At 40.1% G+C, this 72,089-nt stretch overlaps 1 pseudogene; it reads left to right on the forward strand.

Moving 5' to 3' along the window:
- Nucleotides 1–6,063: 6,063 nt before the first annotated feature.
- Nucleotides 6,064–46,739, forward strand: LOC149849040 (uncharacterized; annotated as a pseudogene).
- Nucleotides 46,740–72,089: the final 25,350 nt, after the last annotated feature.

The raw sequence follows: 72,089 nt of genomic DNA on the forward strand, positions 1-72,089 counted from the left end.
AAAAAAATAAAATAAAAAAATAAATAAAAATCAATAAAAACAAAAATAAACAAATAAAAAGAAGCATCTTTTTTTTTTTTTTAATAAAATAGAAATGCAAATGAATGGGCCATCTCAGAGCGGGTCCAAATTTCAATTTTGAAATTCATTTTGAAGATTAGAGGGGTAAAATAGTCTTTTCAGAAAAATTTCCACGCGAAACGAGCTATTTTTGGCAGTTTTTTAAAACGAGCTCGGATTTTGAAGTTCAATACACCGTTGCGAAGCAAATCCAGTGTAGAATTTAAAAATGTAATTTTGAAAGAAATCCAGATTGTTTTTCTCGAGAAAATGCTTTTAAATCTGTTTTTAGACAAAATGAGCTATTTTTGGCAGTTTTTGAAACGAGCTCGGATTTTGAAGTTTAATAGCTCATTGCGAAGCAAATCCAATGTAGAATTTAAAAATGTAATTTTGAAAGATATCCAGATTGTTTTTCTCGAGAAAATATTTTCAAACGATACGAGCTATTTTTGGCAGTTTTTGAAACGAGCTCGGATTTTGAAGTTTAATAGCTCATTGCGAAGCAAATCCAATGTAGAATTTAAAAATGTAATTTTGAAAGATATCCAGATTGTTTTTCTCGAGAAAATATTTTCAAACGAAACGAGCTATTTTTGGCAGTTTTTGAAATGAGCTCGGATTTTGAAGTTTAATAGCTCATTGCGAAGCAAATCCAGTATAGAATTTAAAATTTTGATTTTGGAAGAAATCCAGATTGTTTTTCTCAAGAAAATATTTCCAAATTTAGAATCTAGGGGTGAAAATGCCAATTTTGGAAACCCGAGGTTTGAAATTGATTTCTGAAAACTTTTAAAACTCAATCTGGATTGAATTTTATAAAACTGGAGTTCTGGACTTCGAAAATGAAATGAAATGTGATGAAATGTTATGAAATGCTGAGAAATGATATGAAATACTATGCGAAATGCTAACCCTGAATAAAGAATTTTGGATGTGAGACCCCGATTGACACTTTTACTAGTTTAAAAAGCATTAAAATTGATAAAATTTGCAAAATAGCTCAAGAAATGGTTTTTGGGACTCTACTGAGTCACAATGACACTGAAAATTGGGGTTCGAGCTGGATTGAACTGAGATGAGCTAGATTGAGCTGGGTTTTAGAGTTTCAGAACTCAAATGAACTGACCAGGCATTGACTCAACTGACCTTTCCGACTGAATTTTCAAGAAAAGCTGTCATTTTTAGAGAAATGGTACAGAATGGTCACTGGAGTGAAGTGAATTATGAACTTGAGCTGGATTTGAGCTGAAACAAAGGTCAGTAATACTAAGGTGAATTAAAATCAAGGCTCAAACACTAGCTCAACTGACTAAACTTGGCTCAATTTCAGCTAGAAGAGCTAAAATGGGCGCCTGGACACTTAGAAATGATTTCGAACTGAAACTGGAGCGCTTGAACTCCTAGTGAGCTCAAGTTAGACTCTGAGGAATATGACTGACTATGAATAACTGACTCGGAGACAATTGGCTTGGATTTGAGTGAGAAATGAGCTCATTTCTGAAGAAATGATCCCATTTTGGCAGGAATGGTCAGAAATGGAAATGATTTTCTCACTGTGAGCTCAAATGAGCTTGAAATGATTGATATTCTAAATGTTTTGAACTAACCAATGAGCTTAGTTGACTCCGACTGACTGGGGTTCGGGATGACCTAGGGGTAAAATGGTAATTTTCCTAGTGAAAATGGGTAAAATGGTGATTTTCTGAAACTGACTCAGGGTTTGACTCCTACACTGACCTAATAGGGTTGGCACTGCACGAGGAGGGTTGTTTGAGAATGGATGAGGAAAATTTGGGGTGTTTACAGTAACGCCTCTCTGCATCCTTCAGTTTGGGACTCTCATATGCGATCGGATGACCATCTTGCATAATAACTCCGCCAATGGCAAAGTCTGAGGCATCAGTGTGGACTTCAAAGGGTCTCGAATGATCAGGCAGTTGCAGCACTGGCTCCCTCACTAAGGCTTTCTTCAAGCCATCGAAGGCATCTTGGCATGCTCCTGTCCAGAGCCATACCCGATTCTTTTTTAACAAATCTATGAGGGGCGCAGCAATGAGGGAATAACCTTCGATGAAACACCGATAATAGTTTGTCAAACCGAGGAATGACCGCAATTCTGGCACTTTGCTTGGCGGAACCCATTCCTGGATGGCCCTTATCTTCTGCCCATCCATACGCAACACACCACGCCCCACAATGTGGCCAAGGAAGTTGATCTCCTCCTGCCCGAAGAGACACTTCTCTCATTTGACACAAAGGTCATTCTCCTTCAGCACCTGAAACACTGTTCGCAAGTGCCCGACATGTTTCTCCATGTTGCTGCTGTAAATCACGATATCATCCAGGTAGACTACCACAAACTTGTCTAAGTAAGGGTAGAAGATCTAGTTCATTAAATTCGTGAACGTGGCTGGAGCATTTGTCAACCCGAATGACATTACTAGAAATTCGTAAGAACCATAGCGGGTGACGCAAGTTGTTTTTGGCTCATCACCTTCGGCAATCCTCACCTGCCAGTAACCCGATCGTAGATCTAGCTTGGAAAAGATACGGGCACTGCATAGCTGATCGAACAAGTCCGGTATCAATGGCAATGGGTACTTGTTCTTCACCGTGACCTTGTTCAAAGCACGGTAATCCACACATAACCGTTTAGAGCCATCATGTTTCATCTGGAAAAGGATCGGGGCACCAAATGGGGCTTTTGATGGACGAACAATGCCTGCATCCAACATCTCGTCTAGCTACCTGCGCAGCTCCTTCAGCTCAGCTGGCCCCATACGGTATGGAACCATTGCAGGAGGCTTCGCTCCCGGGGTCAACTCAATCTTGTGGTCGACCTCACGTCTTGGCGGAAGATGCTTTGGCAATTCTGAGGGCATCACCCCCCGAAACTCCTCTAATATCGGGGCTAGGGTCGGCGGCACTGCTGCTTCTACCTTCCCTTCATCTGCACGCACTGCAACTAAGAATGTCTGCTCCCCATGCTTGACACCCTTCTTCAGTTGCATTGCCGATAACACGGAAGACTTGCCTTTCTGCGTAAGGCACTGCACTATGTGTGACAGGTCTGACCCCATGATCGTCAACGTGTTAAACTTTGGCAGCATCATAACATTCTGGCTTCGCAGAAACTCCATACCCAGAATCACCTTGAAATCGTCCAAGGGCACCACAGAGAAGTTGGCTTTGCCGACCCAACTCCCCACTTGAGTAGCCACATCTCTTGCTTCACCAAGGATGGGCTTGGCCTCAGAGTTTACTGTTTTGATAGTCCTCTGCTTTGGCCCAGTTTTCAAGCCCAACCGCTCTGCCTCTTCCCGCGAGACAAAGTTGTGTGTGGCCCCCGAGTCTACCATTGCTGAAGTAGACTTTCCATTCATAATGACTTCTACGTACATAAGTTCCTTACTGACCTACATGTTCTTAGCTGCGCAACTTCTAGCTGCGTTAATCGATCGCATGGCCCCCATCCTTGGTTGCATGGTCTCAGTGTCACTGCATTCAGTATCGCTGCATTCTTCCTGTGCAGCATTGGCTTGCCCGTCGTCCTTTATAAGACGCTTTGGGCACTGCCTGGCGATATGTCTATCGCCGCAGAACCAACATGTCACAACCGCACCCTTGTTGCTGTTGTTATGCTTTGTTAAGTTCTGTTTCTTTTCAGATTGATGGCGTGTCGACGCCTCACCTTTATCATTGCGCTGCTCATCCTTCTTGCCTCCGTGGTCAGGCTTCTTCCCAACTTTTGTTGATGGGGTGAAAGGCTTGCGCTGAGTGTCAACTAAGCGCTCTGCCGCCACATATGCATCTTCCAAAATACGGGGGTTGCTCCTTTCCACTTCAAACTGTGCCCATGGTTGAAGTCTCACAATGAACCAGTTGAGCATGTCATCTTCTGGCATGTTAGGTATCTCCAGCATAAGCTTTTAGAACGTTCTGACATAGTCTTGCAATGAACCAGTGTGTTTGAGCTCACGAACCATCCGGTAAGCCTGTCTCTGCGCATTTCTTGGCATGAAGTAGTTGCGCAACTCTACTTTGAAGTCATCAAAGGTGTCTATCACACATTGACCCCTCTCCATGTCATTGCGCTTCCGCCTCCACCAAGCGATAGCATCACCATCAAGTAAGGCCGCTGTAGCCTTAATCCTTAGATCTTCAAGGGTCACATTCTGGATATCCAAGTAGTCTTCTACTTGAAACAAGAAGTTCTCAATGGCCTTGCTGTCACGAGAACCATAGAATTTTGTGGGTCTTGGCACATCAATCCTTGATGGCCTCTCACCATTTCTGTCATTTAGGGCCACCGTCCGCTGCAACGTACGGTTCTTCAACTGAAGCTCCCCTACTTCAGTCTACAAGTCGGCCACTGTAGTCGTCAACGAAGTGACCTGCCCCATTAATAAGGTAACCTGCTCTTGCAGGCTCGCCACCACATCATTCAGTCCATTGAATGATTCACATGCTCATGAAATTGCTTCCTCATGCAAAGTCACCTCTTCCACCAGCTTGTTAACAATTGCAGCCAACTCTTCTTGGCCCCGAGGTGAACCCATCTCCTCAGCTTCAGCAACTGCCTTGCCTTTGGTGTTGCGCAAGTTTTGATAAGCCGCCACGATGTCTTGCTCACAAATCGCAGTCTGTTGGCGTGTCTGACGACACTGACTCCGGAGTCCCTTCCTTAGCACGAGAACGGGCTCTGGTACCACTTGTCACGGGCCTATTTCCTTCAATGGGCCAGCGCGGCACAACGGTCCTTCCCACCGCTGCAAGCCTACTTGTCAGCTCGCTTGCCGATCGCGGAAGCTTGTAATCAGAGTGCAAGAGAGCAAGAGAGAATAGAGGGAGAGAAATTGCAATCACAACGCGGGTGAACAAAAGAAAGCTCAACGCATTTACTTCATTCAGAATTTTGCCCACAGGCAATTACAGTTCAAGTATACGGGCTGCCCATTCGGGGTATTGATTCACCTGAACCGGGCAGCTTACATCAGATTCAATAATAGCAAAACAGACTTTAAGCGCAACTGTACACTGTAAGTCGCAAGGGAACACATGCAATGCTATGCAAAGACATGTTTCAAGAAATACTACTCTCAATCAGGAATTGGAAATTCTAGCTTTTTCTTAAGAGTAGGATTTTGAAATTTTGCAGTTGAAGATATTTCTAAGCCTAAATATAGAGATTTTGAGACTCGAGAATGAACTTTTTGGCTTTCTGCAAGGTTCAATCTCAGAAAATGACCATTTTGCCCTTTATTGCTTCCGGAGAGCTAAAATGTGATAATTGGTGGAGATGTCAGGAAGGTGAGTGAAAATTTGGGGTGTTTACAGCATCGGATTCATTGTGACGAAGAAGCTAAGCCGGTGCGTGACATGCAGAGAAGATTAAACCCTAATATGAAAGAGGTGGTGAAAAATGAGGTGGTCAAGTGGTTGGATGTTGGGATCATATACCCCATTTCTGATAGCCAGTGGGTCAGTCTGATTCAGGTTGTGCCGAAGAAATCTGGACTCACTATTGTGGAGAACGAAAAGGGGGAAAGGATTCCGATGAGGACCACCATAGGGTGGCGAGTCTGTATTAATTATAGGAAGCTGAACGTAGCAACACAGAAGGATCACTTCCCGTTGCCATTCATTGATCAGATTTTGGAAAGACTTGTATGACAAAGCTACTATTGTTTCTTGGATGGATATTCTGGATATAATCAAGTAGTTGTCCATCCTGATGAATAGGAGAAAACCACATTTACATGTCCGTATGGCACTTTTGCGTTCAGACATATGCCGTTTGGGCTCTGCAATGCCCCAACAACTTTTCAGAGGTGCATGTTAGCTATCTTCTCTGACATGGTGGATGATGTCATGGAAGTTTTTATGGATGATTTTTCTGTGTATGGCTCTTTATTTGAGGATTGCCTCCAGAAACTTACTCGAGTACTGAGTAGATGTATGGAGTCAAACCTGATTTTGAGTTAGGAGAAGAGTCATTTTATGGTCCAAGAGGGGATTGTGCTTGAACACATTATGTCCAAAAGAAGGATAGAAGTTGATAGAGCGAAGGTTGAGTCTATTTCACGATTGACTCCACCTACCACTGTTAGGCAGGTTCGGTCATTCTTAGGGCATGCAGGATTTTACAGGCGGTTTATCAAGGATTTTAGCAAAATCTCTTGACCGCTTTGCTTATTATTGGAAAAGGATCAGCCCTTTGATTTTGGTGATGATTGCATGAAGGCCTTTGAGATACTCAAAGAGGCCTTGATCACTGCACCCATTTTGAGACCTCTGAATTGGATGCTTCCATTCGAGATTATGTGTGATGCTTCCGACTATGTGATGGGGGCCATTTTAGGACAAAGGATTGACAAGAAGCCCTATGTGATATACTATGCGAGCAAAACTTTGTCCGATGCTCAGATGAACTATACCACGATAGAGAATGAACTACTCGCAGTAGTATTCACTTTGGATAAGTTTAGGTCCTATCTTCTCGGTTCGAAAGTGGTTGTTTATTCTGATCACGCTGCATTGAAGTATTTTCTTAGCAAGAAAGACACCAAACTGAGGCTCATCCGATGGGTACTGCTACTACAGGAGTTTGATCTCGAGATTCGAGATAAGAAGGGAAGTGAGAACGTAGTAGCAGACCATCTCTCTAGACTGATCGTGGAGACCACTCAAGATCAGAGACCAATCAGTGATTCTTTCCTCGATGAGCAGATTATGGGAGTTGGAACATTGCAGTTACCCTGGTTTGCAGATATTGTGAACTATCTGGTTTCGAGGCAGATCCCTGAGCATTGGAATAAGAATGAGCGAGAGCGATTCTTATCACAAGTGAGACAGTATTATTAGGATGAGCCAGAATTTTTCAGGTATTGTGCAGACCAGATCATCAGAAGATGCATCCCGAAGGAGGAGTATGAGTCCATCCTCAGTTTTTGTCATTCATTAGCCTGTGGAGGGCATTTTAGTAGTAGAAAGACAGCTGCAAAGGTTTTGCAGTCTGGATTTTTTTGGCCCACACTCCACAAGGATGCGCATGAGTTCTGCAGGAAATGTATTCGTTGTCAGCAGACTGGGAACATGTCAAAGAGGGACATGATGCCCTTTGTAACGCCCCGGATTTCCAAAATAAAGCTAAGTTAAAATTTTCATGGATTTCTTTTTTTTTTTTTTTCTTTGCAGCGGAACTTAGAAAAGCTTTTAGCAGCGGAATAAGACGATAATGAGTCGTCGGTTTTAGAAAACTCCGAGCACGTTGCAGGTATGTGGCCAAGCAACTCATTGACCACCAAAGTGTTCCATTTTATCGAAAGCACATGTTTATTTCAACACTACTGCTTAGAAAAGCAGTGAAGGTTCAATAAAAAGGAAGCAGTATAACTCTGTCTAGAGAAACCCTGGAACTTGATGCCGCCTTGCTCCGCATATCGCCACGCAGGTTCAACACCTGAAATCCCCATTAAACGGGGTCAGAACCACTGATGGTCTGGTAAGTAGGCAAACACCTATCTATTCAACTCAAGTAAATGCATAGACCACTCAGGGTCGCAGTTCATAATACGACGCTCAAGCCTCCATGACTTAGCGTATATCGCACAAGCCTCATCAGGGTTATGAGTTGAACATCTACGCAAGTCGTCATGACTTCGCATAAGCCTCTTCAGGGCTGTGAGTTAGAATAACCTCTTAAGTCTCTACGACTTAGCCTTGACTTCCTCAGAGTCACGAATGGATGTCTAGCTCAAGCCTTTATGCTTGGCACATCTGTATCCTACGAATCTAAGGACAGCTCTCCGAGCTTCACTTAGTCGTACGGATATCAATGAAGTTCTTTCCCAATCGGTCCAGTAGTATACCGACCATGACACCTTCACAAAGGTTATCAAGGACTGACTCAACAACGTCATCCACTCATACATTCAAAGTAGCGTTGTACCTAAGCTAATGCTTTGTTTCGATAATTGCACCTCCCCCTGGGCTTAGGGGACTCATATCTGGGCGACAACGCGACGATCTGGGGGTTGATTATTCTATGTATTTTAGATACCCCAGAGGCCTGTTGACCCCATCCCCCTAGTAGCACGGTACAACATACCGGAAGAGATCCTTACTAGGTATCCGAATGCATTCTGCTACTGCAGTAGTTGGGTTCAATCCTTAGATATTTAAGGATAACCACGACCTCCATACCTCTGAGTGACGAAGGCCATCAATGAACTCTATCAGGTTCGGGTGAAATATATGTCACTCAAGGCTGCGCCATCACCGTCTTCCTCGGTGAGAAATTCTGAAAGGGGCCTGCCGGTCTTACAATTACTTGACGAACATTGCATGCCTATAGGGCAGCCTTTGAGAAGTATGTACCCGACCCCAATCAACCACACGGCTTTCACCGTGGAACAAAGGTTTTTATTCATATGCATGCTTAACTCTGCTCTCGGCACTTCGGCCTTGACGAGCACTTCACCTCTTTCGGTGAAAACAACACACTCTGGCTCAGCGGCCCTTACGAGTCTGGCTATCTGATAATTCTTAATGAGCATGCACATGACTCGATCTCTACGGATCGGCTACTCGGCGTATTTTTACGCAACGAGCTCAGGACCTTGTCAAGGCGCTACCACTACTTTGGCGCAACGGCTCTTACAAGTATGATGCCCTTGCAGGTGTCAGGGAGACGAGTCATTCTGACATCGTTCCCACAAAGGACATCATTGTGCCACTTAACTGGTTTTGGCAGCTCTTCTGCCAACCATTCTGTCAACACCTTCTCTGCTCTACCGGCAGTGGTGCGACGAACCCTTCTACATCGTAGAAGGCGTTCCATAACTGGGTAGCACTTCTGCTACGTTCTTTCTGAGCCATTCTTAGCTCCTTCAGGAATTTCAGCAGCACTTCCTCTCTTTTACGGACAAAGCGTGCGTTTCTTTTATCCGTTTCAGCGGCATCTCCCCTCTTTGGTGGGAAATCGCTACGCTTAACTCGGGAAATGGATGTGCACCGTTGTGCGTACTTTGCATCCATCAAGGTTGCAGGAACCTTGGGCCATAGCCAGGCCATACGTAATTGATTTAGTCTTTACGTAAAGAGCATTTTGCCAAAAGGCAAAGCCTTTCCAATAGGGGCTTCATTCGTCAAGCAGAATCTTGTACGAGGAGCGGTAAGGGAATCGCATGGGCGATTTTGGAGTTGATCTCCGTTTGAACGCTCACTTACGCGCCATATATGTAATATAAGCAGAAACCTGAACGAAATATTCTACATATATAACAAAACAGGAGCCTTGGCATCGTTCGACGCGACGGCGTAAGTAAATACATTGCAGAAAGCAGGAGCCTTGGCATCGTTCGACGCGACGGCGTAAGTAAATGCATAATCGGAAGTGCAGTAATCGGAAGTACAGAAAGCAGGGAGCCTTGGCATCATACGACGCGACGGCAAAGGTAAATTACATGGCCTGTGCGATATAAGACGCGTCGGCAGTATCAGCAGATATACACCTAGATCTGTATCCAACGATAGTTACGAGGCGAGCGAGTGAACACCGAAGTGTCCTAGAGGGCTCAACCAAGAACTAGGGTGAGATACTATTTTGAAGAACGCATATACTGCGTATTCGAACATATATATCCGACGATAGTTACGAGGCAAGCGCGTGAACACCGAAATGTCCTAGAGGGCTCAACCAAGAACTAAAGCAAGATACTACTTCAGAAAGTATATGCTATATACAAACAATCAAATACTTGAGAGAGATGGTTTAATGAAGCGAACTTACTTCAATTTGCGGAAGAAACGTCTCCCGAATGATCCAACGCTTTAAACAAGCTTCGATCCTTCCGTCAAGAGGTCACACTAGGTCAGATGAAGTCGGCCTAGTTGAGAAAGAGGTAAAGCAGGTCAAGCTGCTTAACCTAAGTGGTTTGAACCAAACTGGGTTCGGTCCAAGTCAACTGGGTTCAGCAGGTTCGAACTCAAACCAAGTAGGCTAAGTCTGGGTTTAGAAATCCAAACCAAAAGTTGGACCAAAAGGGACTTTGACTTTGACTTCCAACCCAACTAGGTTCAAGTCAAGTCAACTGGGTTTGAGCTAGGTCAGGTGGGTTCAGACCTAGGTTAGGTGGGTTAGGACCAGGTCAGGCAGGCTCAGGCTAAGTCAAGCAGGCTCAGACCAGGTCAGGTGGGCTCAGGTGGGCTAGGCTAGGTAGGGGAGGTTTGGAAAAGGAGGAGAGAGAGAGGGCTAGACGATTTTTCAAAGGAGGGGGGCTCGTCTATTTATAGATTCTGAAACTTGAGCCCCAAGTTTCAGAATTTCCATTTTAGTCCATAGCTTTTTCAGAAATTCCCTTTGATCTTATCCATCTGACTGTTTGATCTTATCCATCTGACTGTTTGATCTTATCCATCTGAGATATTTCCATGAGATATTTTCGTGGGTCCCACCGGATATTTTCTGAAGAATATTTCTGTGGGTCCCACCAACATTTTCGTGGGTCCCGCAAAAAGTTGAGTTTTCGGCATTTTTTTCCGAAAAATTCTGAGTAGGCCATTATCTTCGTATTTATGCAACTAAGAAAGTTGGCTCGCAGGAATCTCTTGATTTCGAGCAGGGAGGAAGTTATGATCTCCAGAGCGTTTGAGCATATATTCGTGAAGATACGAATATCTTAAGTATATCTGGGTCGCAGGAATCGGTTCGATTCGCTTTACGGTAAAAATGCTATTTTTCACTGAAGAATGCCTCAGGAATTTATTCAGAGTTATCTGAAAAATTGCGGGTCTTACATCATTACCCCCTTAAAGGAATTTCGTCCGCGAAATTCAGTTAAGAGTACTAAGTGCGTAACTCGGGATATTTCTCCCATATGTTGGATTCATAATGTTGTTTACTTAGTTCAACATCGTATTTATTCCAATCATTACCTCATATCATGATTCCTGATCAATGAGGTATGTTTCTCATATCTGAGTTCAAATTATGCTACAACCACGATAGTTTGTTGAATCAATGTTCTTCCAACCGGCTATTTAACATAGCCATCTTGTGTAACTATTTCATACACACAGATCATTCTTCTAGAGATTAACCATATTGGAATAAGTCCCCTGTCAGACTACCTGGTATTGGAAATGTACCTCCTCACAGGTTCGCCTTCGTCAGACTTACCTGATATTGGATCAGTACACCCTCACAGAATCATACTAGCCAAGCTACTGGTTTTGGAACATATACACTCGCACGGAGCTGTATACCCTCACAGGCTCACTCTGGCTAGACGATCTGATCTTGAATATGTAAAATCTCACAGGACTCTCTTCTTGGGAACAATTCCTCGATGGTTTATTTTATTAAGTGACTTTTATCGTTCTAATTACGCAAACTTAATTTCTCAATCGTGGGGTCTATAGCCATCAACCTTTGGGCATAAGCACTTAAGATTTTATTTTGACAAATCCAAAATTACTTTAGAGAGCAAGGATATATATTGATCCAGATGACCGTACACAAGGTCATAAGCCACTTGTCTTAAGCATTCATTGGATCTTGTCTTTCGATAGCTTTTTACCCATTACAACTCTATCTATCAAGGTATTCAGATTCCTTGATACGATCATTATCCGTGAGTTGTTTGGCTGTCACCGCATAAACACGACCTGCCACAGGTTTCTGCTCTATTCTGGATAGTGGCAGTTGTTGTTGTTGTATTTGTTGAGAGGGTCCTCCAGATCCCATATTTCTCTGTTGAAGATCTGAGGCCTTCTTGCGACATTCTCTCACACGATGCCCTGGTTTGCCGCAATACAGGCAACCTCCCGTATTGCGAGGACAAACCCCTCCGGGATGATCTGAGCTACACCTCGGGCATCGAAAATGAGGCTGTTGGTAGGGCTTATTGGCTTCTACCATCTGCAATGGCCGCTCGGCCGGTGGAGTGAAATTCTTTTCCTGAAAATCTCTTTTATACAAAGGTGGTTGCGATTCTTGGCTACCTGGGAACGTCCTCTTGTTGTTCCCATTACTTGCTATCGGTCGCTTTACTACGACTCCTTTGCATCGCTCCCAGTCTGCGCTAATCTTCGAAGTTGCTGCCACAGCGGCTTGAAATGTTTGGGGCATGCTAGTTATAACTCGAGATCGTAGCCCTTCCCGAAATCCGTTGATATATTTATCGGCCCTCTCCTGGTCAGTATCGAATAACTGAGAGCAGTACCGCTCAAGGTTCTGAAACTTGGTAGTATAGTCGATAAGACTCATACCACCCTGCTCTAGTTCCAAAAATTCCATCTTTTTCTTATTTCTAGAGTGCAACGGGAAGTAGTTATCCAAAAATGCTCTCCGAAAATCATTCCAAGGGATGACTTCGTGATGTAAGAACTGGATAATCCTAGTGGTATCCCACCACTTTCGTGCATTATCCTTCAGCCTATATGTGCCGAAGTTAGTCTTTCTATCCTCTGGTACTCCCAATACCAGGAATGCACGCTCTGTCTCCTCGATCCAGCTTTCTGCAAGCTCTGGATCGGCACTGCCAACGAAAACAGGTGGGTCGAGTTTGAGGAACTTCTCATAAGTTATTCCTCCAAGGTTCTCGTTGCGAGGCGGGGCTGGTGCTTGCCTTGATTCGCGAATGGCAGACACAAGCCTGTTGAGTGTCTCTAGCAGGAAGCCCTGTGTATGGGACTCCTCGCTCGGCATGGTTCTCCTCGTCCTAGGAGCCATTTATCTATTCACACAAATATACAAAAATCAGAGAAAGTATAAAATTTATACTTACAGTGCGATACCGCAAACACGACGGATCTTGAACCAGGTTTCTCAGACTCATGCTCTGATACCAATTCTGTAACGCCCCGGATTTCCAAAATAAAGCTAAGTTAAAATTTTCATGGATTTCTTTTTTTTTTTTTTTCTTTGCAGCGGAACTTAGAAAAGCTTTTAGCAGCGGAATAAGACGATAATGAGTCGTCGGTTTTAGAAAACTCCGAGCACGTTGCAGGTATGTGGCCAAGCAACTCATTGACCACCAAAGTGTTCCATTTTATCGAAAGCACATGTTTATTACAACACTACTGCTTAGAAAAGCAGTGAAGGTTCAATAAAAAGGAAGCAGTACAACTCTGTCTAGAGAAACCCTGGAACTTGATGCCGCCTTGCTCCGCATATCGCCACACAGGTTCAACACCTGAAATCCCCATTAAACGGGGTCAGAACCACTGATGGTCTGGTAAGTAGGCAAACACCTATCTATTCAACTCAAGTAAACGCATAGACCACTCAGGGTCGCAGTTCGTAATACGACGCTCAAGCCTCCATGACTTAGCGTATATCGCACAAGCCTCATCAGGGTTATGAGTTGAACATCTACGCAAGTCGTCATGACTTCGCATAAGCCTCTTCAGGGCTGTGAGTTAGAATAACCTCTTAAGTCTCTACGACTTAGCCTTGACTTCCTCAGAGTCACGAATGGATGTCTAGCTCAAGCCTTTATGCTTGGCACATCTGTATCCTACGAATCTAAGGACAGCTCTCCGAGCTTCACTTAGTCGTACGGATATCAATGGGGTTCTTTCCCAATCGGTCCAGTAGTATACCGACCATGACACCTTCACAAAGGTTATGCAGGACTGACTCAACAACGTCATCCACTCATACATTCAAAGTAGCGCTGTACCTAAGCTAATGCTTTGTTTCGATAATTGCACCTCCCCCTGGGCTTAGGGGACTCATATCTGGGCGACAACGCGACGATCTGGGGGTTGATTATTCTATGTATTTTAGATACCCCAGAGGCCTATTGACCCCATCCCCCTAGTAGGACGGTACAGCATACCGGAAGAGATCCTTACTAGGTATCCGAATGCATTCTGCTACTGCAGTAGTTGGGTTCAATCCTTAGATATTTAAGGATAACCACGACCTCCATACCTCTGAGTGACGAAGGCCATCAATGAACTCTATCAGGTTCGGGTGAAATATATGTCACTCAAGGCTGCGCCATCACCGTCTTCCTCGGTGAGAAATTCTGAAAGGGGCCTGCCGGTCTTACAATTACTTGACGAACATTGCATGCCTATAGAGCAGCCTTTGAGAAGTATGTACCCGACCCCAATCAACCACACGGCTTTCACCGTGGAACAAAGGTTTTTATTCATATGCATGCTCAACTCTGCTCTCGGCACTTCGGCCTTGACGAGCACTTCACCTCTTTCGGTGGAAACAACACACTCCGGCTCAGCGGCCCTTACGAGTCTGGCTATCTGATAATTCTTAATGAGCATGCACATGACTCGATCTCTACGGATCGGCTACTCGGCGTATTTTTACGCAACGAGCTCAGGACCTTGTCAAGGCGCTACCACTACTTTGGCGCAATGGCTCTTACAAGTATGATGCCCTTGCAGGTGTTAGGGAGACGAGTCATTCTGACATCGTTCCCACAAAGGACATCATTGTGCCACTTAACTGGTTTTGGCAGCTCTTCTGCCAACCATTCTGTCAACACCTTCTCTGCTCTACCGGCAGTGGTGCGACGAACCCTTCTACATCGTAGAAGGCGTTCCATAACTGGGTAGCACTTCTGCTACGTTCTTTCTGAGCCATTCTTAGCTCCTTCAGGAATTTCAGCAGCACTTCCTCTCTTTTACGGACAAAGCGTGCGTTTCTTTTATCCGTTTCACCGGCATCTCCCCTCTTTGGTGGGAAATCGCTACGCTTAACTCGGGAAATGGATGTGCACCGTTGTGCGTACTTTGCATCCATCAAGGTTGCAGGAACCTTGGGCCATAGCCAGGCCATACGTAATTGATTTAGTCTTTACGTAAAGAGTATTTTGCCAAAAGGCGAAGCCTTTCCAATAGGGGCTTCATTCGTCAAGCAGAATCTTGTACGAGGAGCGGTAAGGGAATCGCATGGGCGATTTTGGAGTTGATCTCCGTTTGAACGCTCACTTACGCGCCATATATGTAATATAAGCAGAAACCTGTGCTTTATACAGCGGCGGCGTAAAGGAAATGCATATACTATTGTTCAGGGTGTGTAACTGAACGAAATATTCTACATATATAACAAAACAGGAGCCTTGGCATCGTTCGACGCGACGGCGTAAGTAAATACATTGCAGAAAGCAGGAGCCTTGGCATCGTTCGACGCGACGGCGTAAGTAAATGCATAATCGGAAGTGCAGTAATCGGAAGTACAGAAAGCAGGGAGCCTTGGCATCATACGAAGTGACGGCAAAGGTAAATTACATGGCCTGTGCGATATAAGACGCGTCGGCAGTATCAGCAGATATACACCTAGATCTGTATCCAACGATAGTTACGAGGCGAGCGAGTGAACACCGAAGTGTCCTAGAGGGCTCAACCAAGAACTAGGGTGAGATACTATTTTGAAGAACGCATATACTGCGTATTCGAACATATATATCCGACGATAGTTACGAGGCGAGCGCGTGAACACCGAAGTGTCCTAGAGGGCTCAACCAAGAACTAAAGCAAGATACTACTTCAGAAAGTATATGCTATATACAAACAATCAAATACTTGAGAGAGATGGTTTAATGAAGCGAACTTACTTCAATTTGCGGAAGAAACGTCTCCCGAATGATCCAACGCTTTAAACAAGCTTCGATCCTTCCGTCAAGAGGTCACACTAGGTCAGATGAAGTCGGCCTAGTTGAGAAAGAGGTAAAGCAGGTCAAGCTGCTTAACCTAAGTGGTTTGAACCAAACTGGGTTCGGTCCAAGTCAACTGGGTTCAGCAGGTTCGAACTCAAACCAAGTAGGCTAAGTCTGGGTTCAGAAATCCAAACCAAAAGTTGGACCAAAAGGGACTTTGACTTTGACTTCCAACCCAACTAGGTTCAAGTCAAGTCAACTGGGTTTGAGCTAGGTCAGGTGGGTTCAGACCTAGGTCAGGTGGGTTAGGACCAGGTCAGGCAGGCTCAGGCTAAGTCAGGCAGGCTCAGACCAAGTCAGGTGGGCTCAGGTGGGCTAGGCTAGGTAGGGGAGGTTTGGAAAAGGAGGAGAGAGAGAGGGCTAGACGATTTTTCAAAGGAGGGGGGCTCCTCTATTTATAGATTCTGAAACTTGAGCCCCAAGTTTCAGAATTTCCATTTTAGTCCATAGCTTTTTCAGAAATTCCCTTTGATCTTATCCATCTGACTGTTTGATCTTATCCATCTGAGATATTTCCATGAGATATTTTCGTGGGTCCCACCGGATATTTTCTGAAGAATATTTCTGTGGGTCCCACCAACATTTTCGTGGGTTCCGCAAAAAGTTGAGTTTTCGGCATTTTTTTCTGAAAAATTCTGAGTAGGCCATTATCTTCGTATTTATGCAACTAAGAAAGTTGGCTCGCAGGAATCTCTTGATTTCGAGCAGGGAGGAAGTTATGATCTCCAGAGCGTTTGAGCATATATTCGTGAAGATACGAATATCTTAAGTATATCTGGGTCGCAGGAATCGGTTCGATTCGCTTTACGGTAAAAATGCTATTTTTCACTGAAGAATGCCTCAGGAATTTATTCAGAGTTATCTGAAAAATTGCGGGTCTTACATCATTACCCCCTTAAAGGAATTTCGTCCGCGAAATTCAGTTAAGAGTACTAAGTGCGTAACTCGGGATATTTCTCCCATATGTTAGATTCATAATGTTGTTTACTTAGTTCAACATCGTATTTATTCCAATCATTACCTCGTATCATGATTCCTGATCAATGAGGTATGTTTCTCATATCTGAGTTCAAATTATGCAAGAAACACGATAGTTTGTTGAATTAATGTTCTTCCAACCAGCTATTTAACATAGCCATCTTGTGTAACTATTTCATACACACAGATCATTCTTCTAGAGATTAACCATATTGGAATAAGTCCCCAGTCAGACTACCTGGTATTGGAAACGTACCTCCTCACAGGTTCGCCTTCGTCACACTTACCTGATATTGGATCAGTACACCCTCACAGAATCATACTAGCCAAGCTACTGGTTTTGGAACATATACACTCGCACGGAGCTGTATACCCTCACAGGCTCACTCTGGCTAGACGATCTGATCTTGAATATGTAAAACCTCACAGGACTCTCTTCTTGGGAACAATTCCTCGATGGTTTATTTTATTAAGTGACTTTTATCGTTCTAATTACGCAAACTTAATTTCTCAATCGTGGGGTCTATAGCCATCAACCTTTGAGCATAAGCACTTAAGATTTTATTTTGACAAATCCAAAATTACTTTAGAGAGCAAGGATACATATTGATCCAGATGACCGTACACAAGGTCATAAGCCACTTGTCTCAAGCATTCATTGGATCTTGTCTTTCGATTGCTTTTTACCCATTACAACTCTATCTATCAAGGTATTCAGATTCCTTGATACGATCAATATCCGTGAGTTGTTCGCCTGTCACCGCATAAACACGACCTGCCACAGGTTTCTGCTCTATTCTGGATAGTGGCAGTTGTTGTTGTTGTATTTGTTGAGAGGGTCCTCCAGATCCCATATTTCTCTGTTGAAGATCTGAGGCCTTCTTGCGACATTCTCTCACACGATGCCCTGGTTTGCCGCAATACAGGCAACCTCCCGTATTGCGAGGACAAACCCCTCCGGGATGATCTGAGCTACACCTCGGGCATCGAAAATTAGGCTGTTGGTAGGGCTTATTGGCTTCTACCATCTGCAATGGCCGCTCGGCCGGTGGAGTGAAATTCTTTTCCTGAAAATCTCTTTTATACAAAGGTGGTTGCGATTCTTGGCTACCTGGGAACGTCCTCTTGTTGTTCCCATTACTTGCTATCGGTCGCTTTACTACGACTCCTTTGCATCGCTCCCAGTCTGCGCTAATCTTCGAAGCTGCTGCCACAACGGCTTGAAATGTTTGGGGCATGCTAGTTATAACTCGAGATCGTAGCCCTTCCTCAAATCCGTTGATATATTTATCGGCCCTCTCCTGGTCAGTATCGAATAACTGAGAGCAGTACCGCTCAAGGTTCTGAAACTTGGTAGTATAGTCGATAAGACTCATACCACCCTGCTCTAGTTCCAAAAATTCCATCTTTTTCTTATTTCTAGAGTGCAACGGGAAGTAGTTATCAAAAAATGCTCTCCGAAAATCATTCCAAGGGATGACTTCGTGATGTGAGAACTGGATAATCCTAGTGGTATCCCACCACTTTCGTGCATTATCCTTCAGCCTATATGTGCCGAAGTTAGTCTTTCTATCCTCTGGTACTCCCAATACCAGGAATGCACGCTCCGTCTCCTCGATCCAGCTTTCTGCAAGCTCTGGATCGGCACTGCCAACGAAAACAGGTGGGTCGAGTTTGAGGAACTTCTCATAAGTTATTCCTCCAAGGTTCTCGTTGCGAGGCGGGGCTGGTGCTTGCCTTGATTCGCGAATGGCAGACAGAAGCCTGTTGAGTGTCTCTAGCAGGAAGCCCTGTGTATGGGACTCCTCGCTCGGCATGGTTCTCCTCGTCCTAGGAGCCATTTATCTATTCACACAAATATACAAAAATCAGAGAAAGTATAAAATTTATACTTACAGTGCGATACCGCAAACACGACGGATCTTGAACCAGGTTTCTTAGACTCATGCTCTGATACCAATTCTGTAACGCCCCAGATTTCCAAAATAAAGCTAAGTTAAAATTTTCATTGATTTCTTTTTTTTTTTTTTTCTTTGCAGCGGAACTTAGAAAAGCTTTTAGCAGCGGAATAAGACGATAATGAGTCGTCGGTTTTAGAAAACTCCGAGCACGTTGCAGGTATGTGGCCAAGCAACTCATTGACCACCAAAGTGTTCCATTTTATCGAAAGCACATGTTTATTTCAACACTACTGCTTAGAAAAGCAGTGAAGGTTCAATAAAAAGGAAGCAGTATAACTCTGTCTAGAGAAACCCTGGAACTTGATGCCGCCTTGCTCCGCATATCGCCACGCAGGTTCAACACTTGAAATCCCCATTAAACGGGGTCAGAACCACTGATGGTATGGTAAGTAGGCAAACACCTATCTATTCAACTCAAGTAAATGCATAGACCACTCAGGGTCGCAGTTCGTAATACGACGCTCAAGCCTCCATGACTTAGCGTATATCGCACAAGCCTCATCAGGGTTATGAGTTGAACATCTACGCAAGTCGTCATGACTTCGCATAAGCCTCTTCAGGGCTGTGAGTTATAATAACTTCTTAAGTCTCTACGACTTAGCCTTGACTTCCTCAGAGTCACGAATGGATGTCTAGCTCAAGCCTTTATGCTTGGCACATCTGTATCCTACGAATCTAAGGACAGCTATCCGAGCTTCACTTAGTCGTACGGATATCAATGGGGTTCTTTCCCAATCGGTCTAGTAGTATACCGACCATGACACCTTCACAAAGGTTATGCAGGACTGACTCAACAACGTCATCCACTCATACATTCAAAGTAGCGCTGTACCTAAGCTAATGCTTTGTTTCGATAATTGCACCTCCCCCTGGGCTTAGGGGACTCATATCTGGGCGACAACGCGACGATCTGAGGGTTGATTATTCTATGTATTTTAGATACCCCAGAGGCCTGTTGACCCCATCCCCCTAGTAGCACGGTACAGCATACCGGAAGAGATCCTTACTAGGTATCCGAATGCATTCTGCTACTGCAGTAGTTGGGTTCAATCCTTAGATATTTAAGGATAACCACAACCTCCATACCTCTGAGTGACGAAGGCCATCAATGAACTCTATCAGGTTCGGGTGAAATATATGTCACTCAAGGCTGCGCCATCACCGTCTTCCTCGGTGAGAAATTTTGAAAGGGGCCTGCCGGTCTTACAATTACTTGACGAACATTGCATGCCTATAGGGCAGCCTTTGAGAAGTATGTACCCGACCCCAATCAACCACACGGCTTTCACCGTGGAACAAAGGTTTTTATTCATATGCATGCTTAACTCTGCTCTCGGCACTTCGGCCTTGACGAGCACTTCACCTCTTTCGGTGAAAACAACACACTCCGGCTCAGCGGCCCTTACGAGTCTGGCTATCTGATAATTCTTAATGAGCATGCACATGACTCGATCTCTACGGATCGGCTACTCGGCGTATTTTTACGCAACGAGCTCAGGACCTTGTCAAGGCGCTACCACTACTTTGGCGCAACGGCTCTTACAAGTATGATGCCCTTGCAGGTGTCAGGGAGACGAGTCATTCTGACATCGTTCCCACAAAGGACATCATTGTGCCACTTAACTGGTTTTGGCAGCTCTGCCAACCATTCTGTCAACACCTTCTCTGCTCTACCGGCAGTGGTGCGACGAACCCTTCTACATCGTAGAAGGCGTTCCATAACTGGGTAGCACTTCTGCTACGTTCTTTCTGAGCCATTCTTAGCTCCTTCAGGAATTTCAGCAGCACTTCCTCTCTTTTACAGAGAAAGCGTGCGTTTCTTTTATCCGTTTCAGCGGCATCTCCCCTCTTTGGTGGGAAATCGCTACGCTTAACTCAGAAAATGGATGTGCACCGTTGTGCGTACTTTGCATCCATCAAGGTTGCAGGAACCTTGGGCCATAGCCAGGCCATACGTAATTGATTTAGTCTTTACGTAAAGAGCATTTTGCCAAAAGGCAAAGCCTTTCCAATAGGGGCTTCATTCGTCAAGCAGAATCTTGTACGAGGAGCGGTAAGGGAATCGCATGGGCGATTTTGGAGTTGATCTCCGTTTGAACGCTCACTTACGCGCCATATATGTAATATAAGCAGAAGCCTGTGCTTTATACAGCGGCGGCGTAAAGGAAATGCATATACTATTGTTCAGGGTGTGTAACTGAACGAAATATTCTACATATATAACAAAACAGGAGCCTTGGCATCGTTCGACGCGACGGCGTAAGTAAATACATTGCAGAAAGCAGGAGCCTTGGCATCGTTCGACGCGACGGCGTAAGTAAATGCATAATCAGAAGTGCAGTAATCGGAAGTACAGAAAGCAGGGAGCCTTGGCATCATACGACGCGACGGCAAAGGTAAATTACATGGCCTGTGCGATATAAGACGCGTCGGCAGTATCAGCAGATATACACCTAGATCTGTATCCAACGATAGTTACGAGGCAAGCGAGTGAACACCGAAGTGTCCTAGAGGGCTCAACCAAGAACTAGGGTGAGATACTATTTTGAAGAACGCATATACTGCGTATTCAAACATATATATCCGACGATAGTTACGAGGCGAGCGCGTGAATACCGAAATGTCCTAGAGGGCTCAACCAAGAACTAAAGCAAGATACTACTTCAGAAAGTATATGCTATATACAAACAATCAAATACTTGAGAGAGATGGTTTAATGAAGCGAACTTACTTCAATTTGCGGAAGAAACGTCTCCCGAATGATCCAACGCTTTAAACAAGCTTCGATCCTTCCGTCAAGAGGTCACACTAGGTCAGATGAAGTCGGCCTAGTTGAGAAAGAGGTAAAGCAGGTCAAGCTGCTTAACCTAAGTGGTTTGAACCAAACTGGGTTCGGTCCAAGTCAACTGGGTTCAGCAGGTTCGAACTCAACCCAAGTAGGCTAAGTCTGGGTTCAGAAATCCAAACCAAAAGTTGGACCAAAAGGGACTTTGACTTTGACTTCCAACCCAACTAGGTTCAAGTCAAGTCAACTGGGTTTGAGCTAGGTCAGGTGGGTTCAGACCTAGGTTAGGTGGGTTAGGACCAGGTCAGGCAGGCTCAGGCTAAGTCAAGCAGGCTCAGACCAGGTCAGGTGGGCTCAGGTGTGCTAGGCTAGGTAGGGGAGGTTTGGAAAAGGAGGAGAGAGAGAGGGCTAGACGATTTTTCAAAGGAGGGGGGCTCCTCTATTTATAGATTCTGAAACTTGAGCCCCAAGTTTCAGAATTTCCATTTTAGTCCATAGCTTTTTCAGAAATTCCCTTTGATCTTATCCATCTGACTGTTTGATCTTATCCATCTGAGATATTTCCATGAGATATTTTCGTGGGTCCCACCGGATATTTTCTGAAGAATATTTCTGTGGGTCCCACCAACATTTTCGTGGGTCCCGCAAACAGTTGAGTTTTCGGCATTTTTTTCTGAAAAATTCTGAGTAGGCCATTATCTTCGTATTTATGCAACTAAGAAAGTTGGCTAGCAGGAATCTCTTGATTTCGAGCAGGGAGGAAGTTATGATCTCCAGAGCGTTTGAGCATATATTCGTGAAGATACGAATATCTTAAGTATATCTGGGTCGCAGGAATCGGTTCGATTCGCTTTACGGTAAAAATGCTATTTTTCACTGAAGAATGCCTCAGGAATTTATTCAGAGTTATCTAAAAAATTGCGGGTCTTACATCATTACCCCCTTAAAGGAATTTCGTCCGCGAAATTCAGTTAAGAGTACTAAGTGCGTAACTCGGGATATTTCTCCCATATGTTAGATTCATAATGTTGTTTACTTAGTTCAACATCGTATTTATTCCAATCATTACCTCATATCATGATTCCTGATCAATGAGGTATGTTTCTCATATCTGAGTTCAAATTATGCTACAACCACGATAGTTTGTTGAATCAATGTTCTTCCAACCGGCTATTTAACATAGCCATCTTGTGTAACTATTTCATACACACAGATCATTCTTCTAGAGATTAACCATATTGGAATAAGTCCCCTGTCAGACTACCTGGTATTGGAAATGTACCTCCTCACAGGTTCGCCTTCGTCAGACTTACCTGATATTGGATCAGTACACCCTCACAGAATCATATTAGCCAAGCTACTGGTTTTGGAACATATACACTCGCACGGAGCTGTATACCCTCACAGGCTCACTCTGGCTAGACGATCTGATCTTGAATATGTAAAACCTCACAGGACTCTCTTCTTGGGAACAATTCCTCGATGGTTTATTTTATTAAGTGACTTTTATCGTTCTAATTACGCAAACTTAATTTCTCAATCGTGGGGTCTATAGCCATCAACCTTTGGGCATAAGCACTTAAGATTTTATTTTGACAAATCCAAAATTACTTTAGAGAGCAAGGATACATATTGATCCAGATGACCGTACACAAGGTCATAAGCCACTTGTCTTAAGCATTCATTGGATCTTGTCTTTCGATAGCTTTTTACCCATTACAACTCTATCTATCAAGGTATTCAGATTCCTTGATACGATCATTATCCGTGAGTTGTTTGGCTGTCACCGCATAAACACGACCTGCCACAGGTTTCTGCTCTATTCTGGATAGTGGCAGTTGTTGTTGTTGTATTTGTTGAGAGGGTCCTCCAGATCCCATATTTCTCTGTTGAAGATCTGAGGCCTTCTTGCGACATTCTCTCACACGATGCCCTGGTTTGCCGCAATACAGGCAACCTCCCGTATTGCGAGGACAAACCCCTCCGGGATGATCTGAGCTACACCTCGGGCATCGAAAATTAGGCTGTTGGTAGGGCTTATTGGCTTCTACCATCTGCAATGGCCGCTCGGCCGGTGGAGTGAAATTCTTTTCCTGAAAATCTCTTTTATACAAAGGTGGTTGCGATTCTTGGCTACCTGGGAACGTCCTCTTGTTGTTCCCATTACTTGCTATCGGTCGCTTTACTACGACTCCTTTGCATCGCTCCCAGTCTGCGCTAATCTTCGAAGCTGCTGCCACAGCGGCTTGAAATGTTTGGGGCATGCTAGTTATAACTCGAGATCGTAGCCCTTCCCCAAATCCGTTGATATATTTATCGGCCCTCTCCTGGTCAGTATCGAATAACTGAGAGCAGTACCGCTCAAGGTTCTGAAACTTGGTAGTATAGTCGATAAGACTCATACCACCCTGCTCTAGTTCCAAAAATTCCATCTTTTTCTTATTTCTAGAGTGCAACGGGAAGTAGTTATCCAAAAATGCTCTCCGAAAATCATTCCAAGGGATGACTTCGTGATGTGAGAACTGGATAATCCTAGTGGTATCCCACCACTTTCGTGCATTATCCTTCAGCCTATATGTGCCGAAGTTAGTCTTTCTATCTTCTGGTACTCCCAATACCAGGAATGCACGCTCCGTCTCCTCGATCCAGCTTTCTGCAAGCTCTGGATCGGCACTGCCAACGACAACAGGTGGGTCGAGTTTGAGGAACTTCTCATAAGTTATTCCTCCAAGGTTCTCGTTGCGAGGCGGGGCTGGTGCTTGCCTTGATTCGCGAATGGCAGACAGAAGCCTGTTGAGTGTCTCTAGCAGGAAGCCCTGTGTATGGGACTCCTCGCTCGGCATGGTTCTTCTCGTCCTAGGAGCCATTTATCTATTCACACAAATATACAAAAATCAGAGAAAGTATAAAATTTATACTTACAGTGCGATACCGCAAACACGACGGATCTTGAACCAGGTTTCTTAGACTCATGCTCTGATACCAATTCTGTAACGCCCCGGATTTCCAAAATAAAGCTAAGTTAAAATTTTCATTGATTTCTTTTTTTTTTTTTTTCTTTGCAGCGGAACTTAGAAAAGCTTTTAGCAGCGGAATAAGACGATAATGAGTCGTCGGTTTTAGAAAACTCCGAGAACGTTGCAGGTATGTGGCCAAGCAACTCATTGACCACCAAAGTGTTCCATTTTATCGAAAGCACATGTTTATTTCAACACTACTGCTTAGAAAAGCAGTGAAGGTTCAATAAAAAGGAAGCAGTATAACTCTGTCTAGAGAAACCCTGGAACTTGATGCCGCCTTGCTCCGCATATCGCCACGCAGGTTCAACACCTGAAATCCCCATTAAACGGGGTCAGAACCACTGATGGTCTGGTAAGTAGGCAAACACCTATCTATTCAACTCAAGTAAATGCATAGACCACTCAGGGTCGCAGTTCGTAATACGACGCTCAAGCCTCCATGACTTAGCGTATATCGCACAAGCCTCATCAGGGTTATGAGTTGAACATCTACGCAAGTCGTCATGACTTCGCATAAGCCTCTTCAAGGCTGTGAGTTAGAATAACCTCTTAAGTCTCTACGACTTAGCCTTGACTTCCTCAGAGTCACGAATGGATGTCTAGCTCAAGCCTTTATGCTTGGCACATCTGTATCCTACGAATCTAAGGACAGCTCTCCGAGCTTCACTTAGTCGTACGGATATCAATGGGGTTCTTTCCCAATCGGTCCAGTAGTATACCGACCATGACACCTTCACAAAGGTTATGCAGTACTGACTCAACAACGTCATCCACTCATACATTCAAAGTAGCGCTGTACCTAAGCTAATGCTTTGTTTCGATAATTGCACCTCCCCCTGGGCTTAGGGGACTCATATCTGGGCGACAACGCGATGATCTGGGGGTTGATTATTCTATGTATTTTAGATACCCCAGAGGCCTGTTGACCCCATCCCCCTAGTAGGACGGTACAGCATACCGGAAGAGATCCTTACTAGGTATCCGAATGCATTCTGCTACTGCAGTAGTTGGGTTCAATCCTTAGATATTTAAGGATAACCACGACCTCCATACCTCTGAGTGACGAAGGCCATCAATGAACTCTATCAGGTTCGGGTGAAATATATGTCACTCAAGGCTGCGCCATCACCGTCTTCCTCGGTGAGAAATTCTGAAAGGGGCTTGCCGGTCTTACAATTACTTGACGAACATTGCATGCCTATAGGGCAGCCTTTGAGAAGTATGTACCCGACCCCAATCAACCACACGGCTTTCACCGTGGAACAAAGGTTTTTATTCATATGCATGCTTAACTCTGCTCTCGGCACTTCGGCCTTGACGAGCACTTCACCTCTTTCGGTGGAAACAACACACTCCGGCTCAGCGGCCCTTACGAGTCTGGCTGTCTGATAATTATTAATGAGCATGCACATGACTCGATCTCTACGGATCGGCTACTCGGCGTATTTTTAAGCAACGAGCTCAGGACCTTGTCAAGGCGCTACCACTACTTTGGCGCAACGACTCTTACAAGTATGATGCCCTTGCAGGTGTCAATGAGACGAGTCATTCTGACATCGTTCCCACAAAGGACATCATCGTGCCACTTAACTGGTTTTGGCAGCTCTTCTGCCAACCATTCTGTCAACACCTTCTCTGCTCTACCGGCAGTGGTGAGACGAACCCTTCTACATCGTAGAAGGCGTTCCATAACTGGGTAGCACTTCTGCTACGTTCTTTCTGAGCCATTCTTAGCTCCTTCAGGAATTTCAGCAGCACTTCCTCTCTTTTACGGACAAAGCGTGCGTTTCTTTTATCCGTTTCACCGGCATCTCCCCTCTTTGGTGGGAAATCGCTACGCTTAACTCGGGAAATGGATGTGCACCGTTGTGCGTACTTTGCATCCATCAAGGTTGCAGGAACCTTGGGCCATAGCCAGGCCATACGTAATTGATTTAGTCTTTACGTAAAGAGTATTTTGCCAAAAGGCGAAGCCTTTCCAATAGGGGCTTCATTCGTCAAGCAGAATCTTGTACGAGGAGCGGTAAGGGAATCGCATGGGCGATTTTGGAGTTGATCTCCGTTTGAACGCTCACTTACGCGCCATATATGTAATATAAGCAGAAACCTGTGCTTTATACAGCGGCGGCGTAAAGGAAATGCATATACTATTGTTCAGGGTGTGTAACTGAACGAAATATTCTACATATATAACAAAACAGGAGCCTTGGCATCGTTCGACGCGACGGCGTAAGTAAATACATTGCAGAAAGCAGGAGCCTTGGCATCGTTCGACGCGACGGCGTAAGTAAATGCATAATCGGAAGTGCAGTAATCGGAAGTACAGAAAGCAGGGAGCCTTGGCATCATACGAAGTGACGGCAAAGGTAAATTACATGGCCTGTGCGATATAAGACGCGTCGGCAGTATCAGCAGATATACACCTAGATCTGTATCCAACGATAGTTACGAGGTGAGCGAGTGAACACCGAAGTGTCCTAGAGGGCTCAACCAAGAACTAGGGTGAGATACTATTTTGAAGAACGCATATACTGCGTATTCGAACATATATATCCGACGATAGTTACGAGGCGAGCGCGTGAACACCGAAGTGTCCTAGAGGGCTCAACCAAGAACTAAAGCAAGATACTACTTCAGAAAGTATATGCTATATACAAACAATCAAATACTTGAGAGAGGTGGTTTAATCAAGCGAACTTACTTCAATTTGCGGAAGAAACGTCTCCCGAATGATCCAACGCTTTAAACAAGCTTCGATCCTTCCGTCAAGAGGTCACACTAGGTTAGATGAAGTCGGCCTAGTTGAGAAAGAGGTAAAGCAGGTCAAGCTGCTTAACCTAAGTGGTTTGAACCAAACTGGGTTCGGTCCAAGTCAACTGGGTTCAGCAGGTTCGAACTCAAACCAAGTAGGCTAAGTCTGGGTTCAGAAATCCAAACCAAAAGTTGGACCAAAAGGGACTTTGACTTTGACTTCCAACCCAACTAGGTTCAAGTCAAGTCAACTGGGTTTGAGCTAGGTCAGGTGGGTTCAGACCTAGGTCAGGTGGGTTAGGACCAGGTCAGGCAGGCTCAGGCTAAGTCAGGCAGGCTCAGACCAAGTCAGGTGGGCTCAGGTGGGCTAGGCTAGGTAGGGGAGGTTTGGAAAAGGAGGAGAGAGAGAGGGCTAGACGATTTTTCAAAGGAGGGGGGCTCCTCTATTTATAGATTCTGAAACTTGAGCCCCAAGTTTCAGAATTTTCATTTTAGTCCATAGCTTTTTCAGAAATTCCCTTTGATCTTATCCATCTGACTGTTTGATCTTATCCATCTGAGATATTTCCATGAGATATTTTCGTGGGTCCCACCGGATATTTTCTGAAGAATATTTCTGTGGGTCCCACCAACATTTTCGTGGGTTCCGCAAAAAGTTGAGTTTTCGGCATTTTTTTCTGAAAAATTCTGAGTAGGCCATTATCTTCGTATTTATGCAACTAAGAAAGTTGGCTCGCAGGAATCTCTTGATTTCGAGCAGGGAGGAAGTTATGATCTCCAGAGCGTTTGAGCATATATTCGTGAAGATACGAATATCTTAAGTATATCTGGGTCGCAGGAATCGGTTCGATTCGCTTTACGGTAAAAATGCTATTTTTCACTGAAGAATGCCTCAGGAATTTATTCAGAGTTATCTGAAAAATTGCGGGTCTTACATCATTACCCCCTTAAAGGAATTTCGTCCGCGAAATTCAGTTAAGAGTACTAAGTGCGTAACTCGGGATATTTCTCCCATATGTTAGATTCATAATGTTGTTTACTTAGTTCAACATCGTATTTATTCCAATCATTACCTCATATCATGATTCCTGATCAATGAGGTATGTTTCTCATATCTGAGTTCAAATTATGCAAGAAACACGATAGTTTGTTGAATTAATGTTCTTCCAACCAGCTATTTAACATAGCCATCTTGTGTAACTATTTCATACACACAGATCATTCTTCTAGAGATTAACCATATTGGAATAAGTCCCCAGTCAGACTACCTGGTATTGGAAACGTACCTCCTCACAGGTTCGCCTTCGTCACACTTACCTGATATTGGATCAGTACACCCTCACAGAATCATACTAGCCAAGCTACTGGTTTTGGAACATATACACTCGCACGGAGCTGTATACCCTCACAGGCTCACTCTGGCTAGACGATCTGATCTTGAATATGTAAAACCTCACAGGACTCTCTTCTTGGGAACAATTCCTCGATGGTTTATTTTATTAAGTGACTTTTATCGTTCTAATTACGCAAACTTAATTTCTCAATCGTGGGGTCTATAGCCATCAACCTTTGAGCATAAGCACTTAAGATTTTATTTTGACAAATCCAAAATTACTTTAGAGAGCAAGGATACATATTGATCCAGATGACCGTACACAAGGTCATAAGCCACTTGTCTCAAGCATTCATTGGATCTTGTCTTTCGATTGCTTTTTACCCATTACAACTCTATCTATCAAGGTATTCAGATTCCTTGATACGATCAATATCCGTGAGTTGTTCGCCTGTCACCGCATAAACACGACCTGCCACAGGTTTCTGCTCTATTCTGGATAGTGGCAGTTGTTGTTGTTGTATTTGTTGAGAGGGTCCTCCAGATCCCATATTTCTCTGTTGAAGATCTGAGGCCTTCTTGCGACATTCTCTCACACGATGCCCTGGTTTGCCGCAATACAGGCAACCTCCCGTATTGCGAGGACAAACCCCTCCGGGATGATCTGAGCTACACCTCGGGCATCGAAAATTAGGCTGTTGGTAGGGCTTATTGGCTTCTACCATCTGCAATGGCCGCTCGGCCGGTGGAGTGAAATTCTTTTCCTGAAAATCTCTTTTATACAAAGGTGGTTGCGATTCTTGGCTACCTGGGAACGTCCTCTTGTTGTTCCCATTACTTGCTATCGGTCGCTTTACTACGACTCCTTTGCATCGCTCCCAGTCTGCGCTAATCTTCGAAGCTGCTGCCACAACGGCTTGAAATGTTTGGGGCATGCTAGTTATAACTCGAGATCGTAGCCCTTCCTCAAATCCGTTGATATATTTATCGGCCCTCTCCTGGTCAGTATCGAATAACTGAGAGCAGTACCGCTCAAGGTTCTGAAACTTGGTAGTATAGTCGATAAGACTCATACCACCCTGCTCTAGTTCCAAAAATTCCATCTTTTTCTTATTTCTAGAGTGCAACGGGAAGTAGTTATCAAAAAATGCTCTCCGAAAATCATTCCAAGGGATGACTTCGTGATGTGAGAACTGGATAATCCTAGTGGTATCCCACCACTTTCGTGCATTATCCTTCAGCCTATATGTGCCGAAGTTAGTCTTTCTATCCTCTGGTACTCCCAATACCAGGAATGCACGCTCCGTCTCCTCGATCCAGCTTTCTGCAAGCTCTGGATCGGCACTGCCAACGAAAACAGGTGGGTCGAGTTTGAGGAACTTCTCATAAGTTATTCCTCCAAGGTTCTCGTTGCGAGGCGGGGCTGGTGCTTGCCTTGATTCGCGAATGGCAGACAGAAGCCTGTTGAGTGTCTCTAGCAGGAAGCCCTGTGTATGGGACTCCTCGCTCGGCATGGTTCTCCTCGTCCTAGGAGCCATTTATCTATTCACACAAATATACAAAAATCAGAGAAAGTATAAAATTTATACTTACAGTGCGATACCGCAAACACGACGGATCTTGAACCAGGTTTCTTAGACTCATGCTCTGATACCAATTCTGTAACGCCCCAGATTTCCAAAATAAAGCTAAGTTAAAATTTTCATTGATTTCTTTTTTTTTTTTTTTCTTTGCAGCGGAACTTAGAAAAGCTTTTAGCAGCGGAATAAGACGATAATGAGTCGTCGGTTTTAGAAAACTCCGAGCACGTTGCAGGTATGTGGCCAAGCAACTCATTGACCACCAAAGTGTTCCATTTTATCGAAAGCACATGTTTATTTCAACACTACTGCTTAGAAAAGCAGTGAAGGTTCAATAAAAAGGAAGCAGTATAACTCTGTCTAGAGAAACCCTGGAACTTGATGCCGCCTTGCTCCGCATATCGCCACGCAGGTTCAACACTTGAAATCCCCATTAAACGGGGTCAGAACCACTGATGGTCTGGTAAGTAGGCAAACACCTATCTATTCAACTCAAGTAAATGCATAGACCACTCAGGGTCGCAGTTCGTAATACGACGCTCAAGCCTCCATGACTTAGCGTATATCGCACAAGCCTCATCAGGGTTATGAGTTGAACATCTACGCAAGTCGTCATGACTTCGCATAAGCCTCTTCAGGGCTGTGAGTTATAATAACTTCTTAAGTCTCTACGACTTAGCCTTGACTTCCTCAGAGTCACGAATGGATGTCTAGCTCAAGCCTTTATGCTTGGCACATCTGTATCCTACGAATCTAAGGACAGCTCTCCGAGCTTCACTTAGTCGTACGGATATCAATGGGGTTCTTTCCCAATCGGTCTAGTAGTATACCGACCATGACACCTTCACAAAGGTTATGCAGGACTGACTCAACAACGTCATCCACTCATACATTCAAAGTAGCGCTGTACCTAAGCTAATGCTTTGTTTCGATAATTGCACCTCCCCCTGGGCTTAGGGGACTCATATCTGGGCGACAACGCGACGATCTGAGGGTTGATTATTCTATGTATTTTAGATACCCCAGAGGCCTGTTGACCCCATCCCCCTAGTAGCACGGTACAGCATACCGGAAGAGATCCTTACTAGGTATCCGAATGCATTCTGCTACTGCAGTAGTTGGGTTCAATCCTTAGATATTTAAGGATAACCACAACCTCCATACCTCTGAGTGACGAAGGCCATCAATGAACTCTATCAGGTTCGGGTGAAATATATGTCACTCAAGGCTGCGCCATCACCGTCTTCCTCGGTGAGAAATTTTGAAAGGGGCCTGCCGGTCTTACAATTACTTGACGAACATTGCATGCCTATAGGGCAGCCTTTGAGAAGTATGTACCCGACCCCAATCAACCACACGGCTTTCACCGTGGAACAAAGGTTTTTATTCATATGCATGCTTAACTCTGCTCTCGGCACTTCGGCCTTGACGAGCACTTCACCTCTTTCGGTGAAAACAACACACTCCGGCTCAGCGGCCCTTACGAGTCTGGCTATCTGATAATTCTTAATGAGCATGCACATGACTCGATCTCTACGGATCGGCTACTCGGCGTATTTTTACGCAACGAGCTCAGGACCTTGTCAAGGCGCTACCACTACTTTGGCGCAACGGCTCTTACAAGTATGATGCCCTTGCAGGTGTCAGGGAGACGAGTCATTCTGACATCGTTCCCACAAAGGACATCATTGTGCCACTTAACTGGTTTTGGCAGCTCTGCCAACCATTCTGTCAACACCTTCTCTGCTCTACCGGCAGTGGTGCGACGAACCCTTCTACATCGTAGAAGGCGTTCCATAACTGGGTAGCACTTCTGCTACGTTCTTTCTGAGCCATTCTTAGCTCCTTCAGGAATTTCAGCAGCACTTCCTCTCTTTTACGGAGAAAGCGTGCGTTTCTTTTATCCGTTTCAGCGGCATCTCCCCTCTTTGGTGGGAAATCGCTACGCTTAACTCAGAAAATGGATGTGCACCGTTGTGCGTACTTTGCATCCATCAAGGTTGCAGGAACCTTGGGCCATAGCCAGGCCATACGTAATTGATTTAGTCTTTACGTAAAGAGCATTTTGCCAAAAGGCAAAGCCTTTCCAATAGGGGCTTCATTCGTCAAGCAGAATCTTGTACGAGGAGCGGTAAGGGAATCGCATGGGCGATTTTGGAGTTGATCTCCGTTTGAACGCTCACTTACGCGCCATATATGTAATATAAGCAGAAGCCTGTGCTTTATACAGCGGCGGCGTAAAGGAAATGCATATACTATTGTTCAGGGTGTGTAACTGAACGAAATATTCTACATATATAACAAAACAGGAGCCTTGGCATCGTTCGACGCGACGGCGTAAGTAAATACATTGCAGAAAGCAGGAGCCTTGGCATCGTTCGACGCGACGGCGTAAGTAAATGCATAATCAGAAGTGCAGTAATCGGAAGTACAGAAAGCAGGGAGCCTTGGCATCATACGACGCGACGGCAAAGGTAAATTACATGGCCTGTGCGATATAAGACGCGTCGGCAGTATCAGCAGATATACACCTAGATCTGTATCCAACGATAGTTACGAGGCAAGCGAGTGAACACCGAAGTGTCCTAGAGGGCTCAACCAAGAACTAGGGTGAGATACTATTTTGAAGAACGCATATACTGCGTATTCAAACATATATATCCGACGATAGTTACGAGGCGAGCGCGTGAATACCGAAATGTCCTAGAGGGCTCAACCAAGAACTAAAGCAAGATACTACTTCAGAAAGTATATGCTATATACAAACAATCAAATACTTGAGAGAGATGGTTTAATGAAGCGAACTTACTTCAATTTGCGGAAGAAACGTCTCCCGAATGATCCAACGCTTTAAACAAGCTTCGATCCTTCCGTCAAGAGGTCACACTAGGTCAGATGAAGTCGGCCTAGTTGAGAAAGAGGTAAAGCAGGTCAAGCTGCTTAACCTAAGTGGTTTGAACCAAACTGGGTTCGGTCCAAGTCAACTGGGTTCAGCAGGTTCGAACTCAACCCAAGTAGGCTAAGTCTGGGTTCAGAAATCCAAACCAAAAGTTGGACCAAAAGGGACTTTGACTTTGACTTCCAACCCAACTAGGTTCAAGTCAAGTCAACTGGGTTTGAGCTAGGTCAGGTGGGTTCAGACCTAGGTTAGGTGGGTTAGGACCAGGTCAGGCAGGCTCAGGCTAAGTCAAGCAGGCTCAGACCAGGTCAGGTGGGCTCAGGTGTGCTAGGCTAGGTAGGGGAGGTTTGGAAAAGGAGGAGAGAGAGAGGGCTAGACGATTTTTCAAAGGAGGGGGGCTCCTCTATTTATAGATTCTGAAACTTGAGCCCCAAGTTTCAGAATTTCCATTTTAGTCCATAGCTTTTTCAGAAATTCCCTTTGATCTTATCCATCTGACTGTTTGATCTTATCCATCTGAGATATTTCCATGAGATATTTTCGTGGGTCCCACCGGATATTTTCTGAAGAATATTTCTGTGGGTCCCACCAACATTTTCGTGGGTCCCGCAAACAGTTGAGTTTTCGGCATTTTTTTCTGAAAAATTCTGAGTAGGCCATTATCTTCGTATTTATGCAACTAAGAAAGTTGGCTAGCAGGAATCTCTTGATTTCGAGCAGGGAGGAAGTTATGATCTCCAGAGCGTTTGAGCATATATTCGTGAAGATACGAATATCTTAAGTATATCTGGGTCGCAGGAATCGGTTCGATTCGCTTTACGGTAAAAATGCTATTTTTCACTGAAGAATGCCTCAGGAATTTATTCAGAGTTATCTAAAAAATTGCGGGTCTTACATCATTACCCCCTTAAAGGAATTTCGTCCGCGAAATTCAGTTAAGAGTACTAAGTGCGTAACTCGGGATATTTCTCCCATATGTTAGATTCATAATGTTGTTTACTTAGTTCAACATCGTATTTATTCCAATCATTACCTCATATCATGATTCCTGATCAATGAGGTATGTTTCTCATATCTGAGTTCAAATTATGCTACAACCACGATAGTTTGTTGAATCAATGTTCTTCCAACCGGCTATTTAACATAGCCATCTTGTGTAACTATTTCATACACACAGATCATTCTTCTAGAGATTAACCATATTGGAATAAGTCCCCTGTCAGACTACCTGGTATTGGAAATGTACCTCCTCACAGGTTCGCCTTCGTCAGACTTACCTGATATTGGATCAGTACACCCTCACAGAATCATATTAGCCAAGCTACTGGTTTTGGAACATATACACTCGCACGGAGCTGTATACCCTCACAGGCTCACTCTGGCTAGACGATCTGATCTTGAATATGTAAAACCTCACAGGACTCTCTTCTTGGGAACAATTCCTCGATGGTTTATTTTATTAAGTGACTTTTATCGTTCTAATTACGCAAACTTAATTTCTCAATCGTGGGGTCTATAGCCATCAACCTTTGGGCATAAGCACTTAAGATTTTATTTTGACAAATCCAAAATTACTTTAGAGAGCAAGGATACATATTGATCCAGATGACCGTACACAAGGTCATAAGCCACTTGTCTTAAGCATTCATTGGATCTTGTCTTTCGATAGCTTTTTACCCATTACAACTCTATCTATCAAGGTATTCAGATTCCTTGATACGATCATTATCCGTGAGTTGTTTGGCTGTCACCGCATAAACACGACCTGCCACAGGTTTCTGCTCTATTCTGGATAGTGGCAGTTGTTGTTGTTGTATTTGTTGAGAGGGTCCTCCAGATCCCATATTTCTCTGTTGAAGATCTGAGGCCTTCTTGCGACATTCTCTCACACGATGCCCTGGTTTGCCGCAATACAGGCAACCTCCCGTATTGCGAGGACAAACCCCTCCGGGATGATCTGAGCTACACCTCGGGCATCGAAAATTAGGCTGTTGGTAGGGCTTATTGGCTTCTACCATCTGCAATGGCCGCTCGGCCGGTGGAGTGAAATTCTTTTCCTGAAAATCTCTTTTATACAAAGGTGGTTGCGATTCTTGGCTACCTGGGAACGTCCTCTTGTTGTTCCCATTACTTGCTATCGGTCGCTTTACTACGACTCCTTTGCATCGCTCCCAGTCTGCGCTAATCTTCGAAGCTGCTGCCACAGCGGCTTGAAATGTTTGGGGCATGCTAGTTATAACTCGAGATCGTAGCCCTTCCCCAAATCCGTTGATATATTTATCGGCCCTCTCCTGGTCAGTATCGAATAACTGAGAGCAGTACCGCTCAAGGTTCTGAAACTTGGTAGTATAGTCGATAAGACTCATACCACCCTGCTCTAGTTCCAAAAATTCCATCTTTTTCTTATTTCTAGAGTGCAACGGGAAGTAGTTATCCAAAAATGCTCTCCGAAAATCATTCCAAGGGATGACTTCGTGATGTGAGAACTGGATAATCCTAGTGGTATCCCACCACTTTCGTGCATTATCCTTCAGCCTATATGTGCCGAAGTTAGTCTTTCTATCTTCTGGTACTCCCAATACCAGGAATGCACGCTCCGTCTCCTCGATCCAGCTTTCTGCAAGCTCTGGATCGGCACTGCCAACGACAACAGGTGGGTCGAGTTTGAGGAACTTCTCATAAGTTATTCCTCCAAGGTTCTCGTTGCGAGGCGGGGCTGGTGCTTGCCTTGATTCGCGAATGGCAGACAGAAGCCTGTTGAGTGTCTCTAGCAGGAAGCCCTGTGTATGGGACTCCTCGCTCGGCATGGTTCTTCTCGTCCTAGGAGCCATTTATCTATTCACACAAATATACAAAAATCAGAGAAAGTATAAAATTTATACTTACAGTGCGATACCGCAAACACGACGGATCTTGAACCAGGTTTCTTAGACTCATGCTCTGATACCAATTCTGTAACGCCCCGGATTTCCAAAATAAAGCTAAGTTAAAATTTTCATTGATTTCTTTTTTTTTTTTTTTCTTTGCAGCGGAACTTAGAAAAGCTTTTAGCAGCGGAATAAGACGATAATGAGTCGTCGGTTTTAGAAAACTCCGAGAACGTTGCAGGTATGTGGCCAAGCAACTCATTGACCACCAAAGTGTTCCATTTTATCGAAAGCACATGTTTATTTCAACACTACTGCTTAGAAAAGCAGTGAAGGTTCAATAAAAAGGAAGCAGTATAACTCTGTCTAGAGAAACCCTGGAACTTGATGCCGCCTTGCTCCGCATATCGCCACGCAGGTTCAACACCTGAAATCCCCATTAAACGGGGTCAGAACCACTGATGGTCTGGTAAGTAGGCAAACACCTATCTATTCAACTCAAGTAAATGCATAGACCACTCAGGGTCGCAGTTCGTAATACGACGCTCAAGCCTCCATGACTTAGCGTATATCGCACAAGCCTCATCAGGGTTATGAGTTGAACATCTACGCAAGTCGTCATGACTTCGCATAAGCCTCTTCAAGGCTGTGAGTTAGAATAACCTCTTAAGTCTCTACGACTTAGCCTTGACTTCCTCAGAGTCACGAATGGATGTCTAGCTCAAGCCTTTATGCTTGGCACATCTGTATCCTACGAATCTAAGGACAGCTCTCCGAGCTTCACTTAGTCGTACGGATATCAATGGGGTTCTTTCCCAATCGGTCCAGTAGTATACCGACCATGACACCTTCACAAAGGTTATGCAGTACTGACTCAACAACGTCATCCACTCATACATTCAAAGTAGCGCTGTACCTAAGCTAATGCTTTGTTTCGATAATTGCACCTCCCCCTGGGCTTAGGGGACTCATATCTGGGCGACAACGCGATGATCTGGGGGTTGATTATTCTATGTATTTTAGATACCCCAGAGGCCTGTTGACCCCATCCCCCTAGTAGGACGGTACAGCATACCGGAAGAGATCCTTACTAGGTATCCGAATGCATTCTGCTACTGCAGTAGTTGGGTTCAATCCTTAGATATTTAAGGATAACCACGACCTCCATACCTCTGAGTGACGAAGGCCATCAATGAACTCTATCAGGTTCGGGTGAAATATATGTCACTCAAGGCTGCGCCATCACCGTCTTCCTCGGTGAGAAATTCTGAAAGGGGCTTGCCGGTCTTACAATTACTTGACGAACATTGCATGCCTATAGGGCAGCCTTTGAGAAGTATGTACCCGACCCCAATCAACCACACGGCTTTCACCGTGGAACAAAGGTTTTTATTCATATGCATGCTTAACTCTGCTCTCGGCACTTCGGCCTTGACGAGCACTTCACCTCTTTCGGTGGAAACAACACACTCCGGCTCAGCGGCCCTTACGAGTCTGGCTGTCTGATAATTATTAATGAGCATGCACATGACTCGATCTCTACGGATCGGCTACTCGGCGTATTTTTAAGCAACGAGCTCAGGACCTTGTCAAGGCGCTACCACTACTTTGGCGCAACGACTCTTACAAGTATGATGCCCTTGCAGGTGTCAATGAGACGAGTCATTCTGACATCGTTCCCACAAAGGACATCATCGTGCCACTTAACTGGTTTTGGCAGCTCTTCTGCCAACCATTCTGTCAACACCTTCTCTGCTCTACCGGCAGTGGTGAGACGAACCCTTCTACATCGTAAAAGGCGTTCCATAACTGGGTAGCACTTCTGCTACGTTCTTTCTGAGCCATTCTTAGCTTCTTCAGGAATTTCAGCAGCACTTCCTCTCTTTTACGGAGAAAGCATGCGTTTCTTTTATCCGTTTCAGCGGCATCTCCCCTCTTTGGTGGAAAATCGCTACGCTTAACTCGGGAATCGGATGCGCACCTTTGTGCGTACTTTGCATCCATCAAGGTTGCAGGAACCTTGGGCCATAGCCAGGCCATACGTAAATGATTTAGTCTTTACGTAAAGAGCATTTTGCCAAAAGGCGAAGCCTTTCCAATAGGGGCTTCATTCGTCAAGCAGAATCTTGTACGAGGAGCGGTAAGGGAATCACATGGGCGATTTTGGAGTTGATCTCCGTTTGAACGCTCACTTACGCGCCATATATGTAATATAAGCAGAAGCCTGTGCTTTATACAGCGGCGGCGTAAAGGAAATGCATATACTATTGTTCAGGGTGTGTAACTGAACGAAATATTCTACATATATAACAAAACAGGAGCCTTGGCATCGTTCGACGCGACGGCGTAAGTAAATACATTGCAGAAAGCAGGAGCCTTGGCATCGTTCGACGCGACGGCGTAAGTAAATGCATAATCAGAAGTGCAGTAATCGGAAGTACAGAAAGCAGGGAGCCTTGGCATCATACGACGCGACGGCAAAGGTAAATTACATGGCCTGTGCGATATAAGACGCGTCGGCAGTATCAGCAGATATACACCTAGATCTGTATCCAACGATAGTTACGAGGCGAGCGAGTGAACACCGAAGTGTCCTAGAGGGCTCAACCAAGAACTAGGGTGAGATACTATTTTGAAAAACGCATATACTGCGTATTCGAACATATATATCCGACGATAGTTACGAGGCGAGCGCGTGAACACCGAAGTGTCCTAGAGGGCTCAACCAAGAACTAAAGCAAGATACTACTTCAGAAAGTATATGCTATATACAAACAATCAAATACTTGAGAGAGATGGTTTAATGAAGCGAACTTACTTCAATTTGCGGAAGAAACGTCTCCCGAATGATCCAACGCTTTGAACAAGCTTCGATCCTTCCGTCAAGAGGTCACACTAGGTCAGATGAAGTCGGCCTAGTTGAGAAAAAGGTAAAGCAGGTCAAGCTGCTTAACCTAAGTGGTTTGAACCAAACTGGGTTCGGTCCAAGTCAACTGGGTTCAGCAGGTTCGAACTCAACCCAAGTAGGCTAAGTCTGGGTTCAGAAATCCAAACCAAAAGTTGGACCAAAAGGGACTTTGACTTTGACTTCCAACCCAACTAGGTTCAAGTCAAGTCAACTGGGTTTGAGCTAGGTCAGGTGGGTTCAGACCTAGGTTAGGTGGGTTAGGACCAGGTCAGGCAGGCTCAGGCTAAGTCAAGCAGGCTCAGACCAGGTCAGGTGGGCTCAGGTGGGCTAGGCTAGGTAGGGGAGGTTTGGAAAAGGAGGAGAGAGAGAGGGCTAGACGATTTTTCAAAAGAGTGGGGCTCCTCTATTTATAGATTCTGAAACTTGAGCCCCAAGTTTCAGAATTTCCATTTTAGTCCATAGCTTTTTCAAAAATTCCCTTTGATCTTATCCATCTGACTGTTTGATCTTATCCATCTGACTGTTTGATCTTATCCATCTGACTGTTTGATCTTATCCATCTGACTATTTGATCTTATCCATCTGAGATATTTCCATGAGATATTTTCGTGGGTCCCACCGGATATTTTCTGAAGAATATTTCTGTGGATCCCACCAACATTTTCGTGGGTCCCGCAAAAAGTTGAGTTTTCGGCATTTTTTTCTGAAAAATTCTGAGTAGGCCATTATCTTCGTATTTATGCAACTAAGAAAGTTGGCTCGCAGGAATCTCTTGATTTCGAGCAGGGAGGAAGTTATGATGTCCAGAGCGTTTGAGCATATATTCGTGAAGATACGAATATCTTAAGTATATCTTGGTCGCAGGAATCGGTTCGATTCGCTTTACGGTAAAAATGCTATTTTTCACTGAAGAATGCCTCAGGAATTTATTCAGAGTTATCTGAAAAATTGCGGGTCTTACACCCTTGCTACCGATTCTGATTGTAGAGATTTTCGATGTTTGGGGCATAGATTTTATGGGCCCATTTCTGCCATCATTCAGTAATTTGTATATCTTTGTGGCGGTTGATTATGTGTCCAAGTGGGTCGAAGCTGTGGCAACCAAGACCAATGATCATAGAGTTGTGCTTAAGTTCATTAAGCATAATATTTTCAGTCGTTTTGGTGTGCCACGCGCGATGATAAGTGATGGTGGCAAGCATTTCAGGAATGTGCAGATAGCTTCTCTTCTGAGGAAGTATTCTGTCAATCATCGGTTCACCACTCCTTATCATCTGCAGACCAGTGGATACGTAGAGGTTTCTAATAGGAAAATCAAACGGATTTTAGAAAATACAGTTTGTTCAGACCGCAAGGATTGGTCCCAGCGCTTAGATGATGCTCTTTGGGCATATAGGACAGCATTTAAAACTCCCATTGGCATGTTCCCGTATCATCTTGTTTTTGGGAAAGCGTGCCACCTCCCTGTTGAGCTGGAACATAGAGCATATTGGGCAATCAAGAAGTTTAATTTCGACCTCACCCAGGCTGGCAAAGAGAGATCATTGCAGCTCACTGAGTTAGAAGAGCTCAGGAATGATGCATATGAGAATGCCAAGTTATATAAAGCTCACACTAAGGCCTTTCATGATAAACATATTATCAGAAAAGTGTTTGAGCCGGATCAGAAAGTTTGGTTGTTCAATTCTCGTTTGCATCTATTCTCAGGTAAATTAAGGTCAAGATGGGATGGACCTTACATTGTGAGAGAAGTATTCCCGCACAGGGCAGTGACATTATTTGACCCACAGACCGGAGGCACATTCAAGGTGAATGGGCAAAGACTGAAGCCCTACATTTCATATACCTAACAGGTTGTAGAGTGTGAGGTCTGGGATCTCACGAAGGAATAGGATTTGAGCAGAGGAATGTATCATATGTAAATAGTAGAATTAGTTTTGTTTTTCAGTTTTAACATTTGCTTTTGTTCAGTCATTTTATTTCATATGAACTTACACTTGTTCTGATTCATGTAGGTTTATCTAATATTCAATGTGTGAGGATTAGTTACCAGGTACAGGGCACAACCTTTAGAGCAGACCATTGACCAGATTAGCAAAAAATTATGCATTCATATATGTATAGGGTGATGCAAAGTCAAGTCAATCATCAACTTCAGAAGCCTGACACATATCAGGTTGTATCTATCCTTTCTCCTGTAATTAGTTTATTGATCTTTAGTGTGCATTTGCATTGCATGTTTACATATTTTGTATGCCACTAGGGACTGTGCCATTCAAGCATGGGGGGGGGGGGGTTTAGATGCACACTAATTTTTTTTTTATGTCAGGTAGCTAAAAACTCATAAAATTAGGTATTTAAGAACAAGTTTGTAGCATATATGATTGTTTTTTTGCATAATCTAACAATTTAGATTTATTTTTTTTAGCCCCATGTAAATTTTTTTTTTTTATCTGATCCAGAAAGAGTAGTTATTTATGAAACTATTCAAAGGAAAGATAGTATTTGAATGTTAGAATGTTTTGAATCACTTTAGTATAAGTATGCACATCATGTTTGTGGAAGAACTAAGCAATTGAAAGATGTTTAGAAATATGAGCTTAAAAGAAAAGAGCTACGTTTAGTTGTTGATGTCTTCGCGATTTCCAGTAGTGGAGCTCAAACACAAGTTGAAGTGTTTGAAGTCACTTGACGAAAAGGATAACGAAGGAGATCATCTTCTTGTCTAGTCGATATCTGTGGCCTATTTGGTTCAAGTAAGTAGAGTCTGAAGGGTGTTTTACACCTGGTTCCCTAAAGCCCTCTGGTTTGGGATTCACTTATTCGAAAGCTTGTTACATGAACTTCATAGAAAGCCTAAGAGATAGAAACATTGTACATGATGAAAATAAGACTATACGTAAACTATTAAAATAGAAGGTCTAGTGACTCGAGTAATTAAGTCCAAGGGATACTCTGTATCTGGTGCCCTAAGGTCGTCTGTCTTGGGAGTCACTGACCCAAAGCTCGTTACACGGGTCACGAAACTGGATATTTGAAATAGTGCTCAAGTGAGAAGAATGCTCAAGAGAGAAGAATTAAAAAAGGGTAAAAAATTGAAAATCACAAGAAAAAGAATGAGCTTAATGAGAAAAATTCATTGCTTAGGACGAATTGTGAAATATTGTGCAGAAAATATACAAGTGAGGATAAATGAATAATAACATGATAATACTTGACTTTCTGAGAAAAATCATGAATAGTTACAAGTTTAGAAAAGTGAAAGAAAAAGGTTTTTACTGTGGTGGCATAAAAAATCTAAATCTGTTATGAGAGTGTAAATTACATGAAATATTTGCTTATAATGAGTTCTTAATTGCCTAATATTTCTGAAAAATCATTCTTGCATGACATTGATGTTTGTGGGTAGCATCGCTGCAAACCCTCACGAGACCTTGCTCGTCCACTGGGGTAACCCAGGGGTTTAAAGGGCTTGTTGCATGAGTTAAATGCAACCGTGATGCCTACGAAAGTGAGTTGGAATTTTAATTGTTTAGTGCATAGTTGTTTCATAACCTAGTAGTTGTTTGTTAAGGGACTAACAAACATTCAAGCATGGAGGTATTTGATGATGCATGAAATGCACATCATTTTATTATTATATTCATGCATTTTTATGTCATTTTAAGGTTTAGAACCCATGATTGGATGTATTTTGGCATAATGGAGTCATGGTTCAAATTTCAAGAAAATCGGAGTTAAATTGGGTGAGATATTGCAATTTTAGTGTTTGGGCATGGATTTCAAGGTAATTTGGATCAAGATCCGACCCAAATAGACCATCTTGGGCCTTGGATCAGTCTTAAAACATCATAATCCATCTCACACGTGATCCAAAACCCACTTAGAAAACATTTTCAGAAAACCCCTCCCAAAAGAGGCGCAGAGCAAAATTTTCTATTTTAAACCTCTTTTGCAATTTTGGAAACTTGAGCCAAAAATATAAAAACGTCTTTCTGAAAACCCTAGGCGTCTTTGCCTAGGAATTTTTGCCCCATTTTCTGATTCTTGCTCCAGCCATCTCCTTTCCCAGCCACTACACACCATCACCATTGTTTCCTTGGGTTTTGCTTGAGATTCATGCATTATCCATTGTTATCTCTCATCATTTTCATATCTCTTTTTCAATTCTATTCTCCCTTGCTGTGTGCTGATCATAGGTGCTTTCTTTTGCAGGTGTAGCAGAGGTTGAAGACACCATTCTTGCGTGGAGTGCCATCTACTCCAACAAGATCGATCGGCCCTACCTCCATCCGATCCTCTACTCCAATCGATTGTGAATCGGATAACCTTCCGCCTTCGGTGTACTTCAACCGTGTTGCAGCTGTAAGAACGAGTTCCATTGTGCTGCTCCAGCATCATTGAAGAAGATGGGATGCATCTCCATAGGCTGATTTCGTTCGCCCTACCCCCACCTTCGTCGGATCGCCCTTGAGGTAGGTCTTACCTTTCTCCCTTCTTTTAGATAAAATCGAGTCCCCCTCTAAAACGTCTCCCTTACCCTGAAACCTTTCTGATTTTCTCTTTCTTTGACAGCAAAACCACTGTCGTTTTTCAATCATTTTATGTGTTTAAATGTTGGTTATGGGTCTAGGTTAGGTATAATCCTTGATTTACAATTCGTCTTAGCCAAAAAGTGAAAATCGGCTAGAATTGTTCTAGCCGATTTTAACGTTTTGTCATTTTCTGCTGTCTGAATTTTTTCTGCAGTAAACTGTGTCAAAACGGAATTGTTCCAGTAGTTTAAGTTTTCATTTAGCTTAATTTTATGTTGGGTTTATAGTCGTTAAGTAGTGGTGTCAAGTTGAATCAATCGATTGGTGTGTGTCTTGTTTAAGTCTAGTGAATTTTTAGATTTCATTTTAGTTTAATTTTTGTTACAATTTTAATCGGTTGTGTCTTAGTTAATCTGAGTTTAGCTGTAATTAGGTTGAAGCTTGGTTGTTATTGAAATTTGTTTCAAAAAGAAAAAGAAAAAAATATTATCATTTTCTATAGTTTAGGGTAAAAGTCGATTTTTGGGCGTGTAGAGTGGTTGTCTTCTCCAAAAAGAAGTCTGCCATTAGAGTTCCAGCTTAGTCTTAGGTTCGTTTGGTAAGTCTATTAGAATTAGGTAGGTTCTTTAGAGTGTCTAGATTCAGTGGCTTTCGTTTTAGTCATTTTAGGAAGAAAGTAATGTCGATTTAGGTGTACTATTCAAAATAGTTAGTTTCTTGCCAATTCGTGTTTTACATGCTATTCATATTCTTTGAGTTATGTGTATATAGGTTAATTTAGTTAGGTTAATGATAGATTATATTAGGTAATTAATTAGTCTTGCATTTTAGATAAAGGGCAATTGGGTAATTGTGGTTGAAAAACGATTTTGGTAAATTTGGAACTCATCCAAATTCGTTGGACCCATTTAAGGCAAGCTTTGACCTTGTGTAATCCAGCCAAGATAGAAGGATTTCTCTCCTTTACACGTTTGGAAACAAATTGAAGTTTTAAATCCCTTTCTAAAATTGTGTACAAGGCTTTGGGAAAGAGTTTCAAACTTGGTTATATTCTTTAAATGGGAAATTAAAAACATGTGGGTCCATCAAGCTGGACGATTTTGCTATCCAAATCTTTCCAATTACGTTCTTGAAGTAATTATGATGGATGATCCCCTTTCCAACTTCGTTGCATATCATTCATAAGCCTTTTTTCCTAACGTCCTATTTTTATATTAGCATAGATAGAATATCATTAATTTTAGTAGCTACTAACTTAGATTAGGTTTTCAAAAATCGTGAATACTAACTTAGTAAGTGTGCTAGATATTCATTAATGTTAATTTGCATTTCATTTAGGAGTTTAAATTAGATAGCCTAGTTATTATTTTTATTCCCTTCATTCTTGGTTTAGTAAGTAGTATTTATTTCTTAGGTATATTTTAGTCCATATAGGGTGGCGTGGACCTAAGTCAAACCTGTACTCTAAACCGTCGCCCTAACTAATCATAGTTAGCTAACTTTAGAGAATTTAATTTATTAACATTAGAGTGATATTCATGTTTCGATTTGATTTAATATTTAATCAATGAGTCTTTAGTTAATTAGTTATTTCATATTAGAGAGAGTCTATTAGAACTAACTACATTCATTAATATAGGTTTTCTAAGTAACATTGCATATTTGTTTGTGATAGTTTAATTTTAGTGTTTTGTTAGCTTGGATTCATCCTCATCGTGCCTAGTTCATTTATAAGTTTTTATAATTAATTTAATTGCTTTTATTTTCTATAGTTAAACAGTCATTTAGCAGTGTTTAGGACTGTCTTTACAGATCATTCAAAGTCATAGTGCAATTAGAGGGTTCTTCCAAGTGAATAGTGCATTGATTCGAAAACCCGATTTTTACTTCATATTGCACTCATCATTTTATGTGCAAAATTTTAAAGTTCTTCAAAAATTTTTGTTTTGTTCTCTTTATCAGGGTGTTCACTGTCATCAGACCAAAAATCAGCTCATTTCGAGTTGATTTGGTTTGATTTTTTAGCGTTTTCCAAAATCAGCGTTTTCGGGTTTTTCAGTTTCGGGACATACGATTTCCAGAATTTTCACGAATTTGAAATGCTTATATCTGGGGCTTCAGAATGATTTTTTCAAATCCATAAAGTCTGACAGATTTTTGATACTGTCAGGAACAGAACAAAAGAAATTTCGTGAAAATCGGACTTTGTTTGCCTCTTAAAACTCTCTGTTTGCGAAAAGCTGTCAGAATCCACTTTTGCACTAGTTGAGGGTAAAACGGTCATTTTCTTAGTTTAATGATTTTCGGTAGTTTTCAGTGTTTTTCTGCATATTAGTTAGTACATTTGCATCAATTAACTTATATAGAATTAGAATAATTAGTTGGTTTACTTAGAATTAATATTTTAGATAATTTTAGTTTTAATTAGAATTTAGTTTAGTAAATTCTTGTAGAACTAGGTTTATCATAATTTCTAGATTTATTTATCATAATCATGTACTGACTTGTTCTTTTCTTTGTGTTAGGTTGATAAGCTTACTACAGATTACAAGGTTAATCTTGTCAAGTGCGAAAAAGTTATACTTGGTGAAAGGACGAAATTGCCCTTGGCGATCTGAAGAAGAATTTAGAATTTTGTTTTTAGTTAATTGTTAATTTTAACCTGTAATTTCTTTAGAGTTGTATTTATTAACTTAGATTAAGAGTTTGATATTAATAAATTGAAATTTTTAGAAGTAATTTGGATAGTTCCCGTTCCCTGTGGATTCGACCCGTACTTGCCACATCCGTGGAAAGTCAATTTTTATTACTTTTGGTTGACGATTTTCCAACTGTTTTACTGAAAAATATCTTTTAAAATTACCACTGCAAAAAGTGCAACCAGCTACGTAGGCACGCCCTGCCACCGTTCTCTGGTTACTCGTCTTCTGTTAGGAAGGTTGCTGCGACGAGTACGATTGCTGCCGCTGAGGAGGTTGCTGAGGTGCTGACTGCGATGTTTCTGGCGTGTTCCTCCTCAGATCATCAGATTGCTTCTTCCGACAATCTTTGATGTAGTGACCCATCTTGCCAGAATAGATACATCCTCCGAGGTCCCGTGGACACAGTCGGCCAGGATGATCCATCCAACATTTTGGGCAACCCGATGTTGCCACCACCTGTCTCTGCTGCTGCTAGGGCTGACGATTTTGTTGTTGCCGTTTGTTGTTGTTGTGGTTCCTCTTTACTGGCAGGGCGAATTTCTTTCCACCCGAATTCTGCTGAAATGAATGCTTCTTAGGCCAACTCTTTTGGCCTTGTTGCTGCTGATTTCCTTTGGACTGCGGAGTCTTCTGAAATTTTGTCCATTCCTGTTCCAGAAGTGTAGCCATCTCAAGGGTTTCCTCAAGGGTCGAGGGAGCATGTGTGAACACTCTCAGGCGCAAGGCTAACTTCACACCGCGAGCAAACTTCATCGCTCGTTCCTTCTCGGTCACGTACACGTGAGGGCAGAAGCGCTCCAGGCTTCTGAACTTTGTGATGTAGTCCGCCAAAGTAGAGTTCTCCTGCTGAAGGTCAAGGAACTCCTGCATCTTTCGACTGCGCTAGTGGGTCGGGAAGTAGGCCGCGTAGAAAACCTCTACGAAATGCTCCCACGTGACTACTTCGCCTGCGAACTTGACATCCAAGGTGATCGCCCACCACCTCTTGGCATCCTTTCAGAGCCTATACGTGCCGAAGTCTACATTTTTATCGTCGCTGACCTGCAGCACATGAAAGATCCTCTCAATCTCTCGTATCCAGTCCTCGACTGCCTCGGGTGTAGACTTCCCATCGAACGACAGAGGGTTTATAGCCATAAACTGCTTGTAAGGCATGACTGTTGCTACTAGAGCTGATGGAGGAGTAGGAGCCGAAGTCTCTCGTCCCTGAGAGGCTTGCATGTTCTCCCCCATAGCACGCATGGCCTCAGCCTGCTTGCCCACAACCTCTGCCAGGTTGTCCAAGGTGTCCATGATACGATCACAACGTTCGCGCCAAGCCATCTTAAACAGAAAGAAGACTCGTATAAGCAAAGAGACAAGTCAAACATAATTTCATTTCATGAAATAAGGAAGACATACATATATTCAGTACAAGCCAAAATTACCATTCTACAACAGGGTTACAACGCACAAACCTCTGCAACAAAAGCAAAAACAAGGCAGGTCTACAAAATGAACACTGACTTAGTGTTCCAACCACACATGTTCATATCTGAACGAACACAATCACCACTGCCTACAAGTGTAGTAGTTGTGGTAGGTGTTCTGATTCCCGTATCGTCTCTGCATCAGATGATGAGGAGAAGAAGGTGTGTACTCAGGAGGACTCACTGCCTGAGACCACGGAGGAGAAGCTGGTGTGTACTCGAGAGAAACTGATCGAGAGTAGGAAGCTAGCGTGTACTCGGGAGAACCTGGTGCAACCTGTGCATCTCTCACTGGGTCAACCACTGACTATGCCTGACCACCCTCAGAAGTCTCATTCTCTTCGGTCTTAGTGTTACCCATCACGAGTTCATCGCCCAACTTACGCTGACACTCAATCTCAATATGCCCCCTGAGACCATAGTAGGGGCATACGCTCAAAGCATGAGGACAAATGTGTCCTGCGTGATACTGGTCACATCTCCCACAAGGAGGTGCCAGATGTGCAAGTATTCGAGCACTCTGCACAATCTACTAAATCGCTTGATCGAGGGCCTTTGTGCCTCGGATCAAGTCGATAAGAGCTCCGACCATTCGCTCATTCCTCGAATCAGCAGGCATCTAACAGGTTATGTAACTAATCAAGCATGCAAAACTAAATACCACAAAAATCATTAAGAAACAAAGAAAGAAATTATTCAGAACATACTTACAGTGCGATGGACGATGCACGCAGAAGTCTTGGACCACACTTATAACTGCAGCTCTGATACCAATCTTTGTGATGCCTCGAACCCCAACCTTGTAAAACCCTTGGTTTTTGAGCAAATTTTTTTTTTGAAGGATATACAGAGTGGAAAACAACTAACGGAAGTAAAGTAGGGGAAAACAGGGGCAAAACAAAGGCCACAAGTCTGAGTGAGCCACAGTGAGAAAACCAAACCACAAGACAAGTAAAGTACTTTTCATTTCCACAATATTTACAATGATACAAAAAGAAGACTGAGTACAAAAAGGGACAGTCTCACAAAAAAGAGAGGAAAAACCCCTCAAACCCCAAAACCAGAAAGAGCCAGGATCTGCTGCAAAGTTTGGGTCTCAAGGCTCCTGTTGTGCGCCGTCGCATCACACTGCGTCTATTCGTCACCTGTATCTCCATAAAACGGGGTCAGCACTCTTGCAAGTTGGTGAGACAAACCATCCATACATTATCATTTTTAAGTAAAAGCAGAAGGTAAGCAACATGCTACAAGTGTGCTAAGTACCAGACTATAACTAACATGATGGAACAATTAGAAACATTTAAATAAAAGTACAAGTGCGTGTCAGGTAGGTGCACGTGCCACAAGACTATAAAACTACCAAGTAAGTAACAGTGCCACAACTAGAGTAACAGAACAAGAACTAAACAACAGAGTGTAGCAACTGAACCAAAGTATACACTGCGCTAGAGTAACAACTATAGTACGTCAGTCTATTTGGTTAGTCTTTATGTTCTTCTTCTTACCTCCTTTGGGTACGCGAAGGAAAACCCTCGAGTTCTGTGAGACATGCACCCGGCGTCTGTTATTCAATTTCTAGTGTGGTAACCGGGGATGCTACAGACCGAGAAAACCACCTGCGGGCGACACACAGCCAGGAGAAACCTTTCGCAGGGGCAAAGGATTGCAATCCGTACTACTGCAGTAGCAAAGGTCCCTGTAGCGGGCAACCTTGACCTCCCTAACTCAGAGTGACTGGAGGTCAGAGGGCACATTAGCTCCTCAAAAGAACAGGTCATAGTAACGACACGTCACTCGGGGCTATACCATTCACCCTCTCCCTAGGTGACCAAATTGTGAATGGAGCGCGACAGGTTTATCTTATTTAGGCTCAAACTTCAAGTCATACCTCCTCTCGAGGTAGTCGTGCCTCGTGGTCCTCGTGGGGTACGCAAACGAGGACTTGGCCTACCCATTCACGTGCTCAGCCTTACACGGCCACCACGAGCACATCGCCTGCAAAGACGATAATATACCATTTTATTTTATGCCTAGGGTGACACGAAAATATGTGAGCACATTCTCCCGAACCCGGGCCATTGCCCGTAGACTCCAACCAAGTCTCAAAACCTCAATAGGTCAAAAGTGTCGAACCCTACAGTGTTTTCAGTTCTTTCAAATGTATGTCACGTCGAGTGCAGAGCACGCCGCTGGTGCATCGTATATCCATTGATATACGAAAGAGAGCCCATAAAGAAGACACTCGACAACTAAGCTAGTGGCATACGTGTCAGAATGCGCCAACATGCATGTGCAAAAACATGAAAAATCACAAAGATATATTCTCGCACAAGTATCGTGTTGTGAGCAACGATACGCCAACAAGCAGGTAAAGTGGCATAAACTACAAATTCTGAGTGGCACAAGGCTCAAAATGCATATACTGTAGTTATTGTACATGCGAGGAGCGTCCAGAGTCTGGACTACGTATTTTTCTAAATACGCATTCAATTATCGTAACACGGCAAATCTCACGTAGTGAAACCGTCTGCGAAGGACCTTCGCGAAAACGACAATCACGAGTGTCAAGAATGACTTATTACTTAAACCCATACTTATGGGAATAACATTAGCATATCCAAGTGTGTGGACGTACTTTGCCCGCGCAAATGGGGCATTAACATGACTGTTATCCTGAAAAGTCCGCTGAAATGGACAAACCCACGCAAGTGTGTGTCGTGACACCGGTCGCGAGCTCAACCACTTTGCTACCCCTATGGGGCAGCGGGGCACGAGCAACCGAAGCTTGGAGCTGCAACCTACGTTGCTTGCAAGTGACAAAACTTTGCTTCAAGTCCAAACTTCATCTATCGGTTAGCGGCATGGAAGAGCGGTCGCCGCCACGGGTGAGTTCCCGTGGAGCCTCAACGGGGTTGTGCCAACCTTGTCGAAGCCCGCAAGTAGTCTGGACTTAGTGCCGGAGTCCATCAAGGGGCTGCCCAAGTGGCGACAAGGTTGCCGGGTGTCATAGCACTCGGTGCCAATCTGACGCCAACGAGAAACCAAAACTGAAGGGGGCTGATCTTGTGGCTAGGTCACTGGGGCCCTGCCATCCTTGATCCGCGCCCCAGTGGTAGGCCAAGTGGGGTTGACAACCACACTGTCCACAGCCAGCACTAGGCTTTCCCGGGTGTGCTAACACCCGACTAAGCCTAGAGTGCCCAAAAGGGATGCTAGGCTAGCCAAGGGCCCAAACAGGCCAACCAGAACCCCAAGCGAGGTCTAGTCTGCAAGTGACCAGACTCAGCTAGGTCACAAAAAACCCCTGGTCTGAACCCAGCGGGTTCGGACCAGGGTGTTGGGCTAAGCCCCCCCGCCCCCTAGCTGGGGTGCGGCTAAGCCAAAGGACCCGTTTTGGTGGGTCAACAAAAAATAGCAGGGTCTGGACCCACGAGGTCCAGACCTTGCTGGTGCAAGTGGGGCAGGGCAGCACACCAGGGCGTGTGCTGGGCCCATGCCCCTGGTCGGTTCCCTAGGGGAAACCGAACCCAGCCTGCACCCGCACCTAGTGGTGCGCCAAAAGTGCCCACCACCCTCGTGCTGGGCCAACCAATGCAAGGTCTGGACCTGATGTCCAGACCATGCAGGGCCCAAAGGTGGGCCAATAGCAACAGACTTTAAGTCTGTAGCTCGTGGTCTGACTCAACTAGGGGTCCAGACCTGGCCACCCAAGGACTGGCGCCCCACCAATGGGTGCGCCAAGGGGGCTCATCGCCCTTGGCTGGTGAGCCAAAGGACGCAGGGTCTGGACCTTGTGTCCAGACCATGCGAAACCTCTAGGTGGGCCATCTGCTACAGACTTTATGTTTGTAGCACTTGGCCTAACCCAGCTCAGGGCTAGACCAGGCTGCACCAGCCTGGCTCCCCCACAAGTGGGTGCGCCAAGAGGGGGACTCGGGTGCCAAGTGCACCCGGCCCCCCAGTTGCCTCTAGGCAGAACGCAGGGGGGGGGGGAATGGGCCCCCTACAACCCCCTGGTTCGAGCAAAATGGGGCTCGGACCAGGGTTGTAGCCCTTGACCATGCAGAACAACCCCAACAAGAAGTCAAACCCCCGGGTGGTTCCTTCGGGCCAATATGGGGGGGGGGGGGGGGGGGGGAACTCACCAACGGTGGGCCCACCTCACAAGTGGGTCCACTCCGGGTGGGTTTGGGTCCAAAATGGCCCAGACCACCCGGCCAAACCGGTGGACTGCAACAGTCCAACTGGGACTACTGCATGCCAAAACTCCAGCTGGACCAGCTAAAAAAAGATGGAGCCCGGACTGACCGGCCTTGGGTCAGTCCGGGAGCCGTTGCAAGGTCTGCAACAGACCCAATGGGCGCTTTTGCCCAGCAAAACCCTCCTTAGGGCATGGGCTGGCCAGGGAAAGGCCCAGTCTAACTCCCCACAAGTCTCAGCCCTTAGAAGGGGCGTTCTACCCACTATTAAGAAAAATGAACATGGCATAACAAAAAAAAAATTCAAAAAGCATAATGAAACGAAATTTAAAACAAAAGGGGGAGGGGGGGTGAATAAGGATTTCTCAGCATGCTGTGTGGGTTCCCAACCTCCCACGAATCAACTAATGAAAAAAAATTTGTTTGGGGCCTTTGCCCAAACCAAAAGCATACCCAAAAATGAAGAACGTAGGGGAGGGGGAAACTCACCTTGGTGCTGGGTTGGTTCAACTGGAGCTGCTGCAACGTGAGGGAGGGAGGAAGGGAGAAGAGATGAGAAATCTGGGGAAGAGAGGAAGAAGAGAGAGGATGTCGACTGGTTTGACTTTTGGAATGCATATTTTTAAAAGATATTTTTCAATGAAAACAAGGGAAAATCGTCAACCAAAGATATAAAAACCGACTTTCCACAGAGTGGCGAGTACGGGTCGAATTCACAAGGAACGGGATACATTCTGAATTAAGTCTAAAATAACACTTTATTAATATAACAAAGTTTACAACTAAGTTAATGTTACAATTTAAATTAAATAATAATCTAAAAACAAGAAAATAAACTAAGCAGGAAGCTAAGTCTTCTGCAGATCTCCAGGGGCACAATTGTCTTTTCATCCCATGTGCAGTTGCACTCCATCTTTGAAATACACCTGTAAACCTGTTCTAACTTATCAACCTACACCAAGAAAACACAAAATCAGTAAACACGTAATAATTAAACCAAAATTACATTTACGATTAGTTCTAGACTAATGCACAAATTAAACTACAATTAAACAATTAAAGAAAACTACAAATACATTATCTAACTAAACTAACTAAGCAAAGCAACTCTAATTAGTCTAACTAACTCTAATTCACTAACTACAACACTAGAAAACACTAAAACTACACTAAATCAAACAATTAACTCAATGACTATTTTGTCCCTAAAGAATGCAAAAGTGGACTCTGATAGCTTTTCGCAAATCAATGGTTTGATAGGTCAAACGAATTCCAATTTTTCCGAAATCACTTCTGTTCTGTAACTAACAGATTCAAGAATCTGACACATTTTAGAGATTTGAAAAATACATTCTGGATCTCCAGATATAAGCGTTTCAAAATCAGGATAATCTTGGAAATCGCAAGACCCGAAATTTGAAAACCTGAAAAAGTTGTTTTTACAAAACGCTTAAAAACCAGACCAAATCAACTCGGATCGAGCTGAAATTTAGTATGCAGACAGTTAACACACGGATGTAAAGAATAGAAAAATAATTTTCAGAAAACTCGAGAAAAATTTACATAAAATGACGAGTGCCCGACATGATAAAAATCAGTTTTAAACTTCAGTGCACTATTCATTTATTTAAGTCCACTATTGACATTAAAACATTAAATCAAATATCAAAACAGTCCTAACCTAATCTAAACTACAGCAAAGGACAACAATTAAGCTAATTTATAAAATTAAGAAAAGAACTATCTAACTAATGTTAAACCTACTCTAAACAAATCAATAATCCTAATCTAACATAACTAAATACCATTCTAATTAAACTATCTAAATGCCTCACAACTCTAACTAATCCTAATGTACATTATCTACTATTACTAACTAATTAATTAACTAATCAACAATTAGTTCTAACACGTAAGTAAGACACAACTACTATCTAAGATTAGTCTAACTAGGGTTAGAAATTGATTAGGCTAACTAAAGTTAATTAACTAACTATGGGTTAATAGAGGTTAACTATAGGGTTCTAGGGTACGGTTAGGGTAACTAACTAGAACTAATAACTCACTATGGTTAATTGACTAAGGTTAGAATACTAGAAGTACTATGATTAATTACTAAATAGGGTCGACTAGGTTAACTATGGCTAATCACTAACTATGGCTCGCTAGGGGTTGGTAGGGTTAACTAAGGTAATTAACTACCTAGGCTAGCTACTAACTATGGTTAGTTAGGGTGGCGACTTAGGATAAGACATTAATTTACACGCCACCCTATATGGGCTATTATCCTAATAACTATATATATTCTTTACTAAAACAATAATAAAAACCTAAGTTAATTCCTAATTGAAATGTAACTAACATTAATGCAAACCTACCTAAGTGAGCATACACGGTTTTGTAGAACTTTAACTAAGTTAATAACTACTACATTAATAACACCCTATCTATACTATGTTAATATAAGAAAGTAATAAAGGGCCTCTCAAATAGGATTAACGAAATTGGAAAGGCATGATACTCCATAATTGGCCTAATAACTCAGAGGGGAAACTTAAAGAAGTAAAACCGTCCAGCTGTGGACCCCACACGGTTTCGAGGTTGACTTTACAAAAATTGAAACATTTAAATTCTTACCCCAAACTCGTGTAATCACTTTTAGAAAGGGTTTTAATATTCAAAGTACATGATCCCTTGTGAACACCTTTCCAAAAGCATTGGTCACAATTTTAGAAAATGATTTGAATTTCAAATCGGTTTCCAAACATGTCAAAGGATAAAATCTCATCTATTTGCTGAATTTCACAAGGTCAAAACCTTCTAAACATGGTTCCCACGAATTTGAATGGCATATCCTCCTTCCCAAAAATGCAATGCACTACAATGACCTCAATGTCAATTACTAACTAGGCTAATATACATTAATCTAACTAAATTAACGTATATACAAATAACACAAAGGGTAAAAGATAATGTACACACGAATTAGAAGAAACAACTATGTTAGACATTACACAAAAATCGATAATACTAAATTAACATAAAAATGACTAAGCTAATGATAAAAAATCTAAGCCATACATCATTAAGAAAATCAACCTATGATTAAATCTATCCTAACCTATATCAAACATTAAACTAACAAACTCCTACATATGAAATTTTAACCAAACAAAATGACACCAATCACTACATTGAATCTACACGAAACTACAAATTAAATTAAAAACAACTACTAACATATATCTAATCGAGCAACTAACTACATTACACTAATACATGCTAAAGAATTTGAATTTTCAATTCTGAAACACAACTTATTAATCTACCTAACATGCTGTAAAAAAAAATAAAAACAGAAAACGCTGAAACAGTTATTCCCACTACACTCGACTAATCTCAAAACGCAAAACTGTATTTACTCTAAACTAAATATGATACATCATGAGAACTACCTTACAACGACACAACAACCCCAATGACTGAAACTAATATACGAAATTCAAATCCTACACAACATGCTACAACTAATAATCAAACTAATGGAAATTAAAATCTAATTTAGACGCACATAAGAAATATTGATCTTCAACAACCCTCAATGGATTAAAATGAAAACTAAATCTAACTAAAGCTTAAGACACCTAATTGAACCAATATACTGAACGAGAATCACAAAAAAGGAATCATTATAAATAAACGACACACAACAATATAAACCAAGAACTCGATATTTACTTTTCGAAATCTAAACACGCCTAAAACAAAGAAATAATATTTAGAACCTAAGGTGCTGGTCTCAAGCACCACACGTCTACACTAAGGCTGAAAATACAAGAAAAACACACAGAAAACATCCAGAAAATAAAACCACACAACACACACACACGTTGGGTTTTAACTAGAAGAAAGGGAAGAAGAAGACCTACCTCCAGGGCGATCCGATGACTGAGGGGAAAAGCACAACGGACTTTGCAATGATCTCGCGCCACGAAGGACCTCGGTGATGTTGTCTATCATATCTTTGTTGTCTTCTTTACAGGAATCCACAAGTGGTAGTGCTCCGGGGTTCAGGGCCGGCCGGCAATGGCAGAACGGGACCTCCATCATGACGGATACACTCCAGCTGCAGCTGCAAATAAACCACCTCAATGGTTAGTTCCAACAGGGGGAGAAGAAAGACAAGATCTGGAAAAAGAGGAGAATGGAAGAATAAGGGGAATCGGCATCTCCATTGATGTTGGCATGGCTTCCATGGCAAACCGTGGATGAGGAAGAAGGTGTATGGAGTGGGCGGCTGGGTAGAAGGTGGAGGTGAGCAAGAATCGTGCCCCTAGGGCACGATAATCAAAGCAAAGACAACATGGTGCTGGGCGTCACCTTCTCTTTTAACGTTTTGCCCTCTTCTTGATTATTTTCAGAAAGAATGTTAAAATAATTTTATTCTCTAGGCTCCTCATTCTATAGAGGGTTTTTAGAAAATGGTTTTATAAAACTTAAGTGGGCTGGAGCTGGGTTGAATCTATTGTGTTTTGGTCCAGATCCAAGGTCCAATTGGACGTTTGGATCCAAATCATCCAGATTTGCTCCGAGGTTTGACCCACAACACTAGAAATGCCATAATTTCCTCATTTTAAGTCTGATTTCGATGAAATTCGAACCAAAGATCTATAACATCATTATGCACCTAAGTGTATGCTCTAAACCTATAGATGATGCATTTATGCAGTAAAAATGTGTTAAGAAAACATAATATTTATGCATCATCATCGACCCTCTCTCTCTTCTCTTCCTTTGCTTAAAATGGGAGAGGAGTGAGATGAGTGGTGGGGAGTGAAGGAGGGGAGATGGGTGGTCTCCCTCTCCCACGCCCCACCCTAGTAGCTATGAGCCTAAAAAGGGGGTCAAGGGTGGCCCCAACCACCCCCAACCACTCCTTTTGATTTAAAGGGAGTGGTTGGCCTTGACCTCTCAAGGTCAAAGTCAACCCTCTTTAAAAAAAATCAACTTCTCATTTTTTTTTTTGAAACCTTTACTTTTTTTTTTTTTTGAAAATGGTAGGGGCTACCCCCTAAGGGGCGCCCAGCCTACCTCCTCAAAACGTGGGCTGAGCCCACTAACTTTTCAAATTGCCTTTTTAAGGCCCCCAAGCTTGCATTTTGCAACTTTTCAAAATTACCTTTTTGAAAAGAGTTTTTTTTGTAAATCTTTTTTTTCATAAATCCTCAAAATGACATGGGATGAGGTGGAGCCCATGCCAAACATTTTTCTAAATGCCCAAAACCAACCCTATTCAAAATATTTTTTGAAAACCCACTTCAAGGTTTTATAGATTTTGCAATTTACTTTATAAAAACCCAATTCAATGGATATTTAAATGGACATGACTAAATTAATTTAAAAACTAAAATTTTAAATTTCATTTTATGAATTAAGGTCTAAATTATAATAAAGTATATTTAATTTCCTAATTCCAACGAAATTGGGCCTCGATACGACTCGTAATTACCGATATACCCTTTTTCACCAAAATACATGAAATAACAAAATATTTTTCTCGTTTAGGCTCCAAATTTGGAGCGAACCCAAATGGATATAATATAAATCTAATCTACATGTATTGAGGTTCGATTCCTCATGATTTGCCCCGAATCACCTCGTAGAGTAAATCTACGCGATTCAGAACCTCAAAAAGCCATAAACGCCAGATTTACGAGCAATGCTCGTGCCGAAACAAGAAATTTCCCCAAAATGGAATATATATCAATTAAAATTCTTCAGAAAAACAGTGGGTCTTACAGATGGTGCCACATTTGGAGGTTTTCTAAGTCATTTAGAAGTCTAATTAGGAGTCTTAGGTTAGTTAGGGGCTTAATTAGGAAAGTCAAAAGGTCAAACCCAATTAAGAAAAATCGCCCCCCCCCCTTTAGAAGTCCATTTTTTTTAAAACTCTTTAGAAAACCTAAAAAAAAAAGTTCTATATAAAGAAGCCCATAGGGGGGTCGACCCCCTATTATTCCCCTTTTGAGTTCTTGGAGCTTCTCTCTCCTCTCTCCAGCACTTCTTCTTCTCCATTGCAGCTGCAGCCCCCAAGGTGAGTTTCTTTAATGGTTTTTCATAATTTTTATTAGTTTTTTTTGTGTTTTTCAATGAGTTTCACCATTGTCGCCCCTCTTTCATGGGTTTTACCATGGATTCTCATCCAAGAACCCCAAAGTCAACCCAAGAAGATGATCTATCCTTAGTTTGTACTGTTTTGCGAGATTCTAATCCATCAGAATCATTTACCTTGATGATTTTCATGTTCTTAACCGATGAAACATGAGATTTACTCGTTAAATGGGTTAAATCTGTGTTTTCAAAGGTAAAATCTTTCCATCATAGATTCCCTATATTTTTTTTATTTCTCTGTCATATTAATAATTGTTTCATGTGTTTCAGCATTAAAACAAATTTTGTTTTTCCTTTTAGGTATTTTTTTATTGTTTTTCATTGTTAAATCATGTTTTTTTTAGTGTTTTTTAGATTTCTATGTGTTTTGATTCTAGAACTACAGATATCATATTGTTTTGTATTTAAACCTTTGTTAAAAATTGCTGAAAATTTTATGTTGTCCACGGATGTGTTATTGAGTCTCTGTAAAAAAATCAGAGGTTTTGGGATTCGAAAACCCTGTCAGAAAAATAAAAGATCGAATCGTGATTTCCAGGTGTTAAAATCGCTATTGAAATTCATAGGTAACTTGCGAGTGCGTTATTTCTGTCATCCGAAGTTCAATTTGCAATCTGTAAAGTGAATTAGATTTACGTTAATGCCTATTGTTTACTGTGATTTTCTTATATTTTTATGTTACTGTTCACTATTTCGCCTCTGTTAGAAAGTCAGACCCATACTTTAAAACTCGTTATGATTTATTAAAACCCTAGTTCAAATTGGGGCGATCATAGATCCTTAACAATAAATCTGATTCATGATCTGTAAACAGGAAAGTTCATTATTTATATGTCTATTATTCACTACGGAAATCTCAATTTTTTTTTAAGAAGTCTACTATTTTTTCTTGTATTTGCAACTTGAAGTACCTATTTTAATCAATTTTATATTCGTTAAATTTAAGTCCAGATTGTCGGAACGATATCTCTCTCACCGAAGATGATTTTTTCGAGCTATAAAAGGGAAAATCTCAAATTTTCTGTCTATTATGACTGTAAAATTTTATGAATTTCTATGATGAATTGACTCCTGATTTGGGTCTGACACTGAAACTGGTATGTGCCCACAGGTAAAAATTGTATATTTTAGGGTTTTAATGCAATTTTTGAATTGGAATAATGTGAAAAATATCTTTTTCTGATTTCAATCTAATTTTAGGGATATAAGAAGTTCATATGTCGATTTTTATGAATTTTGGATATCATTGGATGCTTGGATGAGTTAAATTGCAAAATAGGATACCCGTAGGATCCCGAAACACTACCAAAAACATGATTTTTGTGATATTTTTAATTTTTTTTTCTATAAGTTCATGTTTTTAGGGTTTTTTCATGTTTAGAATCATGCTAGGACACCTCATGTTTGATTTAGCTGCCATTTGATCTTTATAAACCCTAAACCTCAAGTTTTTACCAAAATATTTTCTTAAAACTCTGATTTCAAGGCCATAGTCTTGCTATCAGGGGTAATTTGGTCATTTGACCTTAATTTTGAAATCCCTAACTTTGATTTTCTTGTTTTCAATCATATCATATCATTTTATGTTTGATTTATTCTCATTTGAATTTCAAAATTTGTATTTTACAAAATATCTTTCTGAAAACCCTGATTTCAAGGCCATAGTCTTGCTATCAGAGGCATTTTGGTCATTTTGACCACAATTTTGAGTTTTCAAAGTTTATTTTGATATTTCCAATTCAATTTCATCATTTATGTTTATATCAGGGAAGTATGAACTGGGTTTACATTTGGATGACATCCGACAATTTCTAATATTTTCGGATAAATCCAGATAAACCTACATTTTTGTACTAAGATGTTTTCTAGTTTTGCAGGATTATGCAAGTTGAGGACTTAGCTCTTTTATTCATTTTTCATTTATTCAATTCAATGTAATATCAAATGTAATATTTGGAATAAGATTTACATATTCTGCTTAGAATAGGATGTATTGCATATAGTTTAATTCTGCAAATTTCAATATCTAATGTATGCCAATTAATGCATATTTTACCAATCCACTATGGTCTACACGAATGGCACATGCACAAACTCTTAGGGAGTTGACAAACTCGATGGAATTCATATTCATGGCCATAGTCAGAATATGAATGAGACCCAGATTTGTGATCTTCGTATTAGCCACATTCAACCTACACTCTTAGGCTAACTTCAAAATGCACTGCATTTCTAAAAAAATAAAAAAAGTTTTTCTAAATTCTTTAAAACAATGTCTTTCAAATCCATATTCATTCATTTCATTAAATTTGAAATTTCCAATTCCAATTCAGAGAAATCGATCTTCTCAAAATTTTCTAAGTCTTTCTCAGAAATTGATTTTCTCAAAACTCTAAGCTTTTAAATGATATTTCAAATATTCCTCAAGTTTAAACCACGATTTTCCAAATCATAATATCTTCAATTTCAAAGTTTGAATTCAGAGAATCAAGTTTTTCCCAAAGTTATTTCAAATTCCTCAAAAATCGATTTTTATAAAATACTTGGATTTCTTCAAAAATCAATTTTCTTTCAGAAATATTCTCTAACCATGATTCATGATTTTCCAAGTGACATATTCTCCAAGAATTCTTTAAGTATTTCAGTTATTCTAAGCAAACATCATGTTTTCAAACCTGCATTTTCTGAAATCCCTAGCAAATGCCTTATTCTTTGTGTATTTCGGAATAGAACATCGATTTAGACAAGTTGAGCAAAGCTAAGCACACTTTTGATCCTTGGTTCGATTACCCCTAGTAAAGGTGCCAGGAACAGTTGAACCTCGTACCGACAGGCGAGTCCCATTCTTCAAAATTATCCCTCATTTTAAAACGGAGGCGAGTTATTTTCAAAATCTTTTTCAAAGGTCAGTTTGACTTGCAAAAGTAAAATTTTGCGATGATAACAGTGTTCTACGCTCTCAAAAAAATTTCATACTGATTCAATGATGCATATATGTGTTCTAAGGTTCTCAAAAAAATTTAATAGTGATTCAATCATTCATATTTGTATTCAAATGCTGTCAATTTTTTTTTTACAGTGATTCAATCAAGCATATATGTGATCTAAGGATGTCAAAAAAAAATTTTTGTGATTCAATAATGCATATATGTGATCTATGGTTGTCAAAAAAAATTATAGTGATTCAATCTAGCATATATGTGTTCAAAGGCTGCCAAAAAAAATTCATAGTGATTCAATCAAGCATATATGTGTCCTAAGGTTGTCAAAAAAAATTCATAGTGATTCAATCATGCGTATATGTGTTCTAATGCTATGAAAAAAAAATTGTATTGATTCAGTCATGCATATATGTGTTCTAAGGCCGTCACAAATTTTTTTTAGTGATTCAATCATGCATATATATGTTCAAAGGCTGTCAAAAAAATTTTATAGTGATTCAATCATGCATATATGTGTACTAATGCTGTAAAAAAAAATTGATAGAGATTCAATCATGCATATATATGTGTTCTAAGGCTATCAAAAAAACTTCTTATTGATTCAATCTTGCATATATGTGTTCAAATGCTGTCAAAAAAATTTGATAGAGATTTAATCATGCATATATGTGTTCTAAGGCTGTGAATTTTTTTTTATAGTGGTTCAATTTTGCATATATGTGTTCTATGCTGTCAAAAAAAATTTATAGTGATTCAATCATGCATATATGTGTTCTAACGCTGTAAATAAAAAACCATAGTAATTAAATCATGCATATATGTGTCCTAAGGTTGTCAAAAAAATTTCATAGTGATTTAATAAAGCATATATGTGTTGTAAGGTTGTCAAAAACATTTCATAGTGATTCAGTCATGCATATTTGTGTTCTAATGCCATAAAAAAAAATTCATGGTGATTCAATCATGAATATATGTGTTCTAATGCTATTTAAACAAATTTGTAGTGACTCAATCATACATATATGTGTTCTAAAGTTGTCACAAAAAATATCATAGTGATTCAATCATGCATATACATGTCCTAAGGTTGTCCAAAAAAATTTATAGTGATTCAATCATGCATATATATGTTCTAAAGGTGTCAACAAAAATTCATAGTGATTCAATCACACATGTATGAGTCCTAGGGTTGTTAAAAAAAATTCATTGTGATTCAATAATGCATATGTGTATTCTACGATTGTCAAAAAAAAATTCATAGTCATTCAATCATGCATATATGTGTTCTAATGCTGTCAAAAAAATTTCATGGTGATTCAATCATGCACATATGTGTTCTAATGCTATCAAAACAAATTTGTAATGACTCAATCATGCATATATGTGTTTTAAAGTTGTCACAAAAATATCAAAGGGATTCAATCATGCATATATATGTTCTAAGGCTGTCCAAAAAACTTTATAGTGATTCAATCATGCATATATATGTTCTAAGGGTGTCAAAAAATATCCATAGTGATTCAATCACGCATGTATGTGTCCTAGGGTTGTTAAAAAAAAATCATTGTGATTGAATAATGCATATATGTGATCTAAGGCTGTCAAAATTTTTTTATAGTGGTTCAATCTTGCATATATGTGTTCTATGCTGTCAAAAAACTTTTATAGTGATTCCATCAAGCATATATGTGTTCTAAGGCTGTAAAAAAAAATTCATAGTGATTCAATCATGCATATATGTGTCCTAAGGTTGTCAAAAAAAATTCATAGTGATTCAATAATGCATATATGTGTTGTAAGGTTGTCAAAAAAATTTCATAGTGATTCAATCATGCATATATGTGTTCTAATGCTGTAAAAAAAAAATCGTGGTGATTCAATCATGCATATATGTGTTCTAATGCTATCAAAACAAATTTGTATTGACTCAATCACGCATATATGTGTTCTAAAGTTGTTAAAAAAATATTATAGTGATTCAATCATGCATATATATGTTGTAAGGCTGTCCAAAAAAATTTATAGTGATTCAATCATGCATATATATGTTCTAAGGGTGTCAAAAAAAAATCATAGTGATTCAATCACGCACATATGTGCCCTACGGTTGTTAAAAAAAATTCATTGTCATTCAATAATGCATATATCTGTTCTACGTTTGTCAAAAAAATTTCATAGTCAATCAATCATGCATATATGTGTTCAAATGTTGTCAAAAAAATTTCATGGTGATTCAATCATGCAAATATGTATTCTAATGCTATCAAAACAAATTTGTAGTGACTCAATCATGCATATATGTGTTCTAAAGTTGTCACGAAAATATCATAGTGATTTAATCATGCGTATATATGTTTTAAGGCTGTACAAAAAAAACTATAGTGATTCAATCATGCATATATATATTCTAAGGGTGTCAAAAACAAAATCATAGTGATTCAATCACGCATGTATGTGTCCTAGGATTGTCAAAAAAAAATCATTGTGATTCAATAATGCATATATCTGTTTTAAGGCTGTCAAATTTTTTTTTATAGTGGTTTAATCTTGCATAAATGTGTTCTATGCTGTCAAAAAAAAATTATAGTGATTCAATCAAGCATATATGTGTTCTAAGGCTGTAAAAAAAAAATCATAGTGATTCAATCATGCATATATGTGTCCTAAGGTTGTCAAAAAAATTTCATAGTGATTCAATAATGCATATATGTGTTGTAAGGTTGTCAAAAAAATTTCATAGTGATTCAATCATGCATATATGTGTTCTAATGCTGTAAAAAAAATTTCATGGTGATTCAATCATGCATATATGTGTTCTGAAGTTGTCAAAAAAATATTATAGTGATTCATTCATGCATATATATGTTCTAAAGCTGTCCAAAAAATATTATAGTGATTCAATCATGCATATATATGTTCTATGGGTGTAAAAAAAAAAATCATAGTGATTCAATCACGCATATATGTGTCCTAGGGTTGTTAAAAAAAATTCATTGTGATTCAATAATGCATATATCTGTTCTATGATTGTCAAAATAAATTCATAGTCATTCAATCATGCATATATGTGTTTTAATGCTGGCAAAAAAAATTCATGGTGATTCAATCATGCTTATATGTGTTCTAATCCTATCAAAACAAATTTGTAGTGACTCAATCATGCATATATGTGTTCTAAAGTTGTCACAAAAATATCATAGTGATTCAATCATGCAGATATATGTTCTAAGGGTGTCAAAAAAAATTCATAGTGATTCAATCACGCATATATATGTCCTAGGTTGTTAAAAAAAATTCATTGTGATTCAATAACGCATATATATGTTCTACGATTGTCATTCCATCATGCATATATTTGTTCTAATGCTGTCAAAAAAATGTCATAGTGATTCAATCATGCATATATGTGTTCTAATGCTGTCAAAAAACATTTATAGTGATTCAATCTTGCATATATGTGTTCTAAGGCTGTCAAAAAAATTTCACTGTAATTCAATCCTGCATGTATATGTGTTAAGGCTGTAAAAAAAAAATTATAGTGACTCAATCTTGAATATATATGTTCTAAGGCTGCAAAAAAAAATCATAGTGGTTTAATCATTTATATATATGTTCTAAGGCTGTTAAAAAATTTTCATAGTGATTCAATCATGCAGATATGTGTTCTAAGGCTGTCAAAAAAAAATCATACTGTTTCAATCATGCATATATTTGTTGAAAGGCTGTAAAAAAATTCCATAGTGATTCAATCTTGCATATATGTGTTTTGATGCTGTTAAAATTTTTTATAGAGATTCAATCAAGCATATATGTGTTTAAAGGCTGTAAAAAAAAATCATAGTCATTCAATCATGCATATATGTGCTTTAAGGTTGTCAATTTTTTTTTATAGTGATTCAATCATGCATATATGTGTTCTAACACTGTAAAAAAAAATTCATAGTGATTGAATCATGCAAATATGTGTTCTTAGGTTGTCTAAATTTTTTTATAGTGATTCAATCATGCAGATATGTGTTCTAAGGTTGTCAAAAAACTTTCAAAGTGATACAATCATGCATGTATGTATTCTAAGGCTATCAAAATTTTTTTATAGAGATTCAATGATGCATATATGTGTTCTAAGGCTGTCAAAAAAAATTCATAGTGAATCAATCAGGCAAATATGTATTCTAAGGTTGTCAAAAAAAAATTTGTAGTGATTCAATCATGCATATGTATGTTCTAATGCTGTCAAAAAAAAATTATAGTAATTCAATCATGCATATATATGTTCTGAGGCAGTAAAAAAAAATTCATAATGATACAATCACGCATATTTGGGTTCTAAGGCTATAAAAAAAAGATCTAGTGATTCAATCTTGTATATATGTGTTCTAAGGCTATCAAAAAAAGTTCATAGTTATTCAATCTTGAATATATGTGTTCTAAGGCCATCAAATTTTTTTTATAGTGATTCAGTCATGCGTATATGTGTTCTTAATCTATCAAAAAAATTTTATAGTGATTCAATCATGTAGATATTTGTTCTAAGGCTGTCAAAAAAAATTTAGAGTGATTCAATCATGTATATATGTGATCTAAGGCTGTCAAAAAAATTTCATATTATTTCAATCATGCATATATATGTTCTAAGGCTGTCAAAAGAATTTCATAGTGATTCAATTATGCATATATATGTTCTAAGGCTGCCAAAAAAATTCATAGTGACTCAATCATGCAGATATGTGTTCTAAGATTGTCTAAAAAATTGTATAGTGATTCAATCATGAATATATGTGTTCAACTACTGTAAAAAGAAATTTATTGTGATTCAAGCAGGGATATATGTGTTCTAATGCTATCAACAAAATTTCATAATGATTCAATCATGCATATATGTGTTCTAAGGCTGTCAAAAAAAATTAATAGTGATTCATTCATGAATATATGCGATCTATAACTATAAAAGAAAAATCACAGTGATTGAATCATGCATATATTTGTTCTAAGGCTGTCAAAAAATTTCCATAGTGATTCAATCCGGCATATATGTGTTCTAAGGTTGTCAAAAAATTTCATAGTGATTCAATCATGCAGATATGTGTTCTAAGGTTCTAAAAAAATATTTATAGTGATTCAATCATGCATATATGTGTTCTAACATTGTAAAAAAAAATTCATAGTGATTTAATCAAGCATATATATGTTCTAAGGTTGTCAAAAAAAATTTATAATGATTGAATCATGTAGATATGTGTTCTAAGTTTGTCAAAAAAAATTCATAGTGATTCAATAATGCATATATGTGTTCAAAGGCTGTAAAAAAAAATTCATAGTTTTTCAATCATGCATATATGTGTTCTAAGGCTGTCAAAAAAAGTTCAAAGTGATTCAATCATACAGACATGTTTTCTAAGGACATCAAAAAAAACTTATAATGATTCAATCATGCATATGTGTTCTAATGCTGTAAAAAAAAAATCATAGTAAATCAATCATGCATATATTTTTTTTAAGGCTGTCAAAAAAATTTCATTGTGATTCAATCATGGATATATGTGCTCTAATGCTGTCAAATTTTTTTTATAGTGATTCAATCATGCATATATGTGTTCTAACGCAGTCATAATGATTCAATCATGCATATTTGTGTTAGAAGGCTAAAAAAAAAATCATAGTGATTCAATCATGCATATATGTGTTCTAAGGTTGTAAAAAAAAACTCAATTGTGATTCAATCATGCATGTTTGTCTCCTAAGGTTGTCAAAAAAATTTCATAGTGATTCAAACAATCATATATGTGTCATAACGTTCTCAAAAAAATTTCATAGTGATTCAATCATGCATATATGTCTTCTAATGTTGTCCAAAAAATTTTATAGTGATTCAATCTTGCATATATGTGTTCTAAGGCTCTAAAAAAAATTCCATAGTGATTCAATCATGCATATATGTTCTAAGGTTGTCAAAAAACTTCCATAGTGATTCAATTTTGCATATGTGTGTTCTAAGGCTGTCAAAAAAATTTCATAGTGATTCAATTATGCATATAAGTGTTCTAAGCCTGACAAAAAATTTCATAGTGATTCAATCAAGCAAATAAATGTTCTAAGGTTGTAAAAAAAAATTTATAGTGATTCAATCACACATATATGTGTTCTAAGGCTGTCAACATAGTTTCATAGTGATTCATTCATGTAAATATGTGTTCTAAGGCTCGCAGAAAAAATTCATAGTGATTCAATCATGCATATATATGTGTTGTAAGGTTGTCAAAAAAATTCATAGTGATTCAATCATGCATATAGGCATTCTATGGTTGTCAAAAATATTTCATAGTGTTTCAATGATGCATATATGTGTTTTAGGGCTGTAAAAAAAAATCATAGTGATTCAATCATGCATATATGTGTTCTAAGGCAGTAAAACAAAATTCATAATGATTAAATCATGCATATTTGTGTTCTAAGGCTATAAAAAAATTTCATAGTGATTGAATCTTGTATATATGTCTAAGGCAGTCTAAAAAAATTCATTGTTATTCAATCATGCATATATGTGTTCTATGGCAGTAAAAAAAGTTTCATAGTGATTCAATCATGCAGATATGTGTTCAAAGGTTGTCAAAAAAAAATTATAGCGATTCAGTCATCCAAATATGTGTTATAATGTTGTCAAACAAATTTTATAGTGATTCAATCATGGATATATGTGTTCTAATGCTGTCAACAAAATTTCATAGTGATTCAATCATGCATATGTGTGTTGTAAGGCTGTAAAAAAAAATTAATAGTGATTCAATCATTAATATATGTGTTTTACAACTATAAAAAAAATTCATAGTGATTGAATCCTGCATATATTTGTTCTGTGGCTGTAAAAAAAATCCATAGTGATTCAATCCAGCATATATGTGTTATAAGGCTATCAAATTTTTTTTATAGTGATTCAATCATGCAGATGTGTGTTCTAAGGTTACAAAATTTTTTATATAGTGATTCAATCTTAGATATATGTGTTCTAATGCTGTCAAATTTTTTTTATAGTAATTCAATCATGCATATATGTGTTCTAAGGCTGTAAAAAAAAATTCATAGTGATTCAATCATGCATATATGTGTTCTAAAACTGTAAAAAAAAAATCATAGTGATTGAATCATGCATATAAATGTTCTAAGCCTGACAAAAAAGTTTATAGCAATTCAATCATGCTCTATGTGCTCTATGGCTCTCAAAAGAATTTCATAGTGATTCAATCATGCATATATGTGTACTAAGGTTGTCCAAAAAAATTCATAGGGATTCTATCATGCATATACATGTTCGATGGTTGTAAAAAAAAATCACAGTGATTCAATCATACATATATGTGTTCTAATGCTGTCAAAAAAATTTCATAGTGATTCAATCATGCTTACATGTGTTTTAATGTTGTCAAAAAAGTTTCATAGTGATTTAATCATGCATATATGTGTTCTAATGCAGTAAAAAAAATTCATAGTATTTTAATCATGCGTATATGTGTTCTAAGGCTGTCAAAAAAATTTTATAGCGCTTTAATGATGAATATATGTGTTCTACAACTATAAAAAAAAAATCATAGTGATTCAATCATGCATATATTTGTGCTAGGGCTATCAAAAAAATTCCATAGTGATTCAATCTTGCATAAATGTGTTATGACACTCTTAATTTTTTTTATAGAGATTCAATCATGCATATATGTGTTCTAAGGCTCACAAAAAATTTTCATTGTGATTCAATCATACATATATGTGCCCTGTGGTTGTCAAACTTTTTTTATAATGATTCAATCATGCATTTATGTGTTCTAACGCTGTCAAAAAAAATTCAAAGTGATTCCATGATGCATAAATGTGTTATAAGGCTGTCAAAGTTTTTTTATGGTGATTCAATCATGCAGATATGTGTTCTAAGGTTGTAAATTTTTTTTTATAGTGATTCAATCTTGGATACATGTTTTCTAATGCTGTAAAAATTTTTTTACAGTAATTCAATCCTGCATATATGTGTTCTAAGTTTGTCAAAAAAAAATCATCATGATTCAATCATGCATATATGTGTTCTAAGGCTGTCAAAAAAAATTCATAGTTATTAATTCAAGCATATATGTGTTCTAAACCTGTCAATTCTTTTTTTATAGTGATTCAATCATGCATATATGTGTCCTAAGGTTGTCAAAAAAATTTCATAGTGATTCAATAATGCATATGTGTTCTAAGGTTGTCAAAACATTTTATGGTGATTCAATCTTGGATACATGTGTTCTAATGCTGCCAAAAAAAATTGGTAGTAATTTAATCATGCATATATGTGTTCTAAGGCTGTGAAAAAATTTTCATAATGATTCAGTCATTCATATATGTGTTGTAATGCGATAAAAAAAACTTCATAGTGATTCAATCATGCATATATGTGTTCTAATGCTGTCAAAAAAATTTCATAGTGATTCAATCATGCTTACATGTGTTTTAATGTTGTCAAAAAAGTTTCATAGTGATTTAATCATGCATATATGTGTTCTAATGCTGTAAAAAAAAATCATAGTATTTTAATCATGCATATATGTGTTCTAAGGCTGTCAAAAAAAATTTATAGTTGTTTAATGATGAATATATGTGTTCTACTGCTATAAAAAAAATTCATACTAATTCCATCATGCATATATTTGTTCTAAGGCTATCAAAAAAATTCCTTAGTGATTCAATCTTGCATATATGTGTTATGATGCTCTTAAATTTTTTTATAGAGATTTCGTCATGTATATATGTGTTCTAAGGCTGTCAAAAAAATGTCATTGTGATTCAATCATGCATATATGTGTTCTAACGCTGTAAAAAAAATTCAAAGTGATTCCATCATGCATATATGTGTTATAAGGCTGTCAAAAATTTTTTTATAGTGACTCAATCATGCAGATACGTGTTCTAAGGTTGTAAAAAAAATTTATAGTGATTCAATCTTGGATACATGTGTTCTAATGCTGTCAAAAAAAATTTATAATAATTCAATCCTGCATATAAGTGTTCTAAGGTTGTCAAAAAAAATTGATCGTGATTCAATAATGCATGTATGTGTTCTAAGGCTGTCAAAAAAAATTCATAGTGATTCAATCATGCATATATGTGTTCTAAACCTATCAAAAAAAAATTTATAGTGATTCAATCATGCATATATGTGTCCTAAGGTTGTCAAAAAAATTTCATAGTGATTCAATAATGCATATATGTGTTCTAAGGTTGTCAAAATTTTTTATGGTGATTCAGTCTTGGATACATGTGTTCTAATGCTGCCAAAAAAAATTGGTAGTAATTTAATCATGCATATATGTGTTCTAGGGCTGTGAACAAAATTTCATAGTGATTCAATAAATCATATATGTGTTCTAATGCTATAAAAAAAACTTCATAGTGATTCAATCATGCATATATGTGTTCTATGGGTGTCAAAAAAATTTTATAGTGATTCAATCTTGCAGATATGTGTTCTAAGATTGCCAAAAAAAATTTATAGTGATTCAATCTTGGATATATGTGTTGTAATGCTGTCAAAATTTTTTTGTAGTAATTCAATCATCCATATATGTGTTGTAAGGCTGTCAAAAAACTTCCATACTGATTCAATCGTGCATATATGTGTTCTCAGGCTGTCAAAAAAAATTCATAGTGATTCAATCATGCATATATGTATTCTAACGTTGTCAAATTTTTTTTACAGGGATTCAATCTTGGATATATGTGTTATAATGCTGTAAAAAAAAATTTAGTAATTCTATCACGCATATATGTGTTCTAAGGCTGTCAAAAAAATTTCATAGTGATTCAATCATGCATATATGTGTTCTAAAGCTGTCAAAAATGGTCATAGTGATTCAATCATTAAATAGTGATTCAGTCATGCATATACGTGTTCTATGGCTGTCAAAAAAAATTCATAATGATTCAATCTTGCATATATGTGTTCTAAAGCTGTAAAAAAAAAATTCAAAGTGATTCAATCATGCATAGATGTGTTCTAAGAATGCTGTCAAATAAATTACAATGATTCAATCATGCATATATGTGTTCTAACGCAGTCATAATGTTTCAATCATGCATATTTGTGTTAGAAGGCTAAAAAAAATTCATAGTGATTCAATCTTGTATATGTGTTCTAAGGCAGTCAAAAAAATTTCATAGTGATACAATCTTGTATATATATGTTCTAAGGTTTTCAAAAAAAGTTTATAGCGATTCAATCATACAAACATGTTTTCTAAGTTTGTCAAAAAACTTTTATAGTGATTCAATCATGCATATATGTGTTCTAATGCTATAAAAAAAAAATCATAGTGATTCAATCATGCATATGTTTTTTCCAAGGCTGTCAAAATTTTTTTATAGTGATTCAATCATCCATATATCTGTTCTAAAGCTGTAAAAAAAATCAATAGTGAGTCAATCATGCATATATGTTTTTTAAGGTTGTCAAAATAAAAAATTTGTGATTCAATCTTGCATATTTGTCTCCTAAGGTTATAAAAAAAAATTCATAGTGATTCAAACATTCATGTATGTGTCATAACGTTCTCAAAAAAATTTCATAGTGATTCAATCATGCATATATGTCTTCTAATGCTGTCCAAAAAATTTCATAGTGATTCAATCTTGCATATATGTGTTCTAAGGCTCTAAAAAAAATTTCATAGTGATTCAATCATGCATATATGTTCTAAGGTTGTCAAAAAAATTCCATAGTGACTCAACTTTGCATATGTGTGTTCTAAGGCTGTCAAAAAAAATTCATAGTGACTCAATCATGCATATAAGTGTTCTAAGCCTGTCAAAAAATTTCATAGTGATTCAATCAAGCAGATAAATGTTCTAAGGTTGTCAAAAAAAATTTATAGTGATTCAATCACACATATATGTGTTCTAAGACTGTCAACATAGTTTCATAGTGATTCATTCATGCATATATGTGTTCTAAGGCTCTCTAAAAAATTTCATAGTGATTCAATCATGCATATAGGTGTTATATGGTTGTCAAAAATATTTCATAGTGTTTCAATCATGCATATATGTGTTTTAGGGCTGTAAAAAAAAATTCTTAGTGATTCAATCATGCATATATGTGTTCTAAGGCAGTAAAACAAAATTCATAATGATTAAATTATGCATATTTGTGTTCTAAGGCTATAAAAAAATTTCATAGTGATTGAATCTTGTATATATGTCTAAGGCAGTCAAAA

Source organism: Nuphar pumila, chromosome 1, assembly GCF_984573655.1.
Source record: "Nuphar pumila chromosome 1, dmNupPumi1.hap1.1, whole genome shotgun sequence".
NCBI classification, from domain to species: domain Eukaryota; kingdom Viridiplantae; phylum Streptophyta; class Magnoliopsida; order Nymphaeales; family Nymphaeaceae; genus Nuphar; species Nuphar pumila.